The sequence below is a fragment of the Carassius auratus genome, chromosome 44 (assembly GCF_003368295.1).
Source record: "Carassius auratus strain Wakin chromosome 44, ASM336829v1, whole genome shotgun sequence".
NCBI classification, from domain to species: Eukaryota; Metazoa; Chordata; class Actinopteri; order Cypriniformes; family Cyprinidae; genus Carassius; species Carassius auratus.
In genome coordinates this window covers 8,366,029-8,426,976 of record NC_039286.1, presented here as the reverse complement: position 1 = coordinate 8,426,976, position 60,948 = coordinate 8,366,029, and the positions used below count along the sequence as shown (strand labels likewise).

The 60,948-nt window shown below is 36.6% G+C and overlaps 3 protein-coding genes across 7 annotated transcripts; 2 read left to right on the top strand and 1 right to left on the bottom strand.

Moving 5' to 3' along the window:
- The first annotated feature begins 4,044 nt into the window (after positions 1-4,044).
- On the top strand, positions 4,045-39,573 carry LOC113062383 (MAP7 domain-containing protein 1-like). Of its 4 annotated transcripts, XM_026232201.1 has the most exons (19): positions 4,045-4,392; positions 19,759-19,947; positions 21,965-22,033; positions 23,760-23,780; positions 26,455-26,618; positions 27,353-27,461; positions 29,157-29,261; positions 31,793-31,912; positions 32,928-33,070; positions 33,342-33,472; positions 34,162-34,397; positions 34,555-34,837; positions 35,993-36,152; positions 37,703-37,807; positions 37,939-37,986; positions 38,077-38,125; positions 38,229-38,307; positions 38,407-38,639; positions 39,083-39,573. In XM_026232201.1, the coding sequence occupies exons 1-19, from the start codon at positions 4,326-4,328 to the stop codon at positions 39,091-39,093; spliced, it is 2,322 nt and encodes a 773-aa protein (XP_026087986.1). In that variant the 5' UTR covers positions 4,045-4,325; the 3' UTR covers positions 39,094-39,573. The 4 variants fall into 4 exon arrangements, with proteins under 4 accessions (XP_026087986.1, XP_026087987.1, XP_026087988.1 ...); XM_026232202.1 differs by lacking the exon at positions 23,760-23,780 and having other exon boundaries at positions 4,046-4,392; XM_026232203.1 differs by lacking the exon at positions 29,157-29,261 and having other exon boundaries at positions 4,046-4,392.
- A 3,835-nt stretch (positions 39,574-43,408) lies between these two features.
- On the top strand, positions 43,409-54,391 carry LOC113062377 (thyroid hormone receptor-associated protein 3-like). Of its 2 annotated transcripts, none has more exons than XR_003278526.1 (11): positions 43,409-43,662; positions 46,596-46,728; positions 47,574-48,326; positions 48,778-49,380; positions 49,477-49,652; positions 49,838-49,949; positions 50,071-50,146; positions 51,255-51,415; positions 52,345-52,630; positions 52,923-53,134; positions 53,241-53,379. XR_003278526.1 is itself a non-coding variant. In XM_026232194.1 (11 exons), exons 2-11 carry the CDS (start codon positions 46,613-46,615, stop codon positions 53,466-53,468), a joined length of 2,655 nt encoding a protein of 884 aa, XP_026087979.1. In that variant the 5' UTR covers positions 43,409-43,662; positions 46,596-46,612; the 3' UTR covers positions 53,469-54,391. The 2 variants fall into 2 exon arrangements, 1 of the variants encoding a protein (XP_026087979.1); XM_026232194.1 differs by having other exon boundaries at positions 52,923-53,066; positions 53,241-54,391.
- LOC113062381 (protein eva-1 homolog B-like) lies at positions 53,793-60,245 on the bottom strand. The gene is made up of 3 exons (XM_026232197.1): positions 60,015-60,245; positions 56,438-56,567; positions 53,793-55,731 (listed from the first exon to the last, which is right to left on the bottom strand). Exons 2-3 carry the CDS (start codon positions 56,502-56,504, stop codon positions 55,301-55,303), a joined length of 498 nt encoding a protein of 165 aa, XP_026087982.1. The 5' UTR covers positions 56,505-56,567; positions 60,015-60,245; the 3' UTR covers positions 53,793-55,300.
- Positions 60,246-60,948: the final 703 nt, after the last annotated feature.

The window sequence follows — 60,948 nt, the reverse complement described above, 5'->3', positions numbered from 1 at the left end:
GAACGGTCATTGTACATCTCATGTGAGAAGAAGTCAGCCATAATTAGGGTTCCTTAAGAGAACGGTTTACCTCAAAATGGAAAATATGCTCTTATGATAAACCTATAGGTTGTTTCTGTTGGTTGAACACAAAAGGAGATGTTTGCACTCAATGAAAGTGGAAACATATGGTTGTCCAAAAAAAGTTAAAAAGTACCTTTAATTAAAGTCTGTCTTCCTTTGTGTGATCAGTATCCCAAAATGTACTGTATGTCATTTCTGAAAATTATTCATTCAAAACCTAAAGTTAAAACTATTAAAAAGCATTATTGTCAATTAAAAGCTGAAATCAAATAAAAGAGAAATATTAACAATAACCTTAAATTCTAAATGTTAATGTTAAGAAATTAGAAACGACGAAACATAATTTAGACTGAAATAGCATTTTTTTACATACTCCGACCATATTTGTTTTATTTAGCATGTAAAAAAAAAAAAAAAAAAAAAAATATATATATATATATATATATATATATATATATATATATATATATATATATACTTTGTAATATAGATCAGTGGATAAAGCATCAAAATTGTTAAAACTTAAGATAAATTCAGCAAAATATATTAATAGAAAATTCTAGCTAATAAAAAAGACAAAAGTGCATAACAAAATTACTAAAACATTAAAAGCAATATCCAATTCATTTTGTGTTTCTAATCATTTAAACGTACTGAGACCCATTCTAAACACATTTGACTAATGTGCAGCGAAGGTGTTTTGAAGGAGACGCCAGTGACTAAATTGGGCTTCAAAAAAGTCAAAATTTTGCCCTTGATCTATCAGTGATGGATGGTGCTTGTTAAAATACCTTCAATCATAACCTCTTCACTATCTGTGGTTCTGCCTCCTATTTTGGTTTGCAGACCACATTAGAAGAGGTTGTTTTTATTTAAGATCTTTACAAAGCACTGCACACATTATATAAAACCTATCAGCATCTACTCTTAAAAAACCTGATTTATGTTTTAAAGCTTATTTGTGGCTTCAACCTGACCACATTCTCACCTATGTCATCTCAACAAAGCCTCTTTTTATCACATCTACGTCGTTCTCCGTGGCAGCAAAACATAATTTAGATGATTTTAGGCAGGGTACGCAATGAGTGCGCCATCACGCCGGATACACATCCCGGGGCTTCTGTGCTGTAGCCTACAGATCCCACTTGTTTAACTCATGACTGATTGGATCTACATTTATCTCCAAATGCCCGCAAGCAGGGACTGAAAGAAGTCTGAGAAATTCACCGCCTGACTGCAGTGTATGCTGTTTTTTGACCCATGCGTTATTTTTATATCTGTTTTAATCTGCATGTTTTTTAACCATTTACATCATATGTTTTGGAAATGTAGATTATTCACACAAATGTAAGTGGTTCAGTGTAGGTATGCTAGTTGTTGTTGGCAGAGTTATATCAGTGGCACCAGATTGCTGATTTGCTTCATGCTGCTATAATGGCCTGATTTCAACTCTTAAATGCTCTATAGTTAAAGTATTAAAGGGGTCATATGATGATGCCAAAAAGAACATTATTTGGTGTAATTAAATGTGTTTATGTAGTTTAAGGTTAAAAAAAACACATTATTTTCTCCTTAATGCCCCACCTTTTGAAACGCGTTGATTTTCACAAAGCTCAACGTTCTGAAAAGTGAGGTGTGCTCTGATTGGCCAGCTATCCAGTGTGTTGTGATTGGCCAAATGTTTCAAGTGTCTGACGGAAATGTTACGCCCCTCAACATATACTGTTATGGCTTGTCCCACAAAACAAAAACAATAAAACCCATTACAAACGAGGCAGTGGTTGCATCCAGTGGGGACATAATTACCCATTATAATGACTTATACCGTCTTTTTACGCGTTGCATTGCATATCGTGCCGCGTAAACATAAAACCATGTCTGCATTTGTGATCGGAGGAATGACAAACCTTCTTACAAACCGTGATTCAGAAGCGCCAGACTGTCCTTGTAAAGCGTGAAGAATGGCCAGTGTCTTGAGTGAGCGGCAGCCGGCGGCTAGAGCGAGGAACAACTGGCGGATTCGATGAAGGAGCGACCGGGGCTTGTAGCAACCACATCTGACGGCTGGACTCCACCTCATCCACAGTGAAAGCTGATCCGGCGATTCACAGCGCGAAGTTGATGTTTTTCCTCAGCGACCAGCACAGATCTGCTCTAGCGATGACGAAGCGGATATCGTTCTCTTTTGGAAGGCCAAACAAAGTAGTTTCACTTTCACAATGAAACACACAGCTTCTCCACGAAATGGCATTGGCGGCAACAGCGAGAATAAAAGGTATGAATGTTTGGGTGGCATTACGCAAATATTTTCACATAGTGACGTAGAGATGTGGGGGTGTGTTAGAAAGAGCCATTTTTGGGGGCCATGATGAGTCTTAACTTTGATAAAGAATATCTCTTTGGATTTGAGACTTTAGTCTTTGCAGATCTTCTTTATGCACCAAGAGCATGTAACCCTTCAAAGAGAAATGAAAAAATTTAAATCGCATCACATGGCCCCTTTAAATAAGACCAGACTCACATTAGTTTACACATGACCCAATCCAGTTCGAACTATACTGACATTTCCAGCAGTCTCAGATAGGTGTGGTCACAGTAATACGGTCTGAGTGAGGGACTTTGATTGGCACTGTATTCAATTAAAGTTTATTTGTATAGCAATTTCACGATATAAATCGTTGCAAAGCAGCTTTGCTGAAAATTAAGTTTCTACAATATATTCAGTAGTAGCTTGTCAGTGGTGACTATCACAAATTGATGTACATATGGTAGAAATGCACAGTAAAATTCAGTTAATGAATAAATTATTATTATTATTATTATTATTATTATAAGACTTGGCATGGTTAATTTTAATACATTTTAATGGGGAGAACTCAACTGTACTTTTTGAACCACTCTCTGAAATCAGTGTTATTTTTTAATGAGATGTTATTCTAGTTTTTTTTTCTTCTTCCTCTTTTTTTCAGTTATTTAATTGTTTTTGTAATTTTTATTAGTTATTGTTTTGTTTTATATCGATAAAGTTTTTGTACATTTTTATTTCAGTTTTAGCTTTAGTTATTTTAGTACATCAAGTTAAACTAAAGGTTTCTTTTAGATTTTTGTTTTATTTTAGTTAATGTTTATCTTATTTCAAGTAAAGCAATTTATTTTTACGGCTTATTTTTATTTAACTATAATAACCTGCAATAGATTGGTATAAGATTATTACAAAGTTTGCTTTATATTGAATGGGGTTTTCGCTGGGCTGACAATATTTCACCAAAAAACAGAATACTACTACTACTACTACTACTACTACTACTACACATACACACACATATGTCACCTAACCCTAACCCTCACAGGAAACTTTGTGCATTTTTACTTTCTCAAAAAAAATCATTCTGTATGGTTTGTAAGCCTTTTGAAAAATGGGCAATTATGTCCTCATAAGTCACCCTCTCCTTGTAATACCTGTGTCACACCCATGTCATTATACAAACTTGTGCCCTGATATGTCACAAAAACATGCCATATACAATAATAATAATGTTCTACGTAATACTACATTTAAAATATGACTCTTTTTTTCTTTTTGTTTAATCACCTGTGAAATAAAATATATTGCGTTTGCAGGTGCACCAGGTCATAGTGTACATCAGATGATTGATAAAATGTGGGATCCACCACCTCAGTTTTGCAGCGGGACACAGTAAAGGACGTGTACCCTTGTGCCTCCATCCCGATTCCGCAGATCCAGCTTTTAGAAACCGAGAGAGGGAGCCATTCTGCAAAAACCTACAGATCTACCTTTTCCTTTACAGCACATGTGAAGACGCCAGTATTTTCATAAATGTGTTTAAAGTAAATTAGAGATATACAAATTTAAATAATGTTTAACCACGAATAACCTTTTCAAATGTGCAAACTGCGTGTCAGTGTCCCCCATCCAGATGAATGGTACGCTCCAGTGGATAGGCACAGACCGTCCCGCATCCAGCGGCACTATTCGGCGAACGGCTGCTGTGTGGTGGGCAGGGCCCCGGACCTGGGCCCCCCTCTTTTTCTATCTTTAGTTTCCACAGCTGAGATCACACATTTCAGTGGGAATAGCGAATTTAATCTACCATCGATCGTACTGCTCTTTTAATTGGACTCAACTGTTCGTTATTGACCAGATTTAAAGGGCCACTGCATTCGGGTGTGTTCATAACTGGGAGTTCCTCTTTTTCACGCGTTTTTTTTGGAGCCTGTAAAGGAATGACTGACCGCAAACCATGAACAAAATGGAGAACAAGGCTCTAGAGAGCAGCTTTGAAGAAAAACTGACGCTGTCAGACAAACGTAAGTACAACGGAATTAAAACAAATAGGCTACGTACAAAATGTCCATGAAACCCTGAATAAACGCATGGGCGGTCAAAGGACGCAGAATATAATACAATGTGCGCATATTTTAAGTCATGTATCATAGTGTTTATATTCTGTATGAAGCTATTATTATGTAAAAGCTTGTTCTTTGGGGTTTCTGTGCCACCTGTCATTAAGAAAACAACAAAAGTAGCGTCCCCATATGTGTTCGTGACCTGGATAACGGGCTTTTCGCACTTCAGTGAGCAACATTCAGTGGCGTTTAATGTCAGCACTCTTTGATGATTCGGAGATCATATTCGCTGTTATTGCTTGATCATTATATTTCCACGAGAAAAGCATCAGTGAGTTCATATATTAAGAGGTTTCACAGCCCTGCTCATGTCTAATGCCCGCTAACAGTCCTTATTCAGCACCAAATGAAAGCCCACAGGTTTTTCGTTGTTGCATCGTGATCAAGCCTCCTATCACCTTGATTTGATACAAAACTCAGTTGTGATCCTGCCATTAGAAACTACAAGAGAAACACACAATTCTTAATCAGTATTTCGATATCTTTTGACAATAAAAAATAATATCTATCTTTAAATATCTGATATATTTAATAATATATAGTTCTAGGCTATAGGACAAAGATACTGATTCCCAGCTTGCATAGCTTTGGAGTAATTTCTGTGTAAAGTGACAATGCCACATAAAACCCAGGCTAAATAACACCTGTTTTGGCCCGCCTCAACAGTATTAGAAAGGTGCAATTGCTGCATAAATGCATTTATGCCACCTCTGAGCAACTTAAAACCGTCACCTAGCCTAAATGCCACTTTAGAAATGTTTCTGTGCCGCCTTTGTAGTGCAAATTTGATGTTGATTTATTAATTTTGCATGGGATCATATTTGAAAAGGATTCTGCAGTATGGGCTTAAAACCTAGAGGTTGCAGGTTCAAATCCCATAAGGCATAATTCATGATCAACAGCTATTGTGTTCTTGAGCAAGGAATAGTTATAATGCAATGTAAGCTGTTTTGATGCAATGAAAGTGTCTTCTGAAATCGGATGCATCCCCATAGGTTTTACTAGAGTCCATGAATAAATTTCCTTTAACGGCCAGGTCAGATGCTGCCTCCAGATGTGCAGGTATAGCAATGTCAAGATTGGTGTGAGTTATACTAAGGAAACAGCTAGTCAGTGTCTCACAAGATCTTAGTTTGTCAACATTCCTGTCTCTTGGTATTTGTATTTATGCAACACAGCTTCTCGTCCAGGCCCTTGTCATTTCTAGGTTGGACTATTGCAATGCTCTCCTGGCTGGATGTCCAAAATGTCCAACTGAAAATTCATCTCTTCCATGAGCATCTGACTGCATCCAATAATGAATAAAATACTTTGCCTTCACTTTTTCTCTTTTTATCCTCCTGTCCAAGCTTTTTACTATTTTAAATTATGTCTGAAAGCTTGTATAATGACTATTTCGTGTTTTTATTGCCATCTTAAAAGACCTCCCACATTTTTATTGTGTCAGTTATTCATGTCCTGCGAATGTGAAGCTGATTTCAGATCAGTGGCAGCTGTATGGCTCACACCTTGGGCCATTTGAGTCATGGACACCAGTGTGTCATTATTATTAGCTCTGATGGAGGCCTTGTCCTGTAGCCTGAGGCCCAGAGAACCAGCGAGAGAGACAGGCAGAGAATCCTCTGTACAGCAACATTGATTGCTGTGTGGTGAGCGTTGTGGGCACAGGACCAAGATTCTCCAAGACTGAACTTGTTCAAAGGGACACTGTTTCGCCATCACAGATGACACTATACAAAGACTTTGTCAGGTTTTCTCTCACACACACACTGCAAGACATTTTCTGTACGCCACACATATAGATTCTGCTTAATAACAGAGCACTTAATTTTACACTATTTTAATTTGCTCTCTCGTGTCAGTAAGAACCTAGAAGGTTTTAGAGCCTTTTGCCATACGAAAACCTTTAGGTCATAAAATGTTTTTGTTGTTGTTGTTATTGTTTTTTTGATAATATTGCGGCTATAATGTCATATACTGATTCTTTTGCAGTTTTTCATTCTTGCATTTTTCAGTTTCAGTATGGTGACTCATTTCAGATCAGCAGAATTTGCAGTTACAAATGTTTATCCACATATAATGTCGCAAGGCATGCGCATACATAAAATCTTAAAAATCTCCACAAACCCTGTACAGCCAAAACGATTTAAGAAGAAAAAAGGGTGCTTTGCTAAACCTAAAGTGCTGCAGAGGACCATTAAAGAGCCTTCATGTTTGAAAACCAGGCTTAGATGAGAAAAGGTTTATTTCCTGTGGGATGGAGTTGTTTATTGTTCAAGCCGAAGGCTCTTGTCCGTGTTAGTAATGTGTGACGTGGATATTCTCATTCTCAGATACTCAGAGCCAATGACGAAATATTTCCTGCCTTTTTTTCCAAGAGGACTTGGAGGATTGGAAATTTCGATATCTGGCCAAAGTGGCCAGCTCAGCAGACTGTGTGGGATTATTGCGACAGGTTTTAACTAAGAATTTCTTTATAATATTACCCAACAGACTGCTATATCAAAAGAAACATGCTTTAAAAGCATTCTCCTGCAAAACTAACATCCTACAAAGCTTCCAGAGGTGATTTGAACAGTATGCTAATAATCTAAATCTGCAAATCACACAAATGTTGCAATAAACCAACATGGTTTTATGCCATAATAAATATAGATCCAAGAAACCCCATTTCCACTTCTGTTTTCAGTGGAAAATGTGAATAGTTTATGGCATATGACCACATTTGTATGATTTTGTGGTTCAAACATGATGGTAGATGGTGTCGGCCACGAGTAATCATGACTGTTTTCCCAATAACGTCGTTATGTACAAGTAGACCAAGTAATGAGAGAGGATGACTTCTATTTTTGGTGGTATGTTTGGCAAGAGCTGTGTGTCATAACCGTGTGGGAAGAAGGAAAGGGAGGAGGAAGGAAGCAGCAGTAAGGATTTCATTTGGATGTTTCCAGAAGCCTGGATCTGAAAAAAGAGAGAACTAGAGAGTGCAATAAAAATCTGTCTGCTTGGATTGTAGTGATATGTGAGAAAATATATGTTTTTAATATGATTTATTTGCTGAATTAATCACAGAAAAAAAAGTGGCAATAGACAGATCTTAACATGGAAAAACTCCATAATTTGGTATATCTTTCCACTCCAAGCTTTGTTTACCCTGAAGCTCTCATTATGGCGTGCAATGATGTTTTAGATCCCAGAGGCATTTCTTTTTAAACTGACTGTGTGCATCTTGAAATTAGAGAGCGATCGTCTTAATTTGCAGTTCTGCTTCCATAAAAAGGTGTGGCGTCTGCAGGGCCGTGAAGTCACGATACAGTTTTTGTTGGCAAAGCTGTTTTTTCGCGGCAGCTGAAATGTAAACAAAGTGAGAATTTTGCGTGATTAGATCACGTCTTCACTGTTGCACAATGACTTTGTCTTGGCGGCAGGAAAGCAGTGGAAATCAGTCTCCGTCTGACGTAAGCGAGGCGTGTGAATTCCTTTTGAGTCCAAACATGAGAAAACAGGATCCCCTCAAGGACAGAATATTTCCAATTAAGCTGAATGAATATGTCTTTACCAACCAACAGACATAAGCTATTACAGGTTATGCTTAAAAGTGATTTTATCAAGTGAAGAAGTTATGTTTAGCGAGACACAATGCCTAAAAGAAAGCACATTTATTATTAACAACTGTTATTATTATTATTATTATTATTGTTGTTGTTATTTTTATTAAATTATTTTAGTAATTTTATTGTTTTAATTTATATATATATATATATATATATATATATATATATATATATATATATATATATATATATATATATATATATATATATATATATATATATATATCTAAGTAACACTCATAAATGTTTAGACTGAGTGACATATGTGGCTGCAAAATAAATGTATGCAAAGATAAAAAGTGCTCCTGAAAATCAAATCAAATAGGTATATATCTGCCCCTGGTTTGTATACGTTGATAACGGTGTGTGTAAGTTGTCAGATGCTGTTGTTTAGTGTATGTCAAGGCTGTTAGTATGAACTTTGTGTGGTGCACATATGAAGTCTCAATTGGTTCCCCAGCAGCTGTAGTCGTCAGTATGGTTTTGACGGGAGACGTGTGTGTCAGAAAGAGAAAACGGTCATTAGCATGTGCTTGTGTGTGTGTTCACACACTCATCCATTGCCTGTCCCGTTGTCACAGGACCAGCCTGCTAATACTAGCGCCACAGCTATAACACTGAACTAGAAACAGCATTGCCACACACCTTAGACTGTTTCAGCAGCCATAATATAATCTAAAACAGATGCAGTATAATTGCTTAGAGAAACATCTATAAGGACACAGTGCAGAAAGAGAGTGTTTGCAGCATGTGTTGTGATCTCAGAAGGTGCTTCATGTTGAGAAAGAGTCACATGCCTCATATTTTCTTGGATTCTTTCCCTGATGTTCTCACATCTGCTTCTGTTGACCTTCAGAGTAAATCATCTTTTGCTGTAGCCCACAGGAAGCCACATTAATACTTTCCCCCAAGTGTGTCTGAATAGACCAGTAGGTATTTATAGACGCGGTCATATGATGAGAGTAATATTAGATGCTCTTCACAGAACGCTGCATGGTCGTTGGTTTATATGTTTTGAACGTCGAGTCATGTTGGCTTTGCTAGGTTGTGTCATTTCCACTTTCATCTAGGCTTAGTCAAGGACACGGGTCGACCGTCCTCCGTAAAATGACCTCAGTATCAAGTGGCTCTTAATGGAAGGAGTGTGCAATTATAGAGCATTTCCTCCTAAACATGCAGCGCTTATCTCTGTTTGGCTGCATCTAGACAATGACTTTTTATTCGACCGATATGCAACTCTAAAAGCAGCTTATTGCAATGTGCGCCTGGAGTAATTTGATGTTTCTGAAGCGCTTGGCTTTCAGAAGGTGATCTGAAAGTCTTAAAGATCAAAACCCTGTGGTTCAAGGATCTAACCATTAGGGCATTCAATTCACATTTTTTATGGTTTTCATTATTTTTAAGACTTCTGGCATTTGTTTTATACTGCAATATGTCAAAGAGCCTTTACCCTTGATACTTCTGAAGGATCAGCTGTAATGGCAGGCAGCATAAGTTTGCTCTGTTTTACATATTTATATCTGTCCTCTTATGTTTCAGTGTACACAGAGACGGCTAGACGTGACACAGACAAACCTAGATACCCTCTGCTAGTCCCTTGTCATGCTTTTCATGTTTTTAAGTGTCTATTTGTGAGGAAATTGTGCATCAAGTAATTTCATCGGGATCCCCTATTTTATTAAATTATTTCTGAAGGATCATGTGACACTGAAGACTGAGGTAATAATGCTGAAAATTCAGCATTGCCATGGATAGTTTTCAGTTCATTTAGTTTAGGCTTTATTGTTATTCTTGTGGCCTGCTTAAGCAACCACAATTCAGGCCAAGAGATTGAGCTGAGAGCACTGCACTCTTATTGTTAGCAGAAAGCATGATTCAATTAGCCAGAATATTCTAGGGAAATTTGTTGAGCATTCAGTGGAATTCTGTGGATGCGGATTTTGTGTGGACCTGGACATAAAGGATATTATGTGTACAATAGTTCACCCAAAAATGAAACCCTCAGGACATTTGAGATGTAAGTGAGTTTGTTTCTTCATCGAAACAGATTTGGAGAAATTTTGCATTCCATCACTTGCTCACCAGTGCATCCTCAATGAATGGGTGCCGTCAGAATGAGAGTCTAAACAGCTGATAAAAACATCACAATAATCCACTCCAGTCCATCATTTAACATTTTGTGAAACAAAAAGCTGTGTGTCCATAATCCATAATAACAATTCCTCTAGTTGTCCTCTCACATCAAAATCCTCTTCCGGCCCATTTTTGGTTGACCTCTGCATATTTCTCTCCTGATTCAGATGAGTAACTTTATTAGTGGAGAAAGCAATATTATGGATAAAGGACGTATTACAGTGTTTCACTTAACAAGATTTTAATTGATGGACTGGAGACGTGTGGATTACATAATGATTATTGTTTGGTTTTTATCATTCTGATGGCACCCATACTTTTCAGTCCACTTTTGTATTATGTTGCGTTTTATAAGATTACAAAGGCACACATGAGTCATGCACATAGCCTTCCTGTAGCTCATACAGCGGGACATGGCGCCAGCAAAGACAATGTAAGATACTTTGGATTAAAGCATCTGCCAAATTGATACATTTAAATGTAAAAGGAAGCAGTATATTCAGAAATGTGCATTAAGAAAGTAAAAACTTTTCATTTTATTTCACGTTGACAGTTCATGGCTGTGCTGCTGAAGGCATGTGGATGGAGAGATTTAGGTCACATGTAAACAAAGTCACCGTGCCAGCATCTTTCACATCCACACACATAACACACACAGGGACACAAATGTACAATTGGATGCTCTTTCCATTAAACCTACATTACAGAGCCTCTTAATGTAGATTGATAAAATCCCTTAATGCGGCTTATCTGATTTTCACTCATCTGAGGGTTTGGATGCTTGCTGAAAATAACACCATGAAAAACACAAACAACTGTTATATTCTCATATATATTCTATAAAACATAACGTCTCATTGTACCCTGGATGCGCTGAAGGGTTTATTGGTGCTAAATGATCAATCTCAATAATCACACACCAAACAAACATGAAGCATCTCAGTAGGAGACTAATTGCAGCATGATGTAATGTAGCGCTTACAGGCATAGCTTTGGTTTAAAACGATTGCTGTTGTTGTGTCTGTACTCGGGGCAACCATTTAGGCTGTGTGGTTGTTGGACTGGGAATCTTTTTTTTTTGTGCTATGAGCTGTCTAATAAAGAACCACGTTTACTCTTGCCCTACTCTCAGCCGTATATCAAGATATGAGCTGTTTCTGATGGTTTCTGTCTGTGCAAATGTCTGACTTCATTGAGTGGGAGAGATGCAGAGTGCTCTTAAATTATTAATGGTGTTTGGACGATTCCAGCACTCCTCTGAAGTAGTGTGTGTGTCAGTGCAGATGTGTGTAACCCAGTTTATCCGGCATATTGATCTGCGAGACAGATTGTTGCCACTCCATCGGATACTTCTGAAGAACCCCAAGAGAAATATCCAATTCCATTGCTCTTCATTGTTCTGTGTTGTATTTTTAGTGCTGTGAATGTACTTGATTTGGATTTAAACATACCTTAAGGGTCGAGTTTAGTCTTATCACATTACAAAGGCTCTAGAATAATACATATGCTCAGTGTTAGACATGTAGAAACAGGTGTTAGGATTTAAGTAACAGTGATTTAGTGCATAGTTTGTTAATTAAAAGTAAAACATATAGTATAGTAAATTAGGGCTACTGAAACACTGAGATTTTGAGATTGACAGGAACAGCTTACAATGTTTCAGTATTTTTGTTAAAACATCAGATATACACATTTAATGTTGTTTATTACTACCCCTTTCAGACGTATAACTGCGTCATTCTCCGGAAACAATGCTTGCGGCTGTAATTTTCAGGAATGTTATTCGTTAAGTAATCATCAAAATGTATTTAATGAATTAAACAGTGGTGAAGGTCATAATAAACGGCTAATAATAACCTAAACTAGAAAAATTGTTGACATCACAGATCACACCACATTAATCACAATCAATATTGCTTGCTGTTTATGCCAAGAAAAACATATATATTTGTATAAAACGAATCAATAGTCTTTTCATGCAAAGTTGAAGTGCTTAAGCATGTTTGAACCGGTCAGAAAAGATTTCTAATTATGTAACTGGCCTAAATATGATGCCAGAAATGTCAAACCATTATTTTCAATGTTGAATCTGAATTTAGATCAAATTAGTTGAGGTGGTACAGTAGATGCAAATGATCTGATGTTCAGATAAAAAGCGAAATAAAAAGTTTGGTTTCTTTTGCACTATTTAATAAAAACTGTTAAATCTGTCAAATACTGTGATTCATTTCAGAATCGTCTTACAGTTTTTCTCAGTCGCTTTGGTACATTTCTTGAATCAAACTCACAATTTGCAAAACATAAAGTGCATTTCTCAAAACAACCCGTACAAATAGCAAAACACCATGGATTACCTGCAAAAGCCAGTCTCCTGCTCAAAATCCTTAGTTCATCTCTCAAAAGTAAATATCTGTGTCAATGAACATATCAGTGCCATCAGAATGACAAGTCCTTGTGTCATAGTGTACGGATAAGACAGTCAAATTGCTTAGTCATGTTGTCAATATAACAGTTTACTCTGGAGGGATGATCTGATGTAAACCTCTGTATTGAACAATATGCCATATGCTTATGTATGCCATATCCATTTCAAACGTACACATTTACACATTACTGTATGTGGGATATTGACTGAAAGAGACTGGATAGAATTCCCAGTTACACTTTTACAAAGTCTGACCAAAAAAAAAAAAAACCTTTACAATGTCATTGTGATATAGAAAAGGAAAAACAAATATGGACACAAATATGAAAATAAGTCCATTTTCAGAATGTGTAACTCTTGTGTTGTCCTCTGTCTTTACAGTATAAGCTTTCCAACTGAAGATTCATGAGATGAACCTTTGAGCTATTTCAGAGAAAGGGTTTATCATTGGTTTATCATATACATTCTCTTCATAAGTCAAGATTCACTTGGACAATTCATGCCAAATGTACAAAAAGTCTAATAATAATGTGTAAAAATAAATATAAAAAGTGTGCTAGGCAGTTTTTGACAACTAGATTAACCATTTTGCATTTAATGACTTATATGATGAACTAAAGACTAGATGTTTTGAAGGGTAAGACTGTTGCACAGAAAACTATGCAATACGTTTTGAGCAACATGACATGAGCAACTGATAATGTAGGAAACTGCCGATAAACATGCATAATCAATTGCATGAATGTACAAAAGCAATCGCAACTTGTTCAAAAGAATGAGAAACTGGTTTTATGATGTGTATTAATGGCTAGATGATGTGGAGGTTGTACAAGTAGTTTTGAGAATTTCATTTCTGTTTTGAAAAATGCACCAAAGTGACTGAGAAAAACTGTAATTAGAGCAGCAGCAAGTCATTGGAACACAAATGACACAGTTTCTTGTGAATGAGTTGACAGGACACTTACAATAAAATAATTAGCGGTTGGTATTTGTGGCATTTTCAAGTGTAAACAGTTGGAAATCTGCACTCTGTTGGTCTCTCTGAGTCTCTCTCTGTCCGTCATCTGTCTGTGCAGATCTCAGGCGTCCTGTGCCATGTTATGCTCTGTTTCCATCCACACAAACAGTAGAGACACATGCCGCACATGCCTGAGGTCCGACTGACCCAGATCCACTGAGCCTCATGCTCTTCCCTCCGCTGTCGACACACACAGACCTGTTATGGACGTGTCACTGACCCACTTCACACCATTGTGTCTGTAAATCCCTTCACATATGCTAATGCAAAAACCACACATTACAGCTGTATATTTAAATCACATCAGGGTTTTAAAAGGAAGATCTTGTTAATATGTCCGTCCTTTCATCTAGATAGGAGTGTGATTAAATAGAGCAAACAGAAGTGTCTCCACTTTGTGCTTGATTTCAGTATGAACTCAGCTATTTTTCATAAATTTAAGTTGTGAGTTTTGTAGCCCTATAATTTAGGTGGTCCCTATGAAATTAGTTGTCTAATTTCTGTAAGGATTCATTCTTAAATGGGGGGTTATTATCATTAACTAAAACCATTATATACACTTTTGTTAATTGAAATAACATTCAAATAAAATGTAAAATGAGATTAAAAACTTGAACTGAACTAAAAAAAAGAAAAACAATTTTGTTTTGCAGATAAATAAAAATAAATTGATGTAAAATCACAAAAATTGCTATCTGAAAATAAATAAAAACTAAAACACAAATACAAATTTAATTAAGCATATATATTTAAAAATATGCACTAAACGTGATACACCATATCACTTATGAATGCGATATAGCATAGCTTGTCAGTGTTAGTGTTTTTATTAATGCTATTTATGTTTTTGTTAATACAGCACATAGCACTGATCAACTGAATGAATGTAACATGGCAAAGATGAACGCACTTTCAGAAGTTTAATGTAATGTAATGTCATTTTGGAATGTCTGTGCTCTAATGTGATATTGTTCATGTTCTTTATCATGATGAAATTTTCTTTATTGCTGTAATTAATTTATAACATTAACAAGATGACCCGTTGAATTCATGTTGGAAGTGATGGTTGATGAATGTATTTTTGTCCAGTACCTGTTTATAAGTTTAGTACTGGCCAAGTTCAGAGGATGTCATATGTGGATCAACTTATCAACAATGTTGTGTCTGTTCATCAGTTTCAATATGAAAAATAACTTTCATATTGATTCAATGGATTAAAAATGAAAGAAAAGTATCATGGATTTATTGCATTTTGGGGAAAAATGTATACAATTTTATAATAAATCTTTGAAAATCAAAACCTGGATTAGATTTTTTAATGTTATTATAACCTTAAGATGCTATATGAAAGTTTGAAACAGAAAATAATTATTTTCATCTTGTCACTTTCTTGGTAAGACTCTTTAATCAAAATGGATTTATTGCATTTTGGTACCAGACTCTTCATATATATATATATATAAATGAACAGTACATAACAAAATTATAAAAAATTGGAATATTATAATTGTTAAAATTGTAATGAAATTATTACCATTGTAATATAATATTGATGTTATATTGCTTTAAACGATGTTACATTTGTTATTTGTTTTTTATATTACTATTTTTATATTACAAATTTTTGTTTTATTTTAATTTTTATTCATTTTAAGTTTTTATTTATTTATTTAATTTCAGCTTAATTAACATTTATTTTTTAAATTATTTTATTTTTTATTAGCGATGATAACTATGTCACCAAACCATTTTTTTATATATATATATATTACTATTTAGGTCAGTTTTTATTTAGTTAATAATTTAGTTAGTTGTTGCTAGAAAAAGCATTATTTCTAATTTTCATTTTGGTTTTTCATCTAATATTTATATTTTATCCAATTTCACTTCATTTATTTCATTATTATTTTATAGTTTTAGTTTTTGCATAGCAACACCCTATCTTATATATTCATTTGTATTTGTATTTTTTTATTCAATCTTTAAGAGTTTAATCTCCTTTTATGGCTGATTGTGGGGTCTATTTTTACTGGCAGCTAGAAACTCGATCCAGCTGCAGTGGACCTGACAGATCGGTGTCTGTGTGTTCACGTGAACTTTTCTACTCAAACCCAAGTGTCTGCATGTTTAGCTGACTGCGGTCAGATGTGCTGAAGCTGCGATGTCCTCTGCTGTGGCTACAGAGCTGCCTGCATCAACCAAATCATCAGGATGAAGATTCCTCCTGGCCTTTTCTCTGAAACAGCACAAAGCCTGTCAGGAAGATCTTTCTCTCTGTTTTTTTTTTCTTTACCCGAAATGCCAGACCTTTCTTCTCTGTACTGAGGTTTTCCCTTGCTGTGTCTCAGATGATCTGCCTGGACATGTCCTAAACCCTTTTTATGCTTTCGTCTGGGGTTTTACTGCTGTTTTTATCTCTTTGTCTCTCTGCCCAAACATTGCCTCATCCCTGGATCACATGCAATGTTTTTCTTTCTCTTTCAAGCTCACAAAACTTTGGGATGACCTCTTTTTCCCCTCGTAGTGCATCTTTGGAGGTTTTGTTGATGGGTAATTAAAGACAGTTTCAGCCTTTATAATTAGTACAATTACTCTAAAGCGCAGTTCATCTGGCATTGCAACCTCTGGTGGTGCATCAATTCATTTTTAATTATTCAACAATCTGTCATCAGTTCTTCTTTACATGATATTATAAATCACAGTCAAACCCCATCTCAGAATGATGATTGTGAACGTGATATAATAATGTGAATGATAATCATTCTATTTTACAATATAGCTTTAAAATGACAATACTGATATTTACAGCTTATTTTCTTCATTTTCAAACCACGGGGAGCCCGGTTCTATTATTTATTTAATCTTGCAGCCCTAACTAACATCAAAATAACCTCAAGTCCCCCATGTGACCCACTTTTAGTGTATTTTACAAACATATGGAAGGTCATTTCAATAATTATTTTGAAGTCTAGCAGGTCTAAATGCAGTTGATGCATCATTGAAAATCTTAATTACAGAGTTTGCGTTTGTTTTCATGTGGAAGATTTGACATTTGAACTTTTGACTTCGGCAGTCAGTGGGCGCCATTAAAGATTTCCTGATACATTAAATCCCCGTCCTAAAGTTGGTCTAGCATGCTTTATGTTCCAGAATAATTGCTTCTGTGAAGAACTAATTAATTCCATCTCCAAATTAGAGTGATTTAGCATCTGATCAGTTCTAAGCAGAGGAAAAATGGCACACTTCTGTGTCTTTCCCAGGACAGATGGCATTTCTTTGTTAATGCAGACAGTTTATCGCATTGGTCTCAGCGGTGAGACATTGGCCTGCTGCTCACCTTTACAGAGCGAACATGGGGACTTGACTCCCTCTAAAAAGAGCTCAGAATTGAATTGCTAACAGTGAACTTTATTTACTGCCACATGGGTTTCTCTGAGTTGTTTACAGTAGCAAAGCTCAGCGATTGTCTCTTTGCAGTTCTAAACAGCGGTAGCGTCAGTAGGCAGTCAAGCATTTTGTTTTTCTTTCATAAGGTCGTTCCTAAGAAGACGACAGCTGCACATTCAACGACAGAAACCTCATCGACCTCAAACAACTGGAGAAAACACAGACATGCCCTCTAATCAAAACAGGATGTTTTGACCCACGCTGACCTCATGTTTACTCTGTGAGGTCAGAGGTCAAGTGTTCAGTGTTAGCTTTAAACTTGGTGTGATGCAGTAGTTATGATTGACACAAGGTTAGCGCCGTATTTTTCAGTAGTCAATCACCAAATTCTTATTTTACTTTTTTTTTTTTTTTTTTTTTTACGTGTATCATTAGTCTGAAACTACAACTGTTCAGTGTCTAGTGCATATAAGAGTTGTTATAGTTAACATACATATACATAACGTAAAATTAACATAATTTTTTTTTACTTGAAATTAAAAAAAAGTTAAAATAAAGTATAAAAAACCTTATATTTTGCAACATTTCTCATATTAATTTAGTTTGACTTGTATTAAAATAACACAAATAAATGTATTAAAATAACAAAAATTGAAATGAAAATTAATGCATTTATAAAAGACATAAAAGACACACTTACATAAACAACTATAAGTATCTTAATGATACTAAAATAACACTGATTCATATCTTTTAAGTTTAAATTGGTTGACTATGTTTATATTTATTTCTCTCTCTTAATTTTGAATTACTTCATGAATCAACATCCAGAAAATAAATAAAAAACCTTTGAAATATTGAAGCCAATAAAAGATAGTAATACATCAGAAGAAGTATATTGTAAATGAAATCTAGAGATGCAAATATTTAAAACTTAAATGTGTATTTATCTAATCAACTGCCTGCAGTTCCCTCTTAAACCCCAGTTTGGAAAACCCTAATATATAATTTTGGTATAATTAATTGACTTTGTTCAGTTTGTTGTGATTCAGAAACATTTGATACTTTTGCAAATGATTTCTTCATATAGCTATCGTTTAGCTGCAGTTGTTACAGATGAAAATGAACTTTTGCCAATTTTCAACTCCCTCTGCTGAGCAGCGTCTGTTTGAAGCCGAGATGAAGCTGTTGGCTTGAAGCCACCCCCTCCCTTAAACTGCTCTTCATTTTGTCTCTCAAAAGGGTCTCGCTGCTCAATGCATCTGAAGCTCTTTTCTGCATCTGATGAGAAGAGAATAAACATATTTAGCCAGCTGTTAAATGAGCAGTCACTACTGATCCTGTTATCTTATTAGATTCATGCCATGATCATTATCCAAACTCATCTGAAGGGCTGCAGTCATGGATTTCTGCAGTATAGCATTCGGCTAAGCCTTCAGAAGCCACTAAATCCATTATGTTAAGAATGGGGGAGAGTTTAAGACTTGCATTAAACTAATGAAGTTGGAAGAGCAAGGCCTAGGAAGGGTACAGTCAACGTTTATGGCATATGTGGTATGGTTAAAGGCCCAACTGTTCCTCTAGGCCTCATCCACTCCTTTATATTCAGAGAAAAGAGATACACAAGAGTCTAATGATTCTCTGCTGTGTTTTTCATGTGAAAATCCTGCGGGAGGGAGATCATATGCCGTCTTGAATGTATTTTACGTGTGAGTAAAGTGTGAACAGGTTGCTAATGGCCTGCTAATGGGGTTTAAGAGCTTGGTTAGTGCGGAAACATAGTGAGATCATTTCTGCAGAGCGAATCTCTGTGAAGATCTGATACTGCATGCTGGAGCATACTAATGACTGAATTAACAGTCCTGGAGAATCTGTGTTGATGCACATGAGTCTTTGAAATGATGCTGGAGTTGAAATCATGAGCGTGGTTAATGTATATCTGATGCAAAAACTGACCATGATAACCGTAGTTTTAACATTGTTATTTTTATGATTAGTGTTTTGCAGATTATACGTTTGTTGAGTTTGTTTGTTTGTTTATTACACAGCATTAACAAAAACCGCAATACAGTCGTAAAATTATACGCTTTCCCCCACATCAACCTTTTCTGCCAAAAAATAAATATGCACATAAATGCATACATACACACAAATAGGATCTGCAGAAGTCAGTCTTAAGTCGCTGGGGTATATTTGTAGTTATTGCCAAAAAAACATTGTATGGGACAAAATTATTGATTTTTATTTTATGCCAAAAATCATTAGCATATAAAGTAAAGATCATGTTGCATGGAGATATTTTGTACATGTCGTAATTTTTATTTGTAATATGTGTTGCTAAGAATTCTTTTGGACAAATTCAAAGGTGATTTCTAAGTATATTGATTTTTTTGCACCCTCAGATTCCAGATTTTCAAAATCCTAATGAACCATACATCAATGGAAAGCTTATTTATTCAGCTTTCAGAAGATGTATAAATCTTTCAAAAAATTGACCCTTATGACTGGTTTTATGGTCTAGGGTCACATATTGTATTTTATTACTGTATTTTATTACTCTTACCCTGGTAAATCTTTGGTTAGTTTTCAAAGTATGATTCTAATTTGAAAACTATGCTTCATGTCCTCAGTGTAAATTAATATTCTTTTTTTCCCTTTCTTTCTTTTTTTCGTTTCTCTCACTCCTCCAGTTCTCACATCTCCTCTAGGGACGAGCAGCACGCTTCAGAAAGAGAATGAATTGGACAGTGAGATCCTGAAAGTTGATGACACAACAGTCACAGATTCTTCCCTCATAACAGACCCTCCCTCAAAATCAGAGCCAATCAAATCTGACCCGAGACCCAGCACACCTGGATCCAACCCACAGACAAAAAAAGGTACAGTACACCACAATACACACTTTCTATCTATCTATCTATCTATCTATCTATCTATCTATCTATCTATCTATCTATCTATCTATCTATCTATCTATCTATCTATCTATCTATCTATCTATCTATCGTTCTATCGTTCTATCTATCTATCTATCTATCTATCTATCTATCTATCTATCTATCTATGCCTGTCTGTCTGTCTATCTATTTATCTGTCTGTCTGTCTGTCTGTCTATCTATTTATCTGTCTGTCTGTCTGTCTGTCTATCTATTTATCTGTCTGTCTATCTGTCTGTCTATCTATTTATCTGTCTGTCTGTCTGTCTATCTGTCTGTCTGTCTATCTATTTATCTGTCTGTCTGTCTATCTATTTATCTGTCTGTCTGTCTATCTATTTATCTGTCTGTCTGTCTGTCTGTCTGTCTATCTATTTATCTGTCTGTCTGTCTATCTATTTATCTGTCTGTCTGTCTATCTATTTATCTGTCTGTCTGTCTGTCTGTCTATCTATTTATCTGTCTGTCTGTCTGTCTGTCTGTCTATCTATTTATCTGTCTGTCTGTCTATCTATTTATCTGTCTGTCTGTCTGTCTGTCTGTCTATCTATTTATCTGTCTGTCTGTCTGTCTGTCTGTCTATCTATTTATCTGTCTGTCTATCTGTCTGTCTGTCTATTTATCTGTCTGTCTGTCTATCTGTCTGTCTGTCTGTCTATTTATCTGTCTGTCTGTCTGTCTGTCAATTTTTCTGTCTGTCTGTCTGTCTGTCTATTTATCTGTCTGTCTATTAATCCATCCATCCATCCATCACTCCATCCATCCATCTATCAATCCATCCATCCATGGTTTGCTTCTATTTATATTTAATATGTGTAATAAAAATAAAAATATATAGAAAATAACCATTTAGAATATGTAAATTATACAGTAAAAATACCGTTTTAGATGTAAAGTCACTATTTTGAGGAATGTGTTACTGGTAAGTTCAGTATTATCACAGCATTTCTTGAAAAATATACAATCCTTGATTATGTTAGCCATATCTTAAAATTACAGATAAACCTTTGGAAATGATATAAATGAGATTTAAAGTAGGACGTGTAGAGACATGTTGGACGAATCCATACACCCTCGTCACTGTAGACCGCATGTGAACATCCATGTCATCAGACTGACTTTAAAAAGACCCTTTTCTAAATTCATCCTAATTGATGGTGGCAAGCCAAGTCATTGTTCATGAAGAGGACGAAATGCTGGAACCCAGCATGGCTGTGCATCAACGCATCAGTCGCTCCTTGGGCTGTGTATGTGTTTGGGGAAGATTTGTTGAGTTCTCCAGCAGTCCTCGAGTTTATAAGGCTTAGTCGAGTCCTTTTGATAGTGGGCGCTGGGCAGACCGGTTGCCATGGCAACAGTTTGATTAGCTGGGAAAGGGTTGCATGTATAATGCATTACAAGGAGGACACGGTTAATGAGAAGAATGGATAGATGAAACACCGATGCATGTGTCGTAATGAGCATCCTTTACATCAGAATACCTGACTCGCCATATTTCTCTTCAATGCCTTGGGTAAAGCACCTCTGCAGTTAAAGAGCTGGAGTCCCACTTATCTTGATTGAATCAATACACTGCTGAGGCTGAAAAGAAAATGGAAACTGTCAGTTACAAGCCTCTAATTTGTCAGGGAAGAGAAATGAATGAGAGAAGTAGCTTAATAGACAAATTACTCAGCATATGTCTAACCTACCGTGTCAGCCAGCTCTCATCAGATTAAAAGCACCATACTTTATCATTTTTTCCATTCTCTCTCTATTCCTTAGAATTATGAAAACGATACATATCAGCCAAAATAATCTGAAAACATGCCCATTTAATTATTGTCTTTCATTTGCATTTCATACTTTTGCATGGTATTTTATTTTTGCAAATGACATACCTATGTCAATGTCAATTTTAGTGTAATTTAAAAGATATGAAAAGTACATTTTAAATAATTATTTGCTTTTTCCTCAACAGATGGGATGAGTTCAGAGCAACGGCAGAAACAGGCCAAAAAGCGGCGAGAGGAACGCGCCAAATATTTGGGTGAGACTTCATAAACACAGCTTTTGTCCCAAGACACGTTCAGCCCTGTTGAGCTAATGATATGCTTATGCCACACAAAACATTTGTCTTGTAGTGACTGAAGTATATCTCTCTCTCTCTCTCTCTTTCTCTCTCTCTCTCTATGTGTATATATATATATATATTATATATATATATATATATTAGGGGTGTAACGGTTCACAAAATTCACGGTTCGGTTCGATACGATACACTGATGTCACGGTTCGATTCGGTTCGGTTCGATACGTTTTAGATACAGCAAAATGTAAAAACATCTCAACTTTTCAGAATGCCGCAAGCGCACCGCGGGTCATGTGACAAGAACCAACCAATCAGCTTCATCCTTTCCCGTAACAACGTTGAGAGCTCAGCCAAGATGAAGGAACAGCTGATCATAGTTGTAAATGGATTGCAATTTTGAAATAAATTCAGTAGCAGAGCTACTGCAAGCGATTTTTAGAGCTGCAAATCCATGTGCCCGAGCGCTTTGGAAAGGAGGAGAAAGACGCGCTTAGCGTTTTCCATGCGTTTTTAGGCACGATATGTGAACGGCCCCTAAGGCGCTCGCTCACTCAGCACGCGCTGAAGGCTCGTTGCAAAATTTCTAATGCATTTAACAGACCAGAAATATAAGATCCTAAAATAACCAACAGGTCTGGTGTTTGGGTTGGATTCCCTGTAAGCTATAGTGTCTAAATGCTGCAGGGATAGTTTGCTGCGTGCATGTTTCTCCTTTTTTTCGTCTTTTCCCAGATAGTACTGACGCATATATCCCAGATATTCCCGCTGTTTTTTTGTTTTGTTTTTTTTTTGTAATCCCGCTGGTGTACCCTGTCATGTTGCAGATGCGACATATCGTTGTTTTTTTATCCACCACTCTCTTGCCATCACCATTATAGCTTAAAGGGAATCCAAAGTGCACCCAAACACCAGACCTGTTGGTTATTGGAGGATCTTCTCATTTCTAGTCTGTTAAACGCATTGGCTATTTTGCAACGAGCCTTCAGCGTGTACTGAGTGAGCGAGCGCCTGCTGAGTAGCCTAACATAAACATATAAGATGGTGTTTTTTCTTCTTCGGGAGTGTCAGGGGCGTTGCCTGTTACGTTGTTTGGGTTATTGGGCTACCTTGTTGAACGCATATCATTATATTTCTATCTCTCTCTTTTTTTTTTTTTTTTTTAAATATAATTAATTACTCCAACGAACCGTTCGGTATACATAATGCGTACCGCGTACCGAACCGAAAGCGTCGTACCGAACGGTTCAATACGAATACGCGTATCGTTACACCCCTAATATATATATATATATATATATATATATATATATATATATATATATATATATATTGAGATATACTTCAGTCACTACAAGACATATATATATATATATATATATATATATACACACACACACACACACACACACACACACACACACAACACACACACACACACACAGACACACACAATTGAAGCTCCTGGGACTAAAGAGTCAGCGTGAGGCCAAATAATAATTAACCCAATTATATACTATTCTCATGTGTAATTAGGTAATCAAACGTTAACTGCCAGCCAATACAAGGCCAACTGGTTTCTAATGATGTTCAGCGAGACACATTTCTGTGAAGTCAGCAGCATCATATAACGGTACAAACTGATGTGACTGACAGATGTGCTTGTGATTTGTGTTTACTGCTGCAGAACAGCGAACCCAGGAGCAAGGTAAGATACGCCATGCGATCAGTAATTTGATTAAGTGGATCATTTCCATTTATTTCTTGTCCTTTACTCTTGGAGTCCTCTTGTTTTTCTCCTTTAGTTTTGTCCAGTTTTGTTTTGTCCAGTTCTTTATCCACAAATAAGGAATATTATTTTAAATGAAGTGAAACGTTTACTTTGCTTCCTTGTGCAAATCTGTCTTCTTTTTTTCCCCCACTGGCTTTCTGTGATTAATATAAAACAACTAAATTTTTTTACATCTATTGCAATACGTAAAGAATGCGTCCCATGCTACAAATGATTATGAAATACATGCATATTTGATAATTTCCATGTGCACCAGGCTTCATAAATCAATCTATTTCTTTATCCACAATTAAAGAATATTATTTTGAATGAACTGAAACTTTAACTTTGCTTCCTTGTGCAAATCCGTCTTCTTTTTTCCCCCACTGGCTTTCTGTGATTAATATAAAACAACCAAAAATAAATGTAACATCTCTTGCAGTATGTAAAGAATGTGCCCCATGCTACAAATGATTATGAAATACATGCATATTTTATAATTTCCATGTGAACCAGGCTTCATAAATCAATGCATGTGTCTCATGTTCCTCACTTTTAACTATCTGATAGATCCCTACAGGCACAGGGTGAAAAATGTGCCATCATTACAGTTCATTTAGCCATGCCTCTCTCTCAGATTAGCTTTAATTATGTTTGCCATTAGCATGATTAGCCTGCTTGGCTATCAGCTCACTTTCAGCTGTAGAGACGCAGATAAACCACTATTTCAAGTCCAGCCTTGCCCCCACAGCAGCAGACTTTACATAAAGGGTTTATTGTAGCTTGGGACGAAATATCTTGACAAATGCTGTGTATACAAAGACCTGGCTTAGCTGTTAGAATGAAGTCTGGCTTAGAGCCGGATAGTTGCTACACATCAAACTGCATTGAGTATAAAATCTATTTTTCAGTGTGGTCGCATATTGTATGAAACTAATAGGATTATCAAACGCTGTTTAGCTCACTAGCGGTTCACTTCAGCTAAGACCACTGGTTTAAAATGAAGGTTGAGATCATCTTACTTTGAAGGATATAAAACAGAATTGTTATATAATTCATAAAGGATTGAAGGGTTTTATGTAATTGGATTTAGAGAAAATCAGAATTACACATAAATGACTTCCTCAGAGCACAAACTTCATGCCTGCTACACAGTTTGAAGTAGTCTACATAAGAGACTATTTAAGATATATATATATATTGAGATTTTTCAAAACACACCATGGTAGCAATTTGCTACCACATTGTACTTCTCCTTTTTACTTAAATGGTCTAAAAACATTTAATCAACACAGACCTTCCTCATTTTTCTCTGTTCAGATTTTGTGCCTTATTTGTGTTCAGTGAACTTCTCAAACCCTCAAACAAGATTGTATCTGAGTCACAGCTCATCTCATTATTGAGTCACTGCATTTCCTGTGCAGTAAAGCCGATGTGCCTTTGAAATGAAACAGGGTAAAGTAAATACAGTTGTTTGCCACACATGGATCTAAAGCAATGTTGTGAATGGAAGCAGTTCCTTTGTGTTGATATTCCTCAACTCATATCCCATCTGGACTGCTGTGTGTGTGTGTAGAAAAACAGGAAATTCCAGTGTGATGTCTCGTGTGCTCCTTAAATCGGGCTTGTGAGCAGAATGCACCCAGCTGCCACACAGCATGCTTGAGGTTTAAAATAAAGATCTTTGATTGGTTTTTAATTGTTTTTGAAGTCAAACGACTGAATCCACATGAGAGAAAAATTCTGTTTTATCAGCAGTTTTGTTTTCCTTAAGCAATGGATTTTATAAATATATAAAAAACTAAATCAAAAGTAAATCAACTGCTCGGTGTGCAATTATTAATGTTTAATGAAGTCAGTTCTGATTATAGATTCACATGAGATATTTTTTATATTTCATTTATTTCTGCAAGAGAGTAATTTGATTTTTGCTTAATTAAGACTTTTCTGAGGTTTCCTGCTTTTCAGATGTTTTTCTTGAGAAAAAGACCCATGTTATTTTGCATCGCTTCGAGGATTTCTGAAAAGAACTCAATGCCTTTGAATATGCTCAGAAGGAATTTTAAGTTTAACATATACATTTAAACAAATATTTCAGTAGTCAAAAATGAAAAATTTGCTGAAAAATTAACTCACCCTCATGTCATCCAAGAACCCAAACCAAGTTTGTTTCTTCATCAGAACGGATTTGGAGAAGTTTATTGTTACATCACTTGCTCACCAGTGGATCATCTGAAGTGAATGGGTGCCATCAGAATGAGAGTCCAAACAGCTGATAAAAACAACACAATAATCCACAAGAAAGAGGAAAGCTTTGTGTTTGTGCAAAAGTTGTCTAATCTGAATCAGGAGAGAAATATGCACAAGATCAAACTGTTTACAAGTGAAAAAAGTCCAAACAAGTAAACAAAATAAAATTTCCAAATCTGTTCTGATGAAGAATAAAACACTCTTCTACATCTTGGATGCCCCGAGGGCGAGACATTTTCAGCAAATTTTCATTTTTGGGTGAATGATTCTTTTTAGATGAAATGCAATTGAGAATTCTGACAGAAAATGTCATGAAATATAGCACGCAGCATCACTCAAAAACTCTCTCTGTTCCTCTCAGCGGCCAAGAAAGCTCAGTGGTTGGAGAAGGAGGAGAAGGCACAGCGGTTGCGTGAGAGCCAGTTGGAGGAGCGCAGAAGGAAGTTAGAGGAACAGCGACTGAAGGCAGAGAAACGGAGAGCTCTACTGGAGGAAAAACAGAGACAGAAACTAGAGAAGAATAAGGTGTGGAGGAGACCCCGTGTGCTCAGAAAATAACTGCAAACATAATGTTCCTTGAGACAGCATGACAAAATATTATAAAGATTCAATGCATACATGATTTTCAAGCTAAACTTTTCACAAAAAAGCTTGTTAAGTTTCACATTATAGGCTAAAGCAATATTCATGCAATATTCATAATCAATAAAAAAGTTTGGGGTTAGTAAGATTTTTTTTTTTTTTACTTTTTTTTTCTTATATTCAACAAGGATGTATGAAATTGTTCAAGCGCCACAACTGTTTTCAACACTGATAATAATAACAAATGTTTCTTGAGCAGCAAATCAGTACATTCGAATGATTTGTGAAGGATCATGTGACACTGAAGACTGGAGGAATGATGCTGAACATTCAGCGTTGCATGATGGAAATATATCAAAATAGAAAACATTTTAAATTGTAATATTTTTTATAATATTACTGTTTTACTGTACTTTTGTTCAAATAATTGCAAGAGACATCTTTTAAAAAAAAAAAAAAATTAAAGTAGCATGTACTGCTAAAAATGAAGATGAAAAGGGTTTATTAGGAAAAATTATGTTTATAGTTATAAATTTGAAGATAAACTACATATTAACTACTAAATGTACTGGCACTGTAACTGTTACTGGTCTGTACTGTTAATATAAGCAATTCAGAATCTTATTAAGATAAAAAATGAACCACAAGTGGTCTTGTGATTGTCTTTTTCTCTGCAGGAGAGGTATGAATCCGCCATAAAGAGGTCAACCAAAAAAACGTGGGCTGAGATCCGTCAGCAGAGGTGGTCATGGGCCGGCGGCTTGAACCAGACCTCCCGCAGAGAGAGTAAGTGTCATTAGTCAAACTTTACAGCCTCAGGTGACTTTAAAATAAGAAGTGGAGATATCATCACCTTCTAAAACTATACTAAGGAACTTAAAGAGGACCTGATATGAACATTGAAATTTCTTACGTTGACACGAAATTGACTTCAGCAGAGTTTGTTTTGTGTGGTCAGTATGTTACTGCTGTAGATGGGTAATAGGTGTAACCCTCTGGTTATGATTTAGTTGACTTAATTTATATAAGCTCATCTTGTCATCAAAATGTTAGGGAAGAAAACCATCTTACGATAACTTGTTAATCATTGGCATGAACATCATTTCTATGGTTTATTTTGGTTTTTCTTTAGTTTTTGTTTGTGTTTATTCTTTAAAACATATTGGTTTAGTCTAGTGTTGTAGTAGCTTTGCTGGATGTGTGTAGATAGAGGACTGTGATATTTTCTCTTTCTCTTGTTAAGGTTTAACTGTTTTCAATATTATTAAACAAAAGAGGTTAAAAGAGATGCCTTAATGGGGAAAGTACACCAAAGAAAATAGTTTTTCCCTCCTCGTGTTGTTCAAAACCTGTGTGACTTTCTTCTGTAGAACACAAAAGAAGATATTTTGAAAAATGTTCATCAAACAGATTTGGTGACTATTGACTTTTGTGAACAAAAGAACAGTGAGATAATTCTCCAAACAATTCTTTTGTGTTCCACAGAAGAAAGCAAGTCATGTTTGGAATGAAATGAGGGACAGAATTTGTGTTTTTGGGTGAACTATCCCTTTAATGTCTCAGTGACAGGTGTTGATATGTCTGCTGTATGAATGACATTGTTTGATTAGAACATAAAGATACGTCTATTCTTTTCCTTGTAAGTGTCTGAAGTGACCAATGATGTTATGTTGCATCACTCAGTCCTACCCTTTTGAAAAGACCAGATCAGACCAGTATGAAAGTCTGGTATGCTGTTTATAGAGTTGGTAATGATGGATGACCAGCATGGTTTTTATGGTTAAATTAGTTAAGAAGCCTAATGTGGACACCAGCATGCCATACTAGAAAGCATCCTCCATAAGACATCACATGCTGGACATAATGCTGGTCTTCTCAGTAGGATAGTGCTGATTTATCTAGATATTCAATGCCATTCAAACGTTTGGGGTCATAAAGATTTATTTTATTCAACATAGAAGCAATCAAAAGTGACAGTAAAAACAAATGTTAAATAATGTTAGTTTTTTTTTTATTAAGTATAGTATCAGTTATCAACAGTGATAAAAAGAAATATTTCTTAAGCAGCAAATCAGCATATTAGAATGACTCACAGGAATAAATTACATTTTAAAATATGTTCAAAGAGAAAACTGTTATTTGAAATTTGTAATAATATTTCACATTTTTACTGTATTTACTGCATTTTTGATTGAATAAATGTTTTCCAAAAAACAAAACAATCAACCCTGAAACTTTTGAATGGTGCTGTCCTAGTCAGAAAAAGTTCATGTAACTTTATGTTGTTAGAATTACATGGAATTGAATGTACATCTTAAATGTACGATCATGCTACATGATCACAACTTGATGTAAGAGTGACCCGCCTCCTCCAGCTCTCCCTCTTTCCCCCTTCCTTTGGGAAAACCAGAATCGCGCTCCCTCCCTCCGTCGCTCAGGGGGTCAGTATGAACGCTCTGCTCTCTGTGTTGCGCTCTGCAGGCAGATGCTCGGCCTCCACGGTCAACCTGCCGCGGCAGACGGAGCCTGTGATTAACAACAGGCTGTCCAAGTCCTCGGCCACGCTCTGGAACTCGCCCTGCAGAAGTAAGAACGGAGCGGCTCTCGCGTTTCACCTCCAAAAATCCCTCCCTCCAAACCCTCGTCTGGTTTTTGGTTCTTCAGTTGTGTTTTTCCATCAACTACTTTTGATTTGCTCATTTCTGGTGGCCTGCTTGCCTGTGCCTGTGTCTGGTGATCGATGGTCATTCTCACACCTTTCCTATTCACTTCCCCTCCCCACAACCCCCTTGTTCTTGTGTTGCATCGTGGGTAATCTCTTCTTCCGTGCACTTTTGATCAGTGCTCACATTGTTGCATTATAGCCTTTAATGGTTATTTATTTGTGGTCCAGTAAGTGGTGGCAATATCTATTTTTATTTCATTATTTTTCTTTTCTTTGGTGTGGGTTTGTGGTGCTGGTGGTTGGTTTTTACTTTAAGTGTGTGATTTGAAAGGCTGATTGTTGATCAGTGATAATAAAACAAAGGACTGATAACTAAACTAGGAGATTAGGAAATGAGATTCTATGATCATTAATGTGATCAATGTGATCATTTTTACTGGTTTATTAATTCATATAAATAAGTGATGTTGAGTGCTAATCACTTCAAAAAGGAGTATGTCATATTTTTAACAGTATGTGTATGTTATGTTTTATTTCCACAAGTTTAGTCCAGTCATTGGAAATAAAGGTTATTTTCCAAATTTTTCTTGAGTGTCAAATTAAAGACAAGAGGTTAAAATGGAAAATCATATATTCTACACATCAAAAGTTAGTATGCCATCCTGATACTCTATATGCATAATTTACACACTATAGAACCTGCAAAAATGGCAGTAGAATGCTAGTTATACTGAACATAGCCTCATTTGAAGTTTCCTGTCCAAGGAAATAATGGTTTTTCTACAATGCTGACATCCACATGCAGCAATACGTACCAATGATAAGTCAGCAAAACTGTGGCTATGCAAATGTGTATAAATCAACATAATAACTACAGCATTGTGCACCGCATGATAACCGTGGAGCTAGCTCATGGTCTGTACTTATTTCCCTGTCATTAGAGAAGACCACTAATCTCAAAGTTCACTTTCTTCTGAGATGTAATATTTGGGTTAAACATGCTTTAGCTGAAGTCTAATGCAATTTTAGGTGATTTTTTGCATCATGCTTCCTGGAAATACCACATTGTGTCTCAGTTTTTAGAACATATAGTATAAAGATTGTTTCGAAGCAAGAGTTTATATTCTAGATCGTGATCAACCTTCTGTTAAAGTAGTTCAGGCAACAGCACAATTTGCTGCAGTGGGGGAGAAAAAAAGCAGCTGTTGCCTAGCAACAGCCAGTGACCAGCCGTCACGAAGTGTTGTAAATTTTCTTGTGTGTCAGGTCTGAACACCACCTTGTTGCTATAAAGAGCACAAGGGTCTGGTTTTATACACAGTATTGTTTTAATGTTGTGTGATTGCAAATATGACATCCAGAGTGTGTTTGTGCCTGAGTGGGAGAGTGAAAACCGAGACCACAGATTCATTTCTTCATCACATAACTTGTTTTTCTCATGAGAACTGTCATTCAGTCATCTGTGTGACAGCACACACTTCATTTTAATGTGCTCTCAGATTATTAACACAACAGCATGCATAGTTCCCAGAATAAAACCAGTTTTAACATGTCTTTGAACCCATGAACCGTTTATTCTGGTATAAGAGTGCTGTTCGTTGAAAGAAAATTCATAAATGAAGTTTATAAAGTATCTAAAGCAATGAGATCAAATGAAGAGCAAAATGTTCAGATTTGTCTCCTCTAGATCTCAATAATATCTCAAACTTTTTAACTTTGCCACAGATACTAAAGTTTGCGTTCAAAAGATCTCAATATTAACTCATAGTCGCCATCTACAGCATTAAGAAGTTTGGGGTCAGCTTTTTAAATGCTTTTAAAAATAATATAAAATAAAAATAAAAATTTTATTACTGACCCCAATCTCTTGAATGGTAGGTAGTATACATAAATAATCACTCTGTACTCTACATGTATGTCAGTGACTGGCTCTGGTGATTTTTAGTTGTCACAAGACATTTTTAGAGAAATGTACTTAAATGAGCTCCTTACATCTCATGAGCTAAGAAAGAGCAAACTTAGTTCAACGAAGCATCAAAGTCTAACATGCTTTAGTTTCTGCATTCTTGATTTAACCAGCATGAGTTATAGTACTGGTTAAATTCACTAATTAAATTGAAACTTCAGCTCCCTTGAAGTTACAATGAGCAAATAATAAAATAAAGTGTGTGAATGTGAATTTAAATAAGTACTGCAATCATAATTCACAATTGTGTAGGTAATGTGAATTAGAAGTCCACAAACATTTCCGGATCGTGAAATCGCTGTCAGCGTTCACTCAGCGAAGGGCCTGAGGATTCTGCTTCCAGTAACAGCTGCTCTGATTGGTCAGTCATCCTGTTACTGGATGTTACTCTCAGCCGATTGGATGAACGTTTACTTCGGCCCTCTGTTGAGTGACCTGCAGTATGTGTCCTCATGTGTCGATGCTAACAGCGCCCTCTTGTGTCAGCCCGCAGCTTGCGTCTGAGCCCGTGGGAGAGCCGCATCGTAGAGAGGTTGATGACCCCCACCCTTTCCTTTCTGGCTCGCAGCCGGAGCGTCGCCACCCTCCAGAACAGCAGCGACCCCCGTGAGTTACACATCACACACATTTAACATGTCAGGAGCTTAAGGTAATGGTTGTACACACCACATAATACACGCACACCCATGTAATGAGTATATTTTATTAGCCTCAGATTAACATGATGCAATTTAAATTCCCAGCTTAGTATGTACTATATTTGTTTGATGTAATTGAGACTAACTGCATATTGCACGGTATGTAATATTATGAAACTGAATGTGCTGTTATGTTCATTATGTATTTTAAACAGTAAGATGCAACATTGTTCCCACATGACCTCATTACATACCTGCATATAAACAATATCCAATTATGATTTTGAAAATATTTTATGTTGTATTTTTATCCAGTTTTGTGTAAAACTGCCTTGAATAAAAGCTAGAATAATACAATTTGTACGTATTTATTAGATAAGAATATATTATACCCTGTTTGTTTTTGTTTTTTTTACTCCATTTCAGTATCTGGGCATTTTATTCTTATAGAAATGTTACATAATGCTCACATATATATATATATATATATATATATATATATATATACACACACACACACACACACGCGCACACACACACACACACACAATAGTATGCTAGAAGACTGTTCTGAATATAATAGATCATCTGAATGTACAATGCTGTTCAAAGGTTTGGGGTTACTAAGATTTTTTTCAACACTGATAATAATAAGAATGATTTCTGAAGGATCATGTGACACTGAAGACTGTTTTAATTATGAAAATTAAATAAAATGAAAATCCAGCTTTGCATCACATAATTAAATTATATTTTATAATGTATTAGATTAGAAAACAGCTATTTAAAATTGTAATAATATTTCACAATATTGCAGTTTTTGATGGTATTTTTGATCAAATAAATGCAGTCTCGCTGAGCATAAGAGACTCCCAACCCTAAACATTTGGACTGTAGTGTATGTATGATCTCAGTTCAGTCTGTAGTGTTTTGTACAGCAACAACAAGTGAGTGTGTCTAAACATCTCTTGTTCTGATTACAGATCAGTGTTCCCGTTCTGCATCTGTATCTCCTCTGACGCCGTGCTCCCATCATCATCCTCACCAGCACAGCGCTGAACGCTGGAGGGTCTCAGCCAGTACACCAGATATCACACAACGCCAGCTGAGACGCAACTCTACACCGGTGAACCCATGCACCCAAAAACTCACTCACAAAAGCAGAAACATTCATATAATAATCCTCATATGTACTTCCGTTCAAAAGTTTGTGGTTTCATTTCTTATTGTTTTTATATAGCAAAAGGAGTAATATTGAGAAAATATTTTGTAACCATATAAACGTCATCAGGTTCACCTTTGATCCATTTAGTGTTTATAAATAAAAGCATTCATTCTAAAAATCCAGTTTGTCATGATTTGAATTTAGAAATGATCGATCACTGTTTACTTTTTAGTTTGAGAAGAAGAAGAAAGAAAAGAAAGACAAAGAACGAGAGAATGAAAAGGAGAAATGTGCTCTGTCTAAAGAAAAAGTGGAGAAGAAGAGACAGTCCCAATCCATAACCAGAACGAAAACAGAAGCCAGGTGACTCTCTCTCTCTCTCAAACACACACACACACACACACACACACACAGTACATGCTTTTTTTGCTTTGTGGAAAAAGTGATAAATTAGCAGTAAATTAAAGCAGTATGGTTGTACTCTTACATTATTGCTACGGCAAGCATCACTATTATTTTTTCACCTAGTAAAGGATTGTTTTCTGAAAAATGTAATGAAGTCAGTTTATGCTTTGTTTGGAAATAAAGAATGAATTAAATAATAACTTAAGTTGAATTTAAACTAAAACTGAAAATAAAAACTAAACAGTAATATTAAAAAAGTTTTGACAAAAGCACATTACAAAATTACAACAACAAAAAAAGATGAAAATATGAAAATAATTCAAGATAAAAAAGTACTAAATAACTAAGTTATATTTACAGTGTTACCAGAAATACAGTCCAAAAATCAAAGCCAAAAGTACAGCTCCATCACCATCAACAAAATACAAAATAAAACTAAACTAAGGAATGTAAAAAATAAGAAATGTTGCCTTGGCATCTACTTAAAATAAGTTGAAATTAAAGCTAAATAGTAAATAAAAAAATACATTAAAAATAAAAAAAGCACATAACTGAAAGAAAAAAAGGAAATTAAATTAAACAAAACTTTTTTTTGGTGTTGAAACCAAATTTGTATTGGTTTATATTGGGATGTGTTCTCTTTTTAGCCCAAATATCAAAGCTAAAAACAGAGCTCCATCACCTGCGACACCCAGGAGTCGCCCTCTCTCCCCCAATCCAGCGGTGTCCCCCAAACCACCCTCATCTTCAGCCAGGACTCCTGGTACCAAGACCCGGCCCAAACGGGCTCAGACTCCCGTCCGCGTGCAGCCCCCCGCCGTTGCGGCTGTCTCCATGGAAGCCAAGGAGCCCCGTCAGGCTGACCCTCCCAAAGACACAAAGAGTGAGTGTGATGTCATGATGATGGGTGATGAGAGGCATTTGCTTTCAGATAAATCAGTGTGACAGCAATGGTTTTAAAAGACTTTAATATGTATAAATGAAACATATGCTTTTACTCTTCTTGATGGAATTTTCTCCTGGTTTTTTCTTCTGTTTAGCTGTCCTCAGTGTTCCTGACATCACCGTCTCGTCTGCACCGGCCACGCCCCTCACTCCATCTGCACCAATCACAGCAGCTCCTCAGACACCAGAGGTGGCCAATGTGGCAGCCACAACTTCCAGATCACTCTCTCCTGAGCCCGGCCCTCCGATCGCCAAGCCCTCAGCCGGGACCAATGATCCCGAGGAGGCGGCCCGTGTGCTAGCAGAGAAGAGACGTCAGGCCCGTGAGCAGAGAGAGAGGGAGGAGCAGGAGAGGAGAGAACAGGAGCAGAAGAGCAGGTCAGCTGGTTACAGACTTCTTTAGTCTTGCATAGCCAACATATTGCATAGACCAGCTTTTGCACAAAAAAAAAAAAAAAAAAACTGGCCGCTTAGAAAGATACAGCTTGACTGACATTTAAAATGATCACAGCTGGGTCATTATCATTAGTTAAACTAAAAGTATTAAAAACATTTTTGTTCATCGAAATAAAGCTGAAACTAACTAAAATATGAATATTTGAAAATATTGTGTATTTAGAAAATTTGAAATATATGATATTTGAAAAATATGAAAAATGAGCTGACTTTGCAACTGACTGAAATAAGTTTTTTGAAGGGCTAATATTACTGTAGGCTACTTACTGGAAATGAACACTTACATTAAAACAAAAGAAATAGTAATTAAAAAAAACCTAACAACAATGACAAAAGCACATAACTACATTTCTAAAACTAAAATGAAAATAAAAATAACTTTAAATATAGAATAAAAGCTAATTGAAAATATTAATTACAGACTATAAAGTAAAATAAATCTATATGTAAATAATTTTTTTTTTTTTTTAAACAGTGAAGTTCCAGGACCTTTCCAGTTGTTATGATTATCAGATATGAGGTTTTAAAATTATATTTAGAGACTCTGCTAATTCTAGCTGAATAAATATTTTATATCTGATTATATTTACATAAATAATTAAATATAATAGATATTTAGAATTAAATATATATATATTTTTATTATTAAACTGTGATTTACATGACTTTTACATTTATCAGACCACTCTAACAATTGATAGGTGTTCCCTCTGAGCAGTAATATTTTAGTATCATTTAAATACTATCATGATATTTATTCATATTTTGCATTAGTTTTTAGTTTGATATTTTTTGTTCTGTTCATTTTAATTTTAGGTAAAGTTTTAGTACACTTTAGTTTAGTAAATTGTGTGTTTTTATCATTATAATTTTTTTATATCTTTATATTGTAGTTTATTATTTCAGTTGTAGGTTATTTTTTGTACATGAAACTAAATGAACATGAGAAATGTGTACATATTTTATATTATATTTCATTTCAGTTTTTTTTTTCAAGTAATAAAAAAATGTATTTTGATTTAGAGGTGTTGACTGAGAGTGACTAGCGGTAACTTACACTGCCTCCTCTTCACTCAGAGCACTGCGTGAGGAGCACTCCAGACGTGAGGAGGAGGAGAGGAGGCGAAGGGAAGAGGAGGCGCGCTTCATGGCAGAGCAGCAGCGTCTGCAGGAGGAGAGGGAGACGCAGGAGAGAGCCCGAGCCGAGCAGGAGGAAAACCTGCGTCTGCAGAGACAGGTGAGCAGCGCTTCAGGGCTAATCCAGACCATTAGGACAAAGTTACCAAGTTTTTCAAGCTTCTTTTAGTTTCCATTTTCAGTGGCTTCAATCATATTCATTTAAATTATATATTTGTGTCATATGTTTTAGTATACATTTATATGTTTTGTATTGTATCAATTCAAAATCTGAAAAATTTTGATTTCCTTCTTTTGCCTATTACCGAAATATTTTAAAATCCATTATTCTTCAGTAAAATCATTTTAATACAAAACACCTTCAAGGCATCAAGGTGACCGAGGCGCAGTCAGATAAAAGGACATTAGCATGAGTCTCCCGCGGTTCACGTGAGTCTCCAGACAACTCTCGTCTCATCACAGACGAAGCCTGTGTTCTGGTCTGATTTGATCATGCAGGACAGGCCTAAAGACTCTCTGGACGTTCAAAGCTCATCTGTGGTGTCTGAGCAGCAGCAAAAAAGGATATTCTCAAGATCTAAACTGTGAGCGAGGACACAGATGTACAGTACATAAACAGATTGAACTTGATGCCACATCTGGCTTTAAACAATTTAACTAAAGCATTTTTGTGATGTAATTTAATGGATTTATGCCTATGATTCACAATGTATATCATTTTCTGATATGCAGTTGAAAGGTACTGTGTTTAAAAAATATTAAAAAGGAATCAAACAGAGGGAATATTTGGCCGCTGCTTCCCCCTTGAGGTGGAAAAGTTAAATTAAAACACGTTCTGTCTGTTTGAAATAGTGAAGTTGCAAACATATATATATATATATATATATATATATATATATATATATATATATATATATATATATATATACATATATATATATATATATAATTTAATTTATTAATTTTTTACATATTATATCTTATATTCAATACATTACTTGGCCAACTACTGATGTGATCATTATGTTATTTTAGTATTATTTATATACTTTTAAAGTATTTATTAAATTTTGAAATAGCTTTTATTTTTATATTTTGAATTTTTGTCTTAAAGACTTTTGTCTTTTTGAATTTTTGTCTCAATTAACTTGAGTTATTTTGCTATGATTTTTTCAGTAACTTAGTGCTTCAATTTAAAAATCGCTTAAGTTTAATTCGATCTATTATGTATTTACTTTCAGTTTTCATTTTAATTTTAGTTTTTAATTTATACTTTTGAGTTATTAATTTTAAGTAATTTTAATACATTTATATATTTTTTTGTCATTTTTTTATTCATTTTTTATTCTTCTATATAGCTAAAAAAATCAGTTTCAGTGTTTTAAAGCAATTTTAACACTTATTTTATTTTAAGTTTCTTAATTTTTTATATTTCATCTAATATTTATATTTTATTTCAGCTTTAAGTATAGTCAGCATTTATTGAAAAGAATTTTAACAGTTTAAATTTTCGTTTTAGTTTTTGTTAATAATAAAAACACTGATGTTGCCTCAGTACCATCTCTTGGTATCATGTTGTAGGGTAAATATGGGTAATTTAGAGATGTATAATGGATATATAGGTAATGATGTTTCATGTGTCTTTTCCAGCGAGAGGAGGCTGATTCCAAAGCCAGAGAGGAAGCAGAGAGACAGAGGATAGAAAGAGAGAAACACTTCCAGAAGGAGGAACAGGAGCGGCTGGAGAGAAAGAAGGTACAACTAGAGACTCTCAAATGCATTTAATGAGAAAAAAAGAATATATTGTTTTCTAGGAGAAACACATGAGACGTTAAAGTGATTTCCATTCCTGTGGGTTTGACTAACGTCTGTGTTCATTTTTCTAGCGTCTGGAAGAAATCATGAAAAGGACTCGTAAAAGTGATGCAGGACAGGTGGGACACATCTGTGTTTTTATTAAGTCTGAATGCATTTCACACACACAGAGAAAGGAAAATGAACTTGCTGTACTTGTTTCTTTGCAGAAAGACGTTAAGACTCCAGCTCAAGTGAACGGCAGAGTCTCTGACAGCGGTAAAAGGCCATTTGTAGTGTGCATGCGACGTTACACTTAAAATGAAATGTAAAATTTAAGTTTAAATGAAAAATATAATGCTGCTATTCTCTTGTCTTACAGTAATTCAGAAAAATCCTTTAGAAACTTTTCATAGTGGTGCGAAAAATTTGAACCAATCACAAGGAGACGTGAAGACGAGGTAAAGTTGCACAATTTAGCCTGATTCAAAATGTACAAAGAGATATTTTGCATGTTATCTGACTGAAAGATGAGAATAATACCCATGTTACCTCCTCAGCTCTGTGTCCTGGGACGTGGCACCCATCATTAATGGCGTCCAGCCCACTAAGCATCAGAATGGACTGTCCTCCAATGGAGAGGCAGCAGACTTTGAGGAGATCATCAAGCTGTCCAATCACAGTGGCAGTGGAAACAGTGGGCAGGGCCAAGCTGCTGATCCAATCATGGCCTTTGAGGGAGGGGAACCGTTCATGATGAAGGCGGGGCCTATGAAACCTCAACATGTGGCAGGTAAGAGTGGATGTTATTAGATTAGATGAAATAACCATATTACCATAAAAAGTATAAGCTGTACATAAGGTCATAAAAAGTACAGCTGTATATAAATGTATGGTGTATATATATATATATATATATATATATATATATATATATATATATATATATATATATATATATATTATATACATATAGAATTCTTTTTTTACACAATTATTAGATTTAATTCAAAGACACTGAAAAGGAATTACATTTAATTATCTTAAATACACAGATAGATTTGGTAGATTTGGGCAAAGAACATTTAGTTGTTTTGTCACTTTTTGGGAGCTTGACAGTGTCAATCACTTCTGTTTCAGTTGCCTGGTACGACGTAGATGTTCTGCGTGAACAAAACTTTTAAGGCTCAATCAAACTCTTTATATGTGTTTGTCTCTGTCTTGTTTTCCCTGCAGAGGTCCTGTGAAAGAGAAGAGAAGCCTTACGCTACCGCTGCTTCCACCCCGACGTGTGCCAAACCAACAAACAGACTGCTTCAACTTTAGAAACACAGCACTTTGAGCAAGTGGAGGAGAACCTTCAAAAGATACTTATATACATATTAAACATTTGCGAGAAGCCTCTGTGTATTTCACTGTGTGTCATGGTGCAAAATTGTTGTGTTTCTTTAAAAAGTCACCTGCCAATTATGTGGTGCACCTTAAAAGAGTCACTATATGATAGAACTTGGAAATACACAATGTTTGGCTATCATTCTGATATTAATTATTGTTATTGTTATTGTTGTTGTTGTTATGATGTATTGTTATTGTTCTTTTAAGTAGACGTGTGTCTTGAATTTTTGCGTTATTTAACGTGAGGAGCATCAGAAGAGGCGGATGTTCTATATGTTAATGTATATTTGCCTGATTATGACAGACCTGTGGAATAAATCTTTATGAAAGGGGCTGTGTGTGAGTAAAACTTTTGTCTGCTTCTGAAAACACCAGAAATGTGGAAAGGGCACGACACATCAATTTTTAACTAAAAAACATTTTAGTATAACATTTCTGTGCAGTGGATCGTTTCAGCCAGAAGAGCGCAGCACAGAATCTAAACTCAGCCTTCCACCCATGTTTGCTCAACAATTGATCTCCTAATTTCCTATGCATATTGTATTTATGAAGTTCACAAACTCCATATCTTATAGTTCTCCTTGAGAATGTCTGTGCATATATGGACACCCAGTTGTGGACATCATTCAGAGATATAAATGTAAAAATGTAAAAAGTTGCATTGCTTCTGGTTAAAATAGAGGAGTTCTTTAGCCATAATATAGCCTTCTTTAGTGAAAAGCCGTCTCGTCTGAATTGAGAGAAATATGCACAGATCAAGTGAACAGCCCAAAACTGTTCTAAACAAAAATGTTGATGAATTATTGGATTTTGATGTGAAAGAAAAACCTGGGATGGACTCACTTTTATTAAGCTAAAATGCCTTACTTATAGAATTGTTTATAACAAACATGCAGCTTTTTGTTATTTGATGGACTGGAGTTGTGTGGATTACTTGTAAGATATTGTGATGTTTTTATCAGCTGTTTGGACACTCATTCTCACGGCACCCATTCACTCCAGAGGATCCATTGTTGAGCAAGATATACCGTATAATGGTCAATTTCTCCAAAGCTGTTCAGATGAAGAAACAAATTCATCCAGGATGACATGAGGTGCATACATTTTCAGCAATTTTTGTATTTTTATTTTTAGGTGCATGTATGAAGAAAACAGTCTGCTATTAATATCCTTTTATCTAGAGAGAGAAAAGAAACTGCTCCATTCACATTGTTTTAACACATTGGCAACGTCCACCTGAAGTTTCACCACTACACACCCACTGATGTGTTCTTGGCCCTGATAGTCCAATGCTTATCTCAGGCACTGTATTTTTAGACACATGATAACAGATACAAAGTGAGTTATGAGGATAGCAGACGCTGTCAGCTGGGTTTTAATTCATTTGGTATGACAGGAACTAATGGGATCTTAGTGAGTGACAGAGCATGCCACAAAAACTGGTCTCAGGTTTGCATTTGATTTGAATAACCCCTCGGAAAATAATGGGTTTCTCCAAGGTTGCTCAGGAGACATTTCAAATCATTTATTGGGGTGAAATAAAAATAGACAGAAAATTCTATTTAAAATGGATCATTTACTCTTGAAAGATGGGAGAATTTTGAGTTCATACTGAAATATCCGGTTTAGGGTATCTTGGGATATTTGAGAATAGTGAAAACATCTTATTTATTAACTGAAAACGACTGAAACTAAAGCTGAAATAAAATTAAAGCTAAATAGGAAAAATAAACTAATAAAAACTAATAAAAAGACAAAAGCACATTGCAAAACAAACTAAAATTCAAATGAAAAATTGAAAACGTGCAAATAAAAGCTGACGAATATATAAATAGTGCTTGCACGCTGCTTGTAATTTAATCTCACAACACAATTTTGCATTGCAAAGTCTGAATTAGCTAAGACGGCTAAAGGAGCCTTGGATCCAAAGTTCATATTTGCCACTAACCTTTGACCTTTAAAGGCCTGTTAAACAGTATGCTCTGTCATAAACCCTTGGCGCACAAGACAATATTTGTCCTCACTGGACAGTTTCCCATGAGTCACTGCAAGGTGTGAAGGCAAATGAGAATGTTCTAGTTGTTTGTTGTGGGGCTGTTTTGGTAGCTGATGATAAGTGTGTATTTGAGTGTGGATAAATGTGCTCACTGCATTTATTTGCAACCTTTCTATTTGCTTCACACCGAGTTGCTTTGTTTAATGGCTTTATATAGCTGCTTGCAGCTGCACCATATGTTATTTCCAGAAAGGAGAGATATATAAAGTCTCCATTGCAGCTCCTCCTTGGGGTTTTAGAATGGACTTTTTACAACTTTGAAAAAACATTAATCAAATCTTGTATGTTTTAATCGAGATTATTTGTTTCCAGTTTACTGTGTGTCATTAGGAATTCATTCAATTAATTTTTTTGGCCATTGCTAGCTGAAAGCTAGCAGTATACTACAAAATGTAGTGAACATTGAAAGCTATTAAATGAAGTGAGTTTTTAGTAATGACTAGGGGTGGAGTAGATCTAATCTGAAGTGACAGTCTGAAGTTGTTTTCACACAGCTAGATCTGTGCTGTGCATAAACTGAAAGTGTTGTTATTTGTTAAATGCTGAATTTATTTTACTTACAGCAGGCTTGCCTTTTTCCTGCTTTTCTCATATTTCTCCTGTGCATGTTTCAGAATAGTTTTGAGAGGGATTTAATGTGATCATTTTTGAGGTGCAACTTTGTGCACACTTATGGCATCACTAAAACTGTAAAGGCTTAGAAATTGACACATTTAACACCCTTTTGTACTCAAACCTACAATGGCAAACATGCCTCTTTCATCAATATCAAGACCAAATGCATGGCAAAAATAAAATAAAAAACGGAAAAGAAAACATGCCTTTAAAAGATATTATATAAAGATACTGAAACAGCACATCCTTGATTTTTTAATTGAAAAATAATTTCTACCGAACATTTGTTAATCTATTAAAAAATAGCATGGCATGAGCTCATATTGAATTTGGTTGTGATGCAAAAGCTACTTTTCTTTCTGTCTATACTAGCTCAGTGTTTTGCATGTGTTTATGTATGAGTATCCAGGCAGATGAGATGCAAAATAACTTTTCATCTATTTTAATCTTCATCAGCAATAAAGACTTAACTGGACATGAATTAGGCTAACACTACACTGTCTCAATGTTAACATTAAACGGCCCACCCCCCTGCCTCCACCACCACCTCCAGATCGGTTTGGGAATGCAAACAGTTTGCCAATGTGACAGACAGGATTGCAAGAGTCATGCTGTGCTTTCATTCAGTTTGGATTGTGCCATTTAGAATATGATACATACTGATAATATTAGAGAGATGTGTTTGTGTGTGTGTGTGTGTGTGTGTGTGTGTGTGTGTGTGTGTTTGTGTGTGTTTGTGTGTGTGTGTGTGTGTGTGTGTGTAAAATAATTACTTATTTCAAAGATATGATTGATGATTTAGTTCTGATGTACAGATTGCAGATCTGCACCAGAATCTTTTTCTGGCCCTGTTGTTTTCTTTTTTGCATTAACAGCTGCCAGCACTCTTAATACCAGCCAGTTTATCTCTGTCTTTTAATAAGATAATTTTTATTAGAAATCCTTGTCAGTGGCTTATAATGTAACACCATGTGCACTGAGACTATACAAAAAAAGCAAATAGGTCCAGACAAGCACCTGTAACAGTAGTATTTTTGCAGACATATCCGAGAGAGACTGGTTTATGCAGACTGTGTAGTGTTGCATCTCTGTGTGTAATAGTGCCTGGTGTTAGACAGATTTCTCTGTGATTACAGCTGTCACTCTGAGACGCTTTCAACAGGTGTCTGAAATGGAGGCGCTGCATCTGTTTTACCATGTGTAGATGCTGCAGCAGAACTTAGAAATAAAAATGGCCACATATTGTATTAATATCCAGCACATTGTTGAAAATTAATGAAAGGGGAAGAGAAAAGATTGTGTTTATATTCAAATGTAAGTAATTCTAAAGGGACTGAGGAATGGGTTTAGAGTATATAAGGCAGTTTCCAAGTTGAAAATAAACATTAATAGTTTTGGTTCCTTAACATTCAAGAGAACAAGAAAACAGCAAGAAGAAGAATAGTAGTAGGGGGTGTGTTTAACGCTCTGCGTGCGCGCGCATGTGTTGATCAGGAAGGAAGCTCTGGGTCTGAACTACTTCGAAAACATATTGCGTTTCCTGAGGCCCCCAAATGGCCACTTCTCGGTTTCATTACTCCGAAACCTTACATAACTGAACTCACACAGGTTATATGTGCGAAATAGATCAGTATAATTAAAATCAGACGTATATCGATCATCGTTTGGCGTATAATACACGCTATTCCTCCGTCGCGTGTGCGCAGCGCCTAATTGAGCGCGTGCTAATCACATCTGACTAGCTTCTCCGGTGAGTCTATTTATTTTTAATACATTTGAACACTCTAATGTTGTTTTCTGTTGGTCTTTCCCCTTAAAATGTTCTTTCGTGTTATTTTGTTGTCATTGTGTCCGCTTCTGTGCGTTACAAGTCGTTTCAAATGAGCTAACGAGGCTAGTGCTAGCATAGTGGCTAACAGCAGCAATTTATTTGGATTTACGATAACATTGTGTATTTTGGTAGCATAATAATTAATTTTTCATTTTTATTTTGTAAATAACGATATAATTGCTCAGCCAGATTTGTATGTCTTATTCTGACCTCATTAAGGTGGATAAATATTATTTATAATATCGTTAGTTATAACCATAAAACAATCCTCAATGCGAATGACTAACGTTAGATCAAATCGAAGTAACAGTTGTGATGGGACTATTGTACTGAACTCGTTTTTTATTTCCACCCTTACCATGAAAGAAGTGAAAACGAACGTGTTTTCGAATGTGTCATAAAATGGCTGTTTCTTGGCTTTTGCATTGAGAGTTTACCTTCTCAAGAATATTGTCTCAGTCTAGTGAGCTGGACAGCAAAACAATACCTAGACGGTATTTTGTGTGTCTCAAACCCTAGTAAATTGGCTATTGAACTTCTCATCTAAAATGCCGTCCACATAGACGGCTCACTAGGTTTTGAGACACCGTCACTGAGTGTCCTCTGTACTGATGATTTGATCAATGCACATTACCCCCCTAGTATTTCCTGAATAGATTAGAAACCAGTTGAACCGGTTGGGTCGGACTGTTTCTTACCCCAAAAGACTGGGTGAAAATTGCTTTGCAGTTGTTCCTGTTCCTTATTTGACTGCCAAGTGCATAGACATTATGTATACAAGTCTTTCATGCTGCATGGCACACCCTGATCTCTATCCCACACTGAAATACTTCATATCAATTAACATGGGCATCTAATGTTACTAGATAAATGCAACGCACTGGAAAAGAAGGACCTGGAGTTGTTAAAATCTCAATAGTTAACCAGCCAGTGTAAGCAATTCCGAATCTGAGCTATATATTCTTCAGAAATGAAAACAAGAGTCTATTGTATATATTACAAATAAAGTGTTTGAATGCGTCATTTGGTTATTGCAAAGGACTTCTGCAAAATATGCACAAAATTATAAGGAAGTGTGATGGTTTTGCATGTTTATGAATCTGAAACTATTGGGTCAGTTTTTTTGTGTTGTCATGTGTTGCATTATTTCAGAGTTGTTTTCTGTTAATGTTTGATTTATCTGGTCAACACTGTACACCGAATTCATCCATAGTGGGTCAAGGTAAAAACCTTGTTTATCAGGTAGGAAACCAAGCACGTATGTTTTAAGAAAAAAATAATGTATTGGAGTTGCATCAGTTACAGTAAAGGAGGAGTTAGTTCAGGAGACCGTGATCAGTACTGCTGTAGTTTATTGGAGGGATAACAGTAATCTATAAATAGTCGCTACTATGTTGTAAAAACATTTAAAAAGTAGATTATGCCCAAATCAAACATGTGAACAAAACAAAATGCAACCATTTAGAGCAATTTACTTATTACTATAATGTCATTAAAGTCTTATTTTTCTTTAAATATAAAGGACAGGACAGATTCTCATATTATATATTCATATTATATAAAAAGATTTTATAAAAGATTTAATTAAGTATGACCTCTTTTATTTTTTTGAAGAAATGTTTTACACCACTGCAAATTCACGTTGAGGCTGCTTATTTTTGACCAGGAACAGTTTCACAAGGAAGGGGGGGAAATCAGCAAAAAAACAAAAATAAGTTGTAGCAAAACGGCAATTAAAAGTTTGTTGGTTCTTCATTAGGGTTGGGTATTAATTCAGATGTCTCGATTCGATTTAGATTCATAATTCTCGATTCGATTCTCAATTATATTTTTTTATGTAATTATTTTTTTTAAATATAATTTCAGTGAATATAGTTTTTATACAAATTCTATTGAAATTTCAAAAAAATGAACAGTAAACAGCAGTTTACAGAAATTAAGGCCTGTACTTTAAGTCTTTTATTTTTTGTATAGTGTCCTTTTTTAAACAACAATAGGGCCATATAAAATTTTCTTTTTAATTTCTGGTAATCAGAGGAAGGCATAAAACAATTCCGTTTATTCTGATCAAATGAAAAGTCCTTTTTTTTAGGTTTGCTGTTAAAAAGAAAACAAATGTGATTATTCTTTAAAAAAAAAAAAAATCATTAATATTTATTTGTAGTAGTAGCAATATTACATTGAGTCTTAAGACTGCTAAATGGTAACATTTTTTGACAGTTTCTTCACATTTAAATAAACTTATTTCGCCAATTTGCCATGAGGAACTTGCAGCTGCTGTGTATGTGGTATGATGGTAGTTTTGTCAAATGAACAATAAAATGCTACTGAAGTGACTCTCAGAGTAGCTGGGGATGAAATTAGTGTATTCATATCATCATAGGGAGATGACAGGCTTCTGTGAGCATCCTCTGCACTTGTGTAAACAAAACAGCACTTTGCACCATCCGCCATTTATTACAATTCTTCATATCAGTTATTGGTCATGTAAAGAGGTATTTCACCCCAAAATTCATATTTTGTCATCATTTACTCACCCTCATGTTGTTCTAAACCTGTGAGAATTTCTTTGTTCTACAGAAGACAGAAATTCATGCAGGTTAGGAACAGCATAAGGGTGAGTATATTATGACAAAATATTCATTTTTGTGTGAACCGTACATTTAAACATAAAAATAAATATTGTTGAATATGTTTTGCAAATGACAAACAGGCAAATTACGTGTTTTTTTTAGCAAGACTTTTTTTTTTCATAAAGGTTTAATTTTTATTTTAAGGGGCCTTTTCTCCACATTTCTGTATTCCTGTATAAGAGTGACAGCCTTGTGTTCATGCAATTTTTCTCTTTTCAGATCCTGTGAATATAAAGATGTCCAAGCCCCCGAATTCTGCTTCCCGGTCCCGGTCCAGGTCTAGATCACGGTCCTACACACGGTCTCACTCGAGGAGTCATTCCCGTTCGAGGTCCAGAAAGCGTCGCTACAGGTAGACAGATAGAACAGATTCCAGCCTCTTCCTTTGCAACAAAGTGTTAGTTAAAATAGCATTTTAAAACAGGAAATCTGGTTATTTTAAACTGCTATAATGTTATAGTGCAGTTTAGAAACAGCTGCCTCTGAGTGCTTTGTTCTACCCTTGACTCAAAGTCAATGAATATTAGAATAGCACTAATATAAGATAACATCGTTTCCTGATGGTTGCTCCTCCTCGAAGTCTTTCTCCTCTTTTCTAACAATCCACCCCTTTTTTTTTCGTCTCCTGTGTGCGCTAGGCTAGAAACGGTTTTCTTTTCTTAGTTTTGACTACCTCTTTCCACTGCATGTGGCTTAGCATGTCGTTATGATTCTCAGTAAAATATATTCTTAATCAGTTTTCAAATGAAAAAGCACAAACGGTAAGACATTTCATGCTAGCAAATGTTTGGTTTAGTCTGGTAAATTTGGACCATGGAGCTTGTAGTTAAGCTCTAAATACATCTAACTTTATGCATCGCCAGGTTTAGGTAATGAATTCAAGTTGGATTTTCTTTTTAATGTGAAATCTCTATATTTGTAGTTTCAGAAGTTTGTGATTAAGACATAATTTTAGGCGGTGTAATATTTTAGTCAGTGGTAAAAGGGTTGTAAGAATCGCATCCGTTGCATAATTTACAGGAAATGATTTAACACTTTGTCAAGGGAAGGACTTGCTCATTTGCGATTTGTGTGATTATTGATTCTGTAGCGCCAGCAAGTGGTCATGAATCATAACTGCAATCTTCCTCTCTTTTTCTCTCTCTTATCTTCCTGTATTCCTCTCTCTGTACTTTGAATTTCCATCTCATCCTTTAGCTCTAGATCAAGATCCCGATCGCACAGCAGGGAGAGGAACTACCCTTCCAGAGATTACCAAAACAATCGTGGGTATAACCGGGGTTTCCGTGGCTACCGGAGACCCTTTCAGTACCGGGCCAGAGGGCGTGGCTATTACCCACGAGGTAACTATTATAGAGGTGGCAACAACTATGGTTACCGTTCCAACAACTGGCACGGCAATAGAGACCAGCAGCAGCCATACGACCACTCACACAGCCCTAGGAGGGGGCGCTCACGTTCCCACACGCCACGGAAACGATCAGCAAGCCGAAGCCGCTCACGCCATTCCGATAGATCATCCTCTGTGCGTTCCAGGCGCTCCAGCTCTTCCTCCCGCTCCTCGTCCCCACATCGACGCAACTCTAGCGCTGGACGACCCCATTCTAAAGATCACAAAGAGAGGGGTTCACCAGGGGAGAGCAAGAGAGCCAGCAAAGAGTCATCCAAGCATACAGGAAGCCCCCCAGAGGAATCCAGTAGCAAGTGGGAAAGCCTAGCTGAATACGAGACCAGCCCCAAACGCAATGCCCCATCTGCTGGTGGTCAGACAGAGGTCAAAGTGTCCATTTCTGGAGGTTCCGGCAATGGTGGACCAATGTGGCGAAGCATCGGCCCTGCCAGTAAAAGTTCACTGACAAAGACGTCAACCTCTCCTGGCTTCGGGTTCTTCACAAAGGAAGAGGTGAAGACCGAAGACAAATCGGCCTCCATCTCTACCGCTTTCAAAAAGTATGTTTTTTTGCGTTCGATTTTTATGTTTTCCCTCTTTCTTTTGTCCTCCAGGCAGTTTTTAATCAATCATCATTCTCTCAAATGTGTTTAGTCCTTGTACAGCGACAAAGATCCTTGGAAGAATAGAGCTTATAATGGAAACCAATTTCAAACTCAAATGTCACAAATGGGCGTTTACCTGTGCTATGAGGTTGTTTGCAATCCCATAATTTAGGAGATAAAGTTATAATGATGTAAGTATGGAATAAAAACCCATCCTGGTCAGTCGTGTCTGCATTGCTGAAAAGTTGAGCCATAAGTTTGCGCATGTCTTAACTGTTGTTTGTTGTAAGTAACCTTTCTTATCTTGCTGTTAAAGGTTATGCTGGTTGGAAAATGTAAATGTTTTTTAATACAATCTGCTCCTTGTTGTGAGAAATTATGATTAACTTGTGATCGTTCACCTCAGGTTTTTGGCAGAAAAGAAAAAGCCCTTATCAGACAGGGATAATAGCAGGGGCGAGACTTTAAGCTTGGGAGACGCTGACAGTGAGAAGAGTGGCAGTAAGTTGAGAATGGTTTTCGACGCATCTGAATCCGGCTATGATGGCTCAAAGACGGACAAAGGACTTCCGTTTCTGGATGCCAAGGAAGAGGAGTATCGCCAGGAAATGAAAGACAGGAAGACTGAAGAGGAATCCAAGTATAAGGACAAAACCATTGTCACAATGCGGGACTTGACCGAAGAGCGCTTCGGGAAATGGGATGACTCCATCTATCTGTCCAACAAAGATTCGTCAAGAAGGGATGAAGATGTTGAGGAGGAACTGGACGAGGAACTTTATCGCAGTCGCAAGCATGCTTCTAGAAAAGAAGAGAAGGCCTCCAAGAAGAAAGAAAAGAAAAAAAGCAGGATCAGCCCATCTTCTCCATCACCATCGAGAGTATCGGAGAATAGAGGCAGGCCACTGTTTCCAGCTGGAAGAGAGGCCTCTCCTCCAGCTAAATCCTCAGCGAAGAAAGACCCCAAGTTTAATTTTAGTATAAAGGCATTCACTGATGATGGAGAAAGGTATGTATTTGAATTTACATGTAAAGATGTCTTCAGTTTATTTATTTTATTATCATTCTTTTAATGTCATTTGTGACTCTCTCTGCTTTCCCTCAGCTCATCAGGTGCATTAGCTAAAGAAAGACGTTTGTCACAGGATCTTGTGCCCCCTGGTAAAAAAGATCATGAGGAGTTTCGCTCGATTTTCCAGCATGTTCAGTCGGCTCAGCTTCGCAGGAGCCCATCAGAGCTATTTGCTCAACATATAGTCACCATAGTACATCATATTAAAGGTAATTCCAGACTAAACCGGTTGTGCAATGCTTCATTTTAATTGTTCACTATGTGCTTCAAGATGCAGACCTAGGACCTTTTTTTGGGGGGGGGGGGTGAACTTCAAATAATTTGGCTTCATATTTGAACATTTAATAATGGGGGCATGCAAGAAATTACCTGTTTTTCTGTCTTCTGAATGCAGCTCAACATTTCCAGTCATCTGGATTGACTCTGAATGAGCGATTTGGATTATACCAACGAAAAGCTGCAGAGAAGGAAATGATGAAGCCGAAGAAGAGTCCTGAGATCCACAGGTAGGTGTATTTGTGTTCTGGTCTGCATTCCACTCATGTATCTCCAAATGCTTTTGTGGATCATTATGGATAAGATACCTTGTTCCTCTCTTACTCTATTTTTTTGCATGCTGTTCCACAGGCGAATCGATGTGTCTCCCAGTGCTTTTAAGAAGCACTCTCACCTGTTTGAGGATTTCGAAGAAAGCGGCTACAAGGTGACAGAGAGAGTTTTCAAATCTGAAATTCCTGCCCAAATGTGTACCAGCTGAAACAGCAGAAATGTGCTATGAGATGTATAATGCTAATGCACAAGAACCCCAAACTCAGTCTTGTATTACTGAGCATTACGCTCTCATTCTCCAGCGTTTGTCATATGATTAATCGTGGGTACATACTTGACCATACAAAATGGCTAATCAAAAGGAAGTGACAATTGATCCTGTGTCCAAGCCTTTCACTGGACCACTAACCAATGCAATAGTAAGTATATCTCCTCGCAAATGTGTTTATAAAACCAAAAAAAGTGAGGCTCAGTACTAATCAGTATTGGGAAAGCATGGAGCATGCTGCTTTCTCATAAGAATTGTGAGTTTTTTGTTTCGGTTCAGGTTTTTTTGTCAGAGTCTCACTTTTTAATAGCCGTCTGTCACATTTTCAGTGGGTGAACACATTCGTACTTAAAATTGCACACATTTCATTGGTTTCATGAAAACTTGGCCAACATCAGCCAACACTGTAAAGTCATAGAGGTTGACAAAAAAAAAAAGAGGATTGAATTGAAGTCATTGCTAAAGATTGCCAACAATTAGTTTTTCTGCTGGTATTTAACTTTCATTACCATAAGCATCTGCCACTTCAGTGTGTGCTATTTTCTTCTTGTGTCTAGTTTAACCCTAAATTAATAATAAATTCATATTTAAATCATATTAAAGGGTTAGTTCACACAAAAGTGAAACTCATTTTCAAGTTTGTGTAACTTTAAGAATCTCTCATGTTGCTTTTGTGCAAAGAAAATGAATGAGGATAACTGCTGTCGAGCTACAGAAAACAATAGAAAGAAGTCCAAAAAATAGTCAGACTTAACTTTCATTGATTGGAAAACAGATTATTGAGGGGAAATTCTGCTAGACCTCATCTTTTATGAAAAATAAGAAAGTCATACAGGTTTGTAAACACATGAGGCAGATGATGAGTCAAAATTCTTGTTTGGATGAACTATCCTTTTAAGATTGAAATTTAGTTGAAATCACTTATTTTTAGTTGTTTACATTAATAATTCAAGAAAATGTGTTAATTCTTTTGGACATTATTGTGTCTCTACAGGATCATGGTAAAAGGCATGAAGGCGATTCATTGGACCTCCGGTTGGATATTGAGCGCCGTAAAAAGAACCCTAAACGAGAGGGGGGCAAGAGTTCAGCTGGCTCACGCACACCCAGCCATGAACTCTCCCCTGACAGATCCTCCAAACACAAGAAATCAAAGTATGTTCGTCAGTAATGTTTGAAGGGTGCTCAAAAATAAAGTCTGGGTCAAGTTGTTTTAATCTTGTGCTCATTTTCTAGATTATAATAATTTGATGATTGAATGTTGATTTAACTTAACAGTTTTCATTTACAGTCTAAAACGTTTATTCATAAAACACTTTATGTAGTTCGTGTCTGGGAGGAAGCTCTGTATAATCCTTTTTTTAAAACATTGTTTTAAATGTTGCATACCTCAAATTCCTGTAATTCTATGATTAAAATGTTGTAATTCTGATTCAGCCAAATGTACAGACTCAGTTTAAATTTTGTAGATAATTTGTCATATGTGGTAGGGGTGCTCCGATCACGATCGGCCGATCGTTAATGCGCATCTCATCAGTAAAGCCGGTTTTCTAATCAGTGGTTAATTCCATCAGGTGCGTGATTTCACAATGAGTAGCTGTTACTACACAGAGCCGTTGTTAACTGAGAAGATGCGCCAAAAAACGCTGAAAATGAAGTGGATTTGCGCATCTTCTCTATTAACAACGGCTCTGTGTAGTAACAGCTACTCTATGTGAAATCACGCACCTGATGGAATTAACCGCTGATTAGAGAACCTGCTTTACTGACGAGATGCGCATTAATGATCGGCCGATCGTGATCGGAGCACCCCTAATATGTGGTCTATTTATTTTTTACAACTTTGTACAAATGTAGGTAGTTTTTTCTTAATATGAAGCTGACTGTTCAAATTCAAACAGGTCACAGTGTCACATCAGTTTTTCCTTCTGTTTAACTTAATAGTGCAAAGATTGTGTTACATTGTGGGTTAATTCTCATACAGCTCCCACAGATGGCAAAGTGGCTCTGATGTAGAATTTAAGTCCAGCCTAAAACCTTGACCTAACTTTAACCTTTTTTAACTCTTCTCCCTTTTTCTAAAGGAAAAGCAAAAAGAAGCGAGACCGCTCTCCCTCCTCCTCCTCATCTTCCTCCTCCTCTCCCTCCCCTCATGTGTACAGAGTGAAGGAGTACCATCCAGAGGAGCACATGGAGGGAGGAGGGAGTTTTAACAAGGCCCGTCTGGGGTCAAGGGACTACCCAGGGCCCATGGATCGCGGCCCCCGGGACTATGAGGGCCACATGGACCGGGGTTATGAGAGGGGCAGAGGAGGGTACGACCGAGGAGGATATGACAGAGGTCATGGGGGATACGATCGGGGATTTGTTGTAAGTATCCTATAATTCTCTGTGACATTGACCTATTGATCATTGATGAGATACAGATGGAATTTGTTTCTTGATGTATTTATCATGGATTAATGTCAAACTTCAAAGAAACCTCGGTATGCTGCTTATTAGGGTTTGGTTTTCTCACAAATTCTGTGTCAATGGTTTAAGTTTTAAATTATTTAATTTAATTATTTAATAAATTATAGCAAGGAAACGTATATATATATTTTTTTATGTTTCTCCCCTATTATTAATTTATATGCTTTTTCCTTGTATTTGTTCTTTGCAGCCGAGAATGAGAGGAAGAGGATGGAACCGGGGAAATTACCCAGGCAACAACACCAATAACCCTCCCAATATGGGTGGCCCCTCACGGCCCCCAGAGGAGGAGAGGGACCCCGAATACACCCCCAAGAGTCGGAAATACTTCCAGGTGTGCCAAAAATGATCTTAGAAACGCACGTGCCCCCGTAAATGACACATTCAAAACAAAAACTGGTGGTTGGTTGATTCGTATGTCACTTTAAATGAGCAATTTTGGGACAATATAAGCTGCATAGTGGCCACTAGGAGAGTTTAAATATACGTCTCTCTCATTCAACTGCAGCATGATGACCGGGACAAGGAAGGGGAAATGAAGTGGGTGGATACTCGGGGGCGCGGCAGAGGGAATTACCCACGCGGCAGGGGCACCTTCATGATTCGCAAGAGCAGCGGCAGCCCCAAGTGGACCCACGACATGTTCCAGGGCAATGCTGAAGAGGGAGACATGGGAGATGGAGGCGCAGACAAAGACGACGACAAGTCTGGGGAAAACACTGCATCCAAGCCATAGACTGATCCGCATCATTTGTGTCCGTTCTTCTGTCTCTAGCTCATAGAGAGCCCTTGTGAGCAAAGCATCCTTGTGTGTTCAGATGTTGGACAGAAAAGCCCCAAACGGTAGAGCCATGTCATTTATAGAAACATACATTTTATTCAATCATTTTTTTTCATGTTTGTTTTCGGGGTTTGTTGGAGGTGTTTGAAAATATAAATTCAGCCATTCACCAAATTAATTCATTTTCATTTAAAAAGTGCAATAAATCTGTGCACTTGTGCCTTAGATTTAACTGTAGTTTTATGATTCCTTTTTTCCCTCTTTTTTTTTTTTTTTTTGCATGTAAGTTTAATGTATACATGCTGAAATCTTTTATATTTCTTCCCTTTTGGTGTATGGTTCAGTCTCATTGGAGCATATCCCTTGTGGACCAATGCACTGTGTCCTGGGCCGATATTCTCCAGAAAATTGTTAAAATTGTACAGATTCATTCTTCCTAACCCATTGATTCTCATCCAATTTAATTCATATTCTTACCTTAAATTATGCCACTAATGACAAAAAAAAAAGTCCAGTTTGTGAAGCATAAAACTTTTTTTTTTTTAATTTTGAGCAACAAAAAAAGCTCATTATTGATCAGATTTTAAACGGTAGATAATAATAGAACATGCAAGATGAAGCTTTTAATGATGCATTTATTGCATTATTGTGTTTATCAAACAAATAGTAAAATAGTTCATGCTGCATGTTTAGATTTTTCTTCCACTGATCTCTGTACGCTGGGCTGTAAGGATGTAACTGGGGGACTCGGCTGTGCTCTTTTCTGCTTTGTGACGTTATTGTAATGCTGTGACATAACGTTCTGTTAACATTTATAATCTGTTAACTGTGCTTTCAGTCTCCATGGTGAATTTGAAATAAAACCCGTCTTCATTTTGTTTTGAATTGCTTTGGCCTTGTCATTGGAACAGCTGCTCTCAACAGCTGCAGCCTTTTAGTGATTTTTATGAAGAGGTATACAGGTTTAACAATGTGATGTGAGCTGTTTAAGGATTCAATTTACAATGTGTTTACATTTAAATGTATTCATTTAGCTGATGCTTTTATCCAAACTGACTTAGAATTGCTATGTCAGAGGTCGCATGCCTCTGGAGCAACTAGGGGTTAAGTGTCTTGCTCAGGGACACATCGGTGTCTCACAGTGGATTCGAACCTGGGTCTCTCACACCAAAGGCATGTGTCTTATCCATTGCGCCAACGTCAATTCTGAAGACCATGAACAGCTTATTAAAAGCAATTTTACTGTGAGTTTGGTGTGGACCCTAATATGTGAGCAGGCATTAATGGAAGGCGAAGGCCCCCTCTTCCTTTGGAATGTATCTTCTCGACACAACTGTCACTTTTTCATTTATGATGCACTAAATTAGGTGAAAATCTTTGGTTTTATTTTCATGTAGAAAATACATTATATATAATATATACAAAAATTAAGTGCTAAAATGTATTTATAGATATAAAAATGCAACAACAAAAAAATTGAATCAAAACTTATTTAGAAGACAAGCAAGGGTATTGTGAAAACAACTTCAAAACAGATAATGCAGATAAAATTAAGCTTAAAAATAAAGGTTCTTTACTGGCATTAGTTGCTCAGTGAACAACCTTTAACATCCATGGAAACTTTCCATTGCACCACTTAAATGTTCTTAAAATCAGCCTTATTTTTAAAAGCGTCCTCAATTCTTACCAGTTTAAAGGTACGTTACACCCAAATCTATTGCACAGATAAATGTTCAGGTGCATTCCATAGCTACATGAACCCACTGCGTCCAGAAGACAAAACACTGCTAGAGATAGTGAACTCGTCCGAGTGTGCCTGTGCCGGTGACTAGTATATCCGGCTGTCCGTTCCTCCAGATCTCCCTGACGATCCGTTCTCTCTCCTCCAGTCTCCTGGCTCTCTCCAGCTCGTCCGCTGAAGCGAACACATTCACACTCTTAATGGTTCCGTTCAGCAGGGTCTGATCGCTCGTGGGACTCACTGCAACCACTGGGACTTGTAGGTCCTCGTCATCTCCTTCCTCACTTTGGTCCTCTTCCTTGTCTTCGTCCTCCCCGCTGGATTCTTTCAGTCGTCTCTTGTCGGGTGAGGAGGGTGTTTTTGTTTTTGTTTTTGAACGCGGTCGGCAGGCGATGCCCAGTATGAGGAGGACCAGGGCCAGCAGAAGACCTGAACTCACACCCAACACGAAGTACAGCGCGAAGCTCTCCATGTTCTCTGTGTTCAAAGGAAAGGAAAACTGTCAAGAGCATGACCAAGTCATATTTTATAACAATATTAATAAATATATATAACTTAACATCAATAAAATACAGTAAAAACTGTATTTATTAATTTAATACTGATGTTATTAATATTATTTTAATTTAAAATATATGTTTTCTGTTCTAATTATCCTTCACAAAACATTCTGTTTAGCTGATCTGGTGCTCTGAAAACATTAACACTGTCAATGTTGAAAACAGTGCAATTGAATATTTCCTTAAACCATTACATTTATTTGAAATAGAAATCTTTTGTAGCAGTACAGATGTTTTTACCGTCACATTTGATCAAGTGAATACACACGCACACACTTCATAATTTCTAGTAAATTGAAGTTGCGATTTCAAGTAAACTTCAAACATTACGTTTTCTAGACTGATTTGACACTAAAGAAAAATCTTAAACCCCCGAGAAAAGTATTTTAGGAACATTTAAGCCATTACTCATGAAGTCAGTTGTGTGAGGCCAAATCAAACTGAACACACTGAACACTAAGGAATGGGTTGTTATTTTGTTCTTGGGGTCAGAATTGCACAATGTTCTGGGCACACAAAACCAAACCAAATCTATATAAAGTGCTTAGCCATCTGCCTTCCACTGCTTGATTCCTTATACCCTGGGCAGTAATGAGTTGTTTGTGTTGAATGCTCTTATTCACCTGTTATATGAGCGTACGTAGCCATGCTGTTACTCAGCAGCCCCATGTCTTTGCGTATGGGGTTCATGTTGGCTTTATCGTGTTTTTCGCTTTCTTCTCTACTTTCTCACCTTGACCTTCAGCTTGACCCCTGTGTTAGAACAAAATGCATATAGTTCAGAGACATTATATTTATAGTATATTTTACGTTTATGCAACTTGCCCCTGACTTTAGGTAGACTATCATTCATGTTCGTTACACAAACAACGCAAAGATTAATACTTAATGTTAGGGCTTTTGAAAAACCAAAAAAAACCAACAGTGATGCTTGCTTTAGCATTGCAAGAACAGCTAAAACAACATGCCCTTCTATGCATAACTAGACACATAGGCTCTAACTTATTTATTTTGGACACTGAGGCTGAAATTGCGCTAACTGTGCCATTAAGCAGCATTATATCAGTCTCTTTCCACACAGGCCATTTGTAACTGCTGTTGTTATTGCATTGACTCAGATCTCCCTCTTTGCTCCCAGACCACTTCTCCGATTTTTCTCACAGGAACCGAGATACTGTGAAGACATTCACATGCTGCCCAGGGTCTGCGTGGGAATCTTCCCTGGGAAACTGGGAAGGATCCAGCCTGTGTCACTCTCTCTCCGAGATGGAAAAGAGGAGGGGGAGAATTAAAGCTGAACATCTGGATTCCCCAAGCTGGAGCCGGACGAGTCCTGGATGTTTCCTTGGCTGGAATCTCCTCCGGCCCAAGTGAGGAAACAATAAAAGCATGAGACTATAAATGCGGTGACTCCATGTGTGCGTCCACACCGTAAAAGACCATGCCGAGATGACGGAAGAGGTGCCATGTTTTGTCTTCCTGTTTGTTTCTTCTTGGGGCCTGTAATTACAGTAAACTTTAATCTACGCCATCAAGTCCCAAAGTCTCAGCCGCCCTGATCCCTATCTGCCATGCTCTTGGCAGAACGAGGGCACACGTTTAAGTGCACTGGAGTGAAGCACATTATGTTCTGTTGACTGTGGCTGTATTTATGCAACATTCATTGGTCAAAATGTCTACTAATTCCCTCACAGATGCCTGAAGTAATATTTTGCCGTTCAGAGGTTGCTGATCTCTCATAGCTCATTAACTTAATGATTTCAGTTATCATTTCAGATGTCAATAATAATAAATACACACAATTAAGATGATGTACATCTGTTCTCTTTGCATCAGAAATCCCATTAGACAAAAATATCAAAATATGTAAAATAAGTAAATACAGCTGGATAAAACAAGAACTTGTTTCCATTTTCATTTCAGGCTTCAATAAAAGGAAAGGAAAAAAAAAGGAAAAAAAAGGTCATTATTTTAAAGGGGGGAGGGGAGGTATTTTATAGACCCACTGTAAATTATTAGCATAAGAGTAAATTTAAGCAATAAAATACTTTTGGGAATTGAATGTTTAAATGCAAGCAGGTGTTCTTGTCTTGTGGCGTCTCAGTTTTGTGTTGTGCTCTGCAGTCCTGTGAAGCCCCTCCCGTGTGGTTTAGCAAACACAAACTACATTCTATCACACAAACAAATGGCAAACAGGAACTAGGATACCAGGACTATGAGATTACACCGGAAGCTTGTAAACATTGTCAAGTCCCGCTCCAAGTACCAATTAATGTGGGACGTACACCAAATGTTCCAAAAAAATATTGCTGTTAGTGACACAGCAGAGCAGACAGACCAAATGCTCTGTGTTCTGCCCCACAGCCGTGAGTCATCGGCAGTTCGACACAGGACAAAACATCTCAAACATACCATCAGGCACCTGTCAGAGCCTTTCCCAGAAGAGCAAACCTGCAGAAGGGCATGTAGCAGCAGAACCCGCTGAGCGCAGGCTATTCTTCATATTCTCCTATCATCTCTAAAATCCAAACTTTAAGAGCATCTTTTTTTCAAGAGGTATTATATAGTGACATTGTTTACAATATTATAATACATGTTTTAAGTGTTTTTGTTCATAGTATGTTCCAAGAGGTTTAAAGCTGCAGTAGGTAACTTTTGTAAAAATATAGTTTTACATATTTATTAAACCTGTCATTATGTCCTGACAGTAGAATATGAGACAGATAATCTGTGAATAAAATCAAGCTCCTCTGGCTCCTCCCAGTGCTCCTATTGCCATTTGCAGAAAGTCATCCGCTCCCGGTAAGAAATAACCAATCAGAGCTGCGGTCCGTAACTTTGTTTGTGTTCAAAATGTAGAAAAATGTATATAATAAGCGAGTACACCATGAATCCATTTTCCAAACCGTGTTTTTAGCTTGTCCTGAATCACTAGGGTGCACCTATAATAAGTGTTTATATTCGGACTATTTTAGATTGCTTCGGGGGTACCGCGGCGGAGTAACCCAGTAACGTTTGTGATTCTTCATAGACATAAACAGAGAGAAGTAGTTCCGGCTACGATGTTCTTCCGCAAGACGGAAGCAGTTCTGTTTATTAACCGCTAGAGCGTCAGAAGTTACCAACTGCAGCTTTAAGTATACAGTCATTTATAAAATGTAAGAATTTTGGTTTGCAAAGAGTTGCCACCTTTTTATAACATTGCATATGTTGTTGCTACACAGCCTTTGTGTCGTGGGTGGTTGCTAGGGTGTTGCAATGCAGTTTCTAAGATTTTGTGGGTATTTGCTATGGTGTTGCTATCCAGTTACTAATGATTACTACACAATTTCTAGGCTGAAGTGAATGATTAGGGTTAGTTAGGGTGTTGTTATACAGTTTCTAAGATATTGTGGGTCTTTGCTAGTGCATTGCAATGCAATGTAGCTGCTAGGGTGTTGTGGGTTGTTGACAGGGTCATGTGGGTGGTTGCTATGGCATTGCTATACAGTTGCTAATGAATAGCTATGCAATTTCTAGGCTGATGTGAGTGTTTTCTAGGTTGTTTTCATGCAGCTATACTGCAATGCACTAACAAACACCTGCAACATTGCTGAGTTGCTATGCAATTTCTAGGTTGATATGAGTGATTGCTAGGTTGTCTCTTCCCGGTGTTGTGAGTAGTTGCTAGGGCATTGCTATGCAGTTGCTAGGGTGCTATCAGTTGTTGCTAGGACAATTTCTGTTGTAGTTGCTAGTTTGTTTCTACAAAGTTGCTTTGTTTGCTTTGTGGGTGGTTGACAGGTCTTTAATATGTGGTTACTAGGGTCAGAAGAGTCCCTAGTAACTGTATAGGCAGAAGAGTCCAACCTTAATTCTGTGATATTCTGTTTTTCTTATGATTAACAGTATATGGTGATTTTTATATCGTTTATATGTTGATATTAACTTTTTTTATATGGTGTTTGATGTGACTAGAGTCACTCCTTCAATATAAATATGTGGGATTTATCAACTGATTATATGTTTGTTTTTTTTTGTAGACAAAAATCTTTAATTGGTTAAAAGTAACAGCAAGCTCTAAGGTAAACTAATCCAGTCATATTACACTTTTATCTGAAATCTGAACAATTTCACAAGCCAAATAGTTTTGATGTTTTATCCTTTTAATAAAAATGATGTTTTATCCTTTTAATAAAATTGAAGTATATAATTTCTTACCTTTTCTAACGAACCATCGTTTCAACCCAGATCGTCCTGGTGGAGGAAAGATGAGTCTCGTATCCAGAGGCGCAGTGACCTCATACACTGGCAGATGAAGTGAGGTGCTTGAGCTCCAAACACACACTCTTTCTTTCTTTCTCTTTCTCTCTCTGTCTGTCTACTCAAACGTGTCTGTGCCTGACATCAGGAGAAGCAGCAGAAGCAGACCTCTGTGCTCACACTTACACAGTGGCTCTCTCTCTGGGACCAGAGCATTGGAGAGCAGTTTGGGCAGAGGGAGGTGTTTCCTGTCCGAGGGGAAAATAGAGTCAAGGAGGGGCAAACAACATGAGACTAGAATTTACACCCACGGGATGGCAGTGCGATCCAGGCCACATTTCACACCCGCTGGTCACCAGATCAGTGTAAACCTCTTCCTCAGGTACACACATGTATATCTGAGTGTGTTGTGTGGGTGTGTAAACCACAGAAAAACATACACCTCTTTAAGCTCAGACAGACTATAGATGCTGTACTAAATGTAGCAGCTTAAATATAGTTTGAATGTATGGTCTAGCATTGTTTATACATTATATAGTGGTCTCAGAAATATTTTTTTATGCCAGGTACCCTAAAAGAGTACTTAAAAGATCACATCAACCTCAAAACCTCAATATCACAATCAAAATAAAAATATCACCATATACTGTTAATCATATGAAAATCAGAATATCACAGAAACTTAAGGTTGGACACTTCTGACGCTAGTAATCGCATATTAAAACCCTGTCAACCACCCACAAAAACCTAGCAACTGCATAGCTACTTATTTGCAAATGTTCTGTTTCTGTTTGTCTTCACTTTAAACATTCAAGCACTCCCCTAAATCATGTTTCTTTCAGCATGTGCAGGCTTGAATAAGGCCGACCGCCCACCCTCCGGGACGGGCCAC

Bases quoted from the DNA above. Each gene is read 5' to 3' on its own strand.
- LOC113062381 (XM_026232197.1), bottom strand. From the start codon at position 56,504: ATGAACCCCATACGCAAAGACATGGGGCTGCTGAGTAACAGCATGGCT. The intron at 55,732-56,437 runs GTGAATAAGAGC...CTTTGAACACAG, and splicing joins TACGTACGCTCATATAACAG to AGAACATGGAGAGCTTCGCG.
- LOC113062377 (XM_026232194.1), top strand. From the start codon at position 46,613: ATGTCCAAGCCCCCGAATTCTGCTTCCCGGTCCCGGTCCAGGTCTAGA. The intron at 51,416-52,344 runs GTATGTTCGTCA...CTTTTTCTAAAG, and splicing joins TCCAAACACAAGAAATCAAA to GAAAAGCAAAAAGAAGCGAG. The intron at 52,631-52,922 runs GTAAGTATCCTA...TGTTCTTTGCAG, and splicing joins GATACGATCGGGGATTTGTT to CCGAGAATGAGAGGAAGAGG.
- LOC113062383 (XM_026232201.1), top strand. From the start codon at position 4,326: ATGAACAAAATGGAGAACAAGGCTCTAGAGAGCAGCTTTGAAGAAAAA. The intron at 26,619-27,352 runs GTGTGGAGGAGA...TTTTCTCTGCAG, and splicing joins AGAAACTAGAGAAGAATAAG to GAGAGGTATGAATCCGCCAT. The intron at 36,153-37,702 runs GTGAGCAGCGCT...TGTCTTTTCCAG, and splicing joins ACCTGCGTCTGCAGAGACAG to CGAGAGGAGGCTGATTCCAA.